A 60,471-nucleotide genomic window follows, 5' to 3' on the forward strand; every position below is an offset into this window, starting at 1 on the left:
CTGGATATGCCTACACCTCACTCCCCAGTGGATCGCATATTTGCATTATCCAAGATTCTCAGATTTTCTCTATCTAATGTCTAAAGGGGACTTAACTGCCAAATGATACAAAATGGAGGCTAAAGAAAAAACCTTTTCCGTTTCTACTCAAAGTAGCTCATCTACTTAGGGGTAAAAATCCAGGTTTATATTGTACATCCAGAACAAGTGGTATTGGGCCATGAAATTTTTTGTGGCTCACAGCTAAGAAACTGGCAGATAGTTCTCTCATCTCTCTCCTCATCTTCCCACACTTGGACCCAAAAAGAACCTCAAGTTTAAGACACAAATACAACACACAAGGACTCTTCTCAAACAGTTTAATAGCAAATAAACAAAGGAAGGTACCACACTTGGCATATACAAAATGACTTGTTGTCGGTGTGTCTGTGCAATTAAAACAACTTTAAGTTGCCCTTTGGGACAAAAAGGAAAAAAAAAAAACCACACACACACACAAAAGGAAGAAAATTCCTTTAACACATACTCGCTCGTTCCAAACTGGTAACAAATCTTTTCATTTTTAAATCCACTACACAAACTCTGCGATCAGATCAGAAAAGCAACACGTGCTCCTCTGCTTTTTAAACCATTAAAGTAAAATCCGTAATTCTCTACAGAGTACAACACAATTTCACACAAAAAGACATTTTGATTTGCAAATCAAAACAAGAAAAAAAGGAACAGCTCAAACAAGGTAAAGAAAAGCATTTCTACGACTGAACCACGACTTCGAGTTGATTAAATCCCGTTACTGCAGAACAGACTCTACATTTGGTCATAGTGGCAATTTGTTTTCTCGTCACATTGTGAATCACTTTACATTGTTTTCTAGTAGAAAAGGCAAAAAACTGTACAAAACCCCTAGTGTTAAATACAATGTTTGTACCAATAAAAAAGCCCACAGGTTTGTCTCCAAAATGTAAATTTTCTTTTTAAATTATTCACAAAAAGCAGCCAAAAATCAGAAAGGCAGCTGCTGCTCCACTGTCTCAAATCCATTAAAACCACCACAGAACAATTAAAACAACCAAAGGAAGAAAAGGAAAGAAGAAAGGAAAGAAACATCCAATGTTTGGCATTTTGGTTTTCGTCAGATATTTTTCCACAGGTTTCCCCAAAGTTCCTTACGGAACCAAATGCGCATGTACAGAAACGTCTTGGCAGTTACTCGGTACACTGCAGGGTATCAGTGCCCCCCACTGACACACAGCCCTGTGCATTCAGACTGTGGGACTAACAGCAGCCAGCCCACAACCCTACCTCCCAAATAAACAAGTCTCTACCCTTTTTTCATCCAGCCTCACCCTTCACTCCCAGGTATATGTACCACCATATTCAAACATGTTCTGTCTTATAAGCAGATTAAGGACTGTCTACACAAGTCTAGCTAATACCTATTGAGAAGACAGCATCCTCAGCCAACTCAGGAGTAGGATAGAGGAAAATCCTTTTGCTTCTCTGCATTATCCCAATCAAACACAATCTGTTTTCTCAGCAGAACCCCTTCTCCTGGGATTTCATTTCACATTATTTTCTACTGTTAAGATACCTACACTAGCTTGCTTCTCCTTCTGACTGAAACTTCATCGCAGCACACAGTCTTCAGGTGCCTTCATCTAGAAGCTACATCCCAGTTTCTACCTGTGCAGATGTTACGTAGGGTAGGGGGAAGCCTGCTACCCAGAAAGCAGTAACCTGTTCTAGTCCACCCTGCAAGCCAGAAAAACTGCTTAACTCATCTCCCAATTAAAAACTAAACAAAAACTAAAAAATCTCCGTAGAGATTCCCCAGCTAAGGCCCTTGAGAAGAGAGCTGGGGATGGTACCCTGTTCAGGTAACAGCTTCAGAGGCTGTTGTAATTGTGCTTGTCACTTGGGAAGAGAGCCAGCAGTTGTAGGACCAGGTTTACAAATGCTTTCTCTGGGATATTCCAAACACTTTCTTTCAAGAGCTAACCTAGATCCTTCCAGGATCCTGCCACCAAGGTTTGACTGATGGTATTAAACTGGGGCTGGACTTCACAAAAATGTGCCCTGAATTACACAGAATACTCATAAAGAGCATTTCAAAGGAGCCCTAGCTTCAGATAACTTTGGAAACAGAAATACTGTGAAGTTCCCCCACCTTCCTGCTCCCCAGCTATCCCTTTCCACCAGAACTTCCACTACAGGAACAGTGCAACCCAAGTGCCCTGGGAGCCTCAGACAGCACTGGAGATGGAACAAGGTCCAGGTGCTCTGTCAGGCAGACAGTCTAAGTGCACAGGTAGATGCCCTCAGGTGGCTTCTGATCAGATATTTGTCATACCAAAAACACCAATTTAAAGGATACCTTTGAAACCCATTAAATTGCTCAGTTTTTGCACAAACTATAGAAAACAGAGAGGTGAAGGTGATATATACGAGGGTGTGAAGAAAACAGCAGGAAACATGCAAAACATCTCTGGGCACTATCTTAGTTTGAAAGATTAAAACAAAAACATCACATTTTGCTGAGGAGATTGTAGTTACAAAAAAAACCAAGCATGCTGGGGCTTAACAAAATACAACATCAACTTTGATCAAATTTTCACTGCAGACTGATAATCACACAGGGAAGCAGGGGAAAAAATAAAAATAATAATAATAAAAAAAACAATAAATGCCAGGGCAAAAATGTAGCTACAATCAGAAGAAAATGTAGTTCAAGTGTTTTCTGCTGATGCCACTCAAGTCACAAGTTTGAACTCATAAAAACACATGCTGTCTCCTCAAGCACAGAAACCAGATCAGCAAAATGTGACTAGGAAGTCTCCTGAAAGATTGAGTCACACCATATAATTGACTTTTTCTTCGAAACTGTGTTTTTTAAAACTAAGCACACAGAAAAAACTAAGCCTAGAAAGTGATTGGCTGTATGTTCACAGAAATACAAATACTCCACAAGGTATGCTAGCAAGGCTGCTCTGAAGACAATTACAAAGAATCAGATTCACAAAATCAAGTGGTTATCTTACGAAGGTCTAGAAAAATAGAAATTCTTTTATATTCAAATGCAAGTTTAAATATTCCCCTTCAGCAGTCTTTCTAGCAAAACCAATTTGGCAGCACAACAAAAAAAAAAAAGAAAGAAACAAACGTAATAAAAATACACATCAGCATCAAAGGTCAACACAAGGTCAAAGGTGAGAGTTCAAGCATCAGAGAAGCTGAAGAGACAAGGATTTGGACGATGTACTTGAACGCCACATCGACATGCTTTAGGCACAACGATGAACAAACGGCAGGAATCTAGAAAAAAAACAAACCAGAAAGAGGGAGACCCACTGAGTTACACAGAGCAGTACATCCAAACACGGAGAGAGAGAACAAGAATGGGCACTGTACAATGAGATCTCCTGGGGAAGGGAGTCGACAGGGAAGGGCAGCACATGCCAACGATGGACAAGTAAAAGTCGAAGTACATGAAGGACACCAAGTAAACATCAAACTGCCAGAAACCAAATGGAAGCAGAGGCCTGGATTTCCCGCTCAACACCCAGTCTGTAGAGCACTCCACAGCCTCGTGACATGGATTAGCATGCATTCACCGTGCCCTGCGCCCAGTGTCTCCACTAGCTCTGTTTAGGAGAAGAACAGAGCAAGCTCCCTCCCCAGGAGACCGATTCCAAAAAATTTGGCTCCAGGGCTAACATTTGCCCACAGAGACTGAGACCATGAGAGACAAGACAGAGGACACAAGGGATTCACAGGTGGTTTGACGGCTGAGACTTTTCTCACATCCTAACATGGGAAGTTCTTAGGCAGTGGTAGCCCAGGAAATCCATGTTCTTTCCTTCAGCTACCGTCCCTTCTCATTCCCTAGGAGCCCATGAAACTGGGGGTGGGTGCTTTGGAACAGGGCGGGGGGGAAAAAAGATTATACAAGACAAATAAGTGGAACCAAAACCTCCACACATTAGAGAAGAATTCCTTAAGACTTGACTGCAAGTTAAGACTTGTCCTAGCTGAGCACTTCTCATACCATTAGACCTGCACAGGGATTTTCCTTTCCCAACCTTTTATATAAACAGCCCCCAGCTCCCTGACTTCATGAGGAGGGGATTCTGGGCTCTGAGAAGCTCTACAGTCACTGTTGCCAGTTTGATGAGCAGAAAAAATGTGTTTCCTGAAGCTTTCTTGAAGAGATTATAAATAAAATAATTCTTATATTAAGTGATACAAATACCTTTCTTTCCTCCCCTCAGCTTGTGAACTGCAAGAGACAAGGAACATTTTGGGAAGAACGTGAGAGGTAGGGGAGAGAGGAAGCAAGTTTTTTCCTTTTTCTTCCTCCCTTCCTGTCTCCCCCCCCGACTCCCCTTTATCTCCTGTTTGTGGCCTTATTCTTCAGCACATCTCAAAGCTGCGGGTTAGAGACTAGAGCAAGGTGAGACTTGCATATTATCTTATAGCATTTATAGTATGTTTGAGAATAGCAAGTGTTGCATTCTAGTTCCAAAGCAACGAGAAGCATGTTGTCCACTAAACCTGCAACACTCCACATACTAGAACTGCTGAGATTAATTTGCTCTTCATACTTCCAAATTCAGGGAAAGAACTTAGTATGGAGTTTAAACCAACTCCAGCAGAGTACAATGCAACTCTTGCAGTTATTTCCATAGTTCTAGAAATACTCTAGATAATTTGCAGATAGCTGTAAGGTTTCAGTCCTAAATCAGAAAGGCAAATTAATCATGAACTGAATCATGAGAAACAACAAGAGGCATGAAATCAAGTGACATCCAAGCACGCACCATAGAAATACTTTGTGTGATTTGTTTGGGGTTTTTTTGATAGAGACTTTTCAAATATTTCACTCAGCAATTTTAAGGGGAAAGACTTAGTTTCATTAAAGCCCTGAGGAAAGTTATTCCAGTTTGTCCTTGTTTTATTCTCACAACTGTGGTAAGTCTGCCTTCTGTGCTTTATATTTTGTGGTAGGTATGCTCAGGGATGTATAACATCCTATGTTTAAATGTTTGCAACAAGAAGCTCTCACAGCATTTTACTTGTTCATAGTTGCAGCCTTCATTTGCAGTTTGCTTTATCCAAGTTGCTTTTAGATATTTCCAAATGAAATAGGAACCATTTCATTCTGTTTAGCTGTTCTTCCCTAACTCACAACCATTAACAAGAAGAAACACCTCAGTTAACTCTACCGTACAAGCAGAATCTATCATGCTATGTGACCTTCAGTATTCAGATGAAAAGCTTTTTTCTTCTAGATCTGTTTGCCAGTGAGAAATTTTCTGAGGCACCTATTTTCCAGATAGTAGCGCCCACAGCTAGTGAACTGCCTCACCATTAAAATATGTAGAGATATTCACCATCATCGTCTCAGCTACTTTTGAAAAATTCCAGTCCTCATTCTGCTTAGGATTAAAATTTAATCACTATATATCAAAGCCATTTTCTAATAATGCAAGCTCTGTATTACTGGAAGAAAAAACTAAACTACAAAGAGATATCCTATTTTGGACTGTTGATTATCTAGGGGACTGATAAATCTATGATTTTGTTTACTATAGTACTTGATACTAAGTAGCATGAGACTAAGACTTCAATTGTTCATAATACTTTCATCTTATTACAGCATATCTAGTAAAACCAAATGTCTTCTGAGAAAAAAATAAATCTATGAAGTAGACCATTTACATATTTTTAGAAAGAAGATGGAAGTACTTCCTGGTGGCACATGTAATATGGAATTCCATTTCATCAGAAATCCTACTAACTTTTGTTGTAGAAAATTCAGATTATTTGGTTTATGAGCATACAGAATACTTTGTCCATGTCGCTACTTAAGCTAATCCTTCTGCAGTTTATTTGAACTCACCCAACTCTTATCCTACTATTGAGGAAATACAGCATTTGACACTGATTTGATTTGCACTTGAATGAGAGCATGACAGGAATTAAAAATGAAATAAAACTTAAAAGCACCAAGTCCCCAAAATCCCAGACTTTCCTGCCAATGACTGAGGAAGAAAACTGGCTTAAGACTGGAAGGCAAGAAGAGCCTAAGTCTTCAGAGTCAGCGGCAGCCTCCAGACAGACACAGAAATGTTGACTTTATCTGATCAGTTCTGTTACCAGAAAAAAATCTGCCCAAGTCACAAACTTGATACATTTATTAACTTTGGCAAAATACACATTGATACACCAAGAAAGGGAAATACACAAAAAGGGCAACATCTTCAGCTGGTGAAAACTGATGCAGCTCTACTGAAGAGAGCAGAACTGCATTGATTCAAACCATCTGAGGATCACAACTTTTAAAATTTAACCTGCATAGATTCTTTTTCTTTTTGGCAATACTTATAGTTATGCCAGTAAGGCACAAGAGCTAGCCCAAGTTAGGTGTCTTAAGGTGATTATGTCTGGGAGGAGTCACTGATCAAACTAAGCCACAGCGTAAACTGGTGAATCTCCTAAAGTCAACAGGAGTTGCACTTATTTGCAACAATGCCAAGCTTGATCCATAAGTTACAGTACTGAGGACACACTATAGGATGCAGAAGCTAAAATATCTAATTTTGGGCAATTGAAATGACTAGTAAAGAGGCCAGAGCATCAGGTTAAAAGAAAAACAGGACAAAAGGTCTCAGTGAGTACAGTGGGGTAGGGTGCAAAGAAGGTAAGAGTGACTGTAGAGACCCCAGAGCACAGTGCTCTCCTCCACTGCTTCACAGCGTTCGTCTTCCTCATTTAGCAGTTGTTGGGCTGCAAACAGGCCACTGAAAATCAGTAGTTTCAATCATGCACATCATTATGTGTGTAAAACAATCACATTCAGGATTCTACAAAACCCTGGCCTTTTTTCCAGTGAAATAATTTAGGTAATAAATATTCTCCACCCTGGAGCGGTATAAAACTTCTATAAAAATAGAAACAACATTCTTGGTTACAGCAGGTTGCACTTGGAGCAGTTGCTCCCAACTGTTTTTTTTTTTTCCTGTTTTTTTTTTTTCCTTTTTTTTTGAAAAGTATATTCTTTATAAAAAAAAATCCCATTATCACCCTGGAGGCCTTCACACTCCAACACTCTTTTCTCAGAAAACCAGGACACATCTTTCCCATCGTGCAGAATTCAAGTGTACATGGTTCACTTAAGTGTATGTTTACGTTTCTAGAGAGATTCAAATAATTAACACAGAAGGGTACCACATGCCAGCATAACTGGGAAATTTGGCAATCTGGCCTTTGAACCTTTGCCACCACAAAATTATTTGAATAACACTGATAGATTTACCTGTCTGCCATCAATATAGACAGAGCGGCATCAACTAACTGATTTTCAATTTAAGAATGGAAAGGGCTCTTTCTTGGATGCTACGGGTCAGGCCTTGTACTTCTGAGGTTCGAGATCCCAGGGGACCCAGTCCCTGGGAAAGCCCAGCATTCCCAACAGACCACCGAACATGGGTGCGGATTCTGATTGTGATCTCAGGTTTGATGGGTTTAGTGCTCCTTCTGCCAGAGCAGACCAGAAAGTCCCAACCTTATGTCTGACCCCCACACTCATTATTTAGCAGCTGGCTCCCAGATTGTGGTATTAGCTGGTGCCCTGGGAAACAGCATCACAAACCAGGAATACAAAGAAAACAAGGAAAAGGAGAAAATATGAGGTAAATGGAACTTCTGTTAAAGACACACAGAAATTGTAAACTTCCTCTGTGACAGAGGTGGATTTTGGTGGTTATAAAATGGGACTCTACTCTGATCTCTTAAAACAACTCAGGCCAGAGTGTCAAAAGTCCTTTGAGCCCCCTAAAACCAGTGTATAACAAAGGCCCTTAGCAACGCATTAGCAATCTCACAAGTGTGCAGAAAAAGTGTCTGTTCACTGAAGGGGTGCGTTCAATTTTCCTTCGATATAGAAGATAACAGCTAGTACCAAAAGGCAGAGTAAGACTGAATGGCTCGATGCTCTGCTCTGGTTTCACAGCTCCTGTGTTAGCCTGTTTTGCACTGGTACACACCATCTTAAAGGAAAACTGCAGTATAAAGAAATACCTAATTACTAGATCAAATCACTGCACAAATTGTTCTGTGGTTTTTTGTCTCTTTTTTTTTTTTTTGAAGGAAGTTATCTTTGCAACAGAGTTAAGACTGAGAAATCAAATCCTATGAGAACATGTATGAAACAGGAGCCTCAAGAGCTGTGTTAGGGTAACTCTGGGCTTTGTATCTCAATTTAACAGTCATTTTAATAGAGAAACAAACAGCACTTACATTATGCATATCAGAATGAATTCAAGGTAATACTCTGCAAAAAGGACATTATTCCACAGAAATGGGGAATGTGATGAACTGTTAAGAAGAAAAATTGTCAAAAAAATTCTGCAGGTTGCCAGGGATCAAAAGTTTCTTGTTTCCAGCCCCAGATGTATTCATCCAGACTAAGCTGTCTCTCTCTCTCTACCTTTCTACAAAACCTAGATAAAGTACATAGGGTAAGTTTCCTTAAATATGGAGAAATCCACTGCATCTCATTAATATTCAACTATAAATGGACAGTGAAATTTTCTGGGCAGGGACATTATCTAATAATTTTATAAAGTGCTGTGTACATTCACAGTGCTATATAAACACTACTTTATATACAGCAAAGTCACTGCAGTTTTCCTTTGGCTTGTTAATGTGTTCACCCTTCTAGCCTGCTTCCTGCTTTAGAGATGATTTACTAAATCCCCACCATGGCACAGTTAAGGAAATTTCAACGAGTGGATGGGGCATGACAAAGGCTACATGGAGTCCGTTCTTTGCTCACCCAAACTTGGATGGACTCAGTTCTCCTTCCCCATCTTTGTTTCATCACCTGTTCTGTGTTATTTCTGCTTTCCCTTCTCCTCTCCCCCATGGCAGTGTGGTGTCAGTTCTGCTTCCCCTTCTCCTCTCTACCTCAAGGCAGTGTGGTGTCAGTTTCTGCTGCTCCCTTTAACCTTCCCTCCTCACCCCCAAGGAGCTGGCATTGGTCCTTCTCAACACACACTGGTTACAAACACAGCAAACTTCAAATAAGGGGAAAAAAAAAAAAAACCTCAGTGATATGGCACCTAAACTCCAAAGTAAAACACTGGAAACAAAAGCACAAACTTGTCCTCCATCCGAAGCGGGATTCTCAGCAGAGGCTGCAGCCGAATCTTCAGGGGAAGATGTGCCAGATAGAAGGCATGGATCAGCTTCCAGGACTGTAAAAACACAGCCTTAGGGCTTCGAATCACTAAGTGCGCTCCTCTCCAACTTACCAGAAGATCCTTCTCACTCCAGTCCCGGAGGGGAGGGGCGCTCAGTATGGCTTGCTGTCATTCTTAGAGCGCTTGAGCTGTACTTTCAGACGCTTCATGCCAATCTGAAAGCCGTTCATTGACTGAATGGCAGCCTGCGCAGAGACAGGATTGTCATAACTTACAAAACCTGAAGAAAGGAAAATACATAATTACACCATGCCAAAGCTGTCCAAAACAGCTACTCACAACTGGAAATGCAGGTACTCACAAGGTAAGAGAGGCTTGCATGAAATGCCATTTTCAGAAGCTCACAACCGTGTCAGACTCTTCATAAAAACTTACTAAGGGCTCTCAGGCAAATCATTGCTTTCTGACATATGGAACTTTGGCCAAAAGATATACAAAGCTCAGGAAACTGAAATAACATTTTCTAGTCTTCCAATAAAAAATGAGTACTGCTGTTTGTTTTATAAGGACTCATACCTGGGAGAAAACCAAACCTGGAAAATGTTAATCTATAATCCATATCTAAATGCTAATCATATATATATATATAAAAGCTCATTAAAGATACAAGACTGAAATCACACTCTTGATGTTATGGGAGTAGATTTGTTTGGAGTGAAGTAGCTGTCAAGGCAGTGTAGCATTTGTACCACTATTGTGTTTAGGTCTCTCTTGGATGAAAAGTTGTGTATCATTCCAGGGAAAGAGCATCCTCAAAATGCACTTCTCCAGGCTTTTGAAGGAACCCATTTTAAAGAACTCCAGTCAATGGCTACTACCTGGGGAGATCATTCCGTGTGCAGATGTTACAGCCTGATGCTCAGCATATTTTTGTGTTCTCACAAAGCATCAGACTGTCCACATCTTTTGGATCAAATACTAAAAAATACAGGACATTATGTAGGCACAAAGCTATCAAAACCATAGACAAAGGCTCATCTCTCCTATTCCGTCACAAGAAATCTCCATCTACCAAAACAGTCACGAGAGCGTACAGCACTACAAAAATACTACAACTGCTTGCACTGGGGCTTCAAAGTGAGGGAAATGAAACCATGAATGTGGACTGAAGTCCACATGCACAGCCTCCTACTACACAAGCTAAGGAAGAACACATTCTTTGCTCTTTCGGCATCACAGACTTTAGCAGTTAACTGAAAATAATCTGTTTGGATAGTAACAGTAGCACAACAGGTTGATTTACAGTTTTAGGATACGCTTCCCACCCTGATGTGCCTCCCATTTAAATACACAATAAGCAGAGCAAAATTAGGATAAGAGATGCAACCAAAGTTAGGTAGTAAATAACAGCTGAAATGGTTTTACTATTACAAAGTTTTCAAGAATGAGGAGGAAGCTTTAAAAATTGCCTTCAGAGCGTTTACAGAACATCAGAGTCAAATACTCCTCTACTATATGGTAGCCATAATAATTATATATAAAAATATTGATAGAAAGAATTCATAATGATAATGTAGTAAAGTAGTATATACAGCAACATAAACAATTCGTGAAAAGACAGAAAGGAGGAAGAAAAGGAACTATACCATGATTACAGTCTGCAAACATGAATCATAATGAATTATCTAGGGCCATAACAGTATTATGAGGCATAACAGTAGGAAATCGGGAAAAGCAAAAAGTCACAATGAAAATCAGGAAAATACAGTTCATTGCTGGAAGAGTTTGTATTTATTTATTTAAGGGATATAGAGAAAGAGTCACTACTTGACTTAAAATCTAGACTAGACAATAGACTGGAAAAGAGATTACTAGAAAGAAGCCACCTTTCTACGGGTAAGGATTAGACCCAACGTACCAAAACACTTGCTTAGATTGGTCTGCTTGTCAATGAAAACCTTGGCAGAGACGACATTTCCAAATGGCATGAACATCTGCAGTAGATCCTGATCCCCAAACTCCTGGGGAAGATGGTAGATAAACAGATTGGCTCCCTCTGGACCTTCAAACAAGCAGGAATATGAATTCAGAAAGAGCATGGATAACATAGGCCCACTTCACAAAAAAAGGTGAAAGAGCCATTCAAGCCAAATTTTCTAGATGAAACAATGAAACTGCTGTTTGCACTTCTGTGGAGTACTTGATTCCAGAATAAATCAGCATGACCCTTTGCTAGGATTGATCATTCAAATAATTCTAGCTCTTTCTCACCACTTTTGCTTGTAATTTCCACATTGTGCCAAAACTGGTTCACAGACCTTTGCTGTAATGAAAGCTGAACAGTAAGTTTGAGCCCCAGATGCTGACTAAAACAAAAATGGCTATGCAAAGCTTGCGGCCCAGAGAAACTCAGTAAATCTCAATGCAAAATACAAGCAATCACATTCCTTGTAATCTGACAGATTCTTTTCTAAGCATCATCCTACATTCTGCTGAAAACTTACTCCTACATTCTTCATTACTTTACACTGCATGTTAAATTGATTCTGAATCTGAAGAGTGAAGAGATCAGCATTAAGTATCTGTGGGAAGAGGTGAAGAACCAAGAAATTAACAAAACCGCAACTGATTCTCTGACAGCGGGATATATCAGGCTGCAGACTCGTACTCTCCTGGCCTCCGAGAAAATGGAGGAGTATGATTACTAAGCATTTCAGACTAGACAAATCCTGGGGAAAACCTCCTGTATAAAAACTACTTTGGACAGCCCTTAACAGAGAGACCTCACAGGTTTTCCTTGTTCATCTTCAGTAACTTTAGGGTTCTAAAAAATGCCGCCAAATAAAAGCTCTGCAGATAAGGTAGCTGCAAGACCTGAGCTTGCCCTTTTGAAAACCCCTCTCAAGTTATTTCTGTAACTTTCTGCCTACCTTCTTTTTGACTTCCCGCTGCACCAATACTCTGCTGTGTTAAGAGACTCTGGTTATAGAGTGTGGGCAATGCAGCAGCAGCATATTGCTGGATGCCAGAATAAGCCTGCGTGAGGGCTTCCATTGTGCTACCCGTCCCATTTGAGAGACCACCACTGCCAAGTCCTCCATTTAAGGCTGCCATTCCTGTATAAAAAAGAGGAAACACAGTTGACTGAGTACTTCCACTGAGCTAGATCAATTACCTTTCAAATATTCTGCACTATTACAAAAAGGCAGGGAGCAGAAAAACACCCCTACAGAGCTAGCACAGCCTGAGGAATGATAAGCAGCTAATTCCCCCAAACCCACCACAACACATAGCTTACCTGCTAAAGAGCTAACATTGAGGCCTGCTGTAGCCCCTGCCAGAGTCTGCAACGCTCCAAGAGAAGCCATTGGATTAACAGAAGAGCTGCTACTGGAGCTAGGTGAGGAACCTGCTATTAAAATAAAATAATTAAACTTCAAGCAATATTTTTTGGTCCTGGTAATTCAACTTCTTCATTAAGTTATTTCTGTAGAAAAGGTTAGTAAGGAACAGATCAAGGTAACACAGTATACTTTATGTCAAAAAAAATCCCAAACCTACACAACTTGATTGATCATACTGTTTCTATCTTCTTACCCTTTCCTACATTTTTGAAAAATTTCTCCTTCATCATAACGTCTACTCTTTGTAGCAATAATAATTTCATTAGGCGTAAGACAACTAAGATTCAGACAATATATGAATGTTAGCTAAATGTCGTACCTCAACATAAGGTGACCAGCAGCAATGCCTGTTTCCTGCTGACTAAAGTAAGAATTGCTACATATTAATATCTATCCTTGAAACATCACGCAAGGTGAAAAAGACCTGAAACACAGATACTAGGGACATTAAGAAAGCTCCAGTCAAACTAAACATACGGTTTTCCCATACTGCCAGAACAGGAACAGCAGATGCCCAGATTATTCTGACACATTAAATAATTTTCCATTAAAAATCCTGCTGCAGTAGCTGGGGCTAGGGCCAAGAAAAGTCTTGGAATGTACATCCAAAATACATAGTCTATCCTCTGTTGACTGTGCCACTAACATCTTAAACCACGTTTACTCAGTAAGAGAAGTCTACAGACACGGTACCTAGCAGACTAACAGCTTACATGGCCTGCCAAATTCTACAAAAGATAGAGTTAGTTCTACAGAAATAGACATCAAAACGATGAGGAACAAGTTTGCCAAGCTGGTATATCAAAAGAAACAGAAGTTCAAATTTAGGTCATCTACAAAGATTATGGACATGATAAAGTAAGAAAAGAACAGTATTTTTATGATTATATAGCAGTGGTTTTCCTAACAGGTTTGTGGACTATTTAGAAATCTGAAAAAGGTAAATAAGAAGAGCTATGCATATTGCTATTAACCCCAGAAGTTTAAATTTACTGCACAAGATGCACTGGAAAATATTATGGCTTCTATAAATTAAAAGATACTGAAGACTGGTGCTGTAAAGGCATCTTGCAGTCTGCTTTCAAAAGGAATTAATCTGACCAACAGACAGAAGAAATGGAATTAAGGCATTTTCAGTTTCCTTTGTGTTTTTGTGATTCTCAGCTATGCTGTGTACATCCATTAAAACTTTGAAAATAATTATTAGCATCTTTCAAGCAGATTCACACACACTACATATTCACCACTTCGTATATGTGGCACAAAGTCTCTGCTGGAGTGGAATATGGTAACTATTTAAATGGAATACAGCAAACTTGCCTAACAAGCCCCAGAAAAAGCTGTACCTAACAAAAGTAGCTGTACCTAACAAAAGCTGCATCAGAACCCGGGGAGCTGCACTTCATATCACTGTTTAGTTTTTGTACTGACAGAGGAAATGATAATCCTTCTCTAGGAAAAGTTCTAGACAAACTCTCTTAACAAGTCAGAAATTGAAAGACAGTGTCCCAAACTACATTTTAAGATGCTTACTCTGAAGAAAAGGAGACAATTCCCGTCTTACTATCAGTAGCATATTATACATTGGAAAAATACAGAGAACAAGTTACAGTATAACCCTCAAGTTGGTAGGAAAAAAAAAAAGCACAGCTGGCTGAATAAAAGCCAGAAATGATACAGCTGCCTCAATTTTAGAATATCGCTTGTTTCTGCAACACTTCATTGCCTAATCTGCATAATTCAAAAAACCACTACATTTGACAGAGGAGAACACCATTTAAAAAAAAAAACAAAACAAAAAGAAACCCCACAATACAATAGTAGTGGTATGGGAAAAAAAATAATGAAGCCAAGGCTAGAGAGAAAAGTAAGAGAGAATGGATGCCTTCCCTACTTTAAAAAGATTGTGATTTTAAATAAATTCATTTAAACCGCTACAAAAAGCTGAACACAGTTATTTTAGTTTAGCTGACTTCTTTACTACTGAAAACACCAAGAAAATTTAACACTCTTTGGTTTATTTTCTTTATCATATGTACATAGGAATTGCTGTACTGAGTCAGCACCCCATTTCTGATGATGATTAGAGGCAGATAAATAACAGTAGAGCAGAAATACAGGGCAATTACAAAGGAATACTTCCTATGTGTAGTCTATATACCAATGCAGCAATTTGCGAATCTAGGATTTTTTCGGCCAAGGGCAATGTCTTTGTATTAAATTATGATTTTCATTCATTAATTTCAGTGCATTTTGAACACCAAATTGTTTGACTCTACTACGTTCTAAGGCACAAGTTCGGCAATTTAATTGTTCACTACGCAAATAAGTAACTATTTTTGAACTGTCAGCTTCACCCGATATCCTGTAATTCTTGTCTTGAAATATCTAATAACTGGTCTTTCCCTATCCGTCTTCATCACACCATGAATATATTTGTAGGCTTCAATCGTATCCTCCTCTCATATCAATCTTCTATTTTTCAGGCTCCCTCATTGCTCCTAATAGGGAAGGAGTTCCACAGTTCTAATCATCCTTTCTGTTCTTTTTTGTGTGTATTATTTTAGATCAGAAAACAGTACACATTAATGGGGATGGAAAACCAATATAGCTTTATACACATTCTTTACTTCATCCCTAATTCTTAACATTGTTCCTGTGCAGTTTTTGGTGGGTTGTTGGGGTTTTTTTTGCTTGCTACTGAGGTTATGTTTTCTTAGATCTATCTACTGAGTTATATCCAGTCAAAAAGGCTAACTAACAGAACTAGCTGAAAATACTTGAAAAGGTTTTCAGAGAATTTGTATATGTAGTAAAGACAGCACAACAACAATATTTAACACCTCTGAGTTCAACCATTCTAACATGTAACCTATGCATAGTCCACAGACTCTGCACTGTGTGGACTTGCAAGTTCCCCAAACACAAAAGACATCAGTGCAGATGAAATAATATCAAAAAGGTAACTATGCATAATGATTGTCTGGATTTTTCCACCAATTACACAAATTGAAGACAATCTGGGAGATACGTGCAAATAAGCATCAGGTGAACATTTGGATGACAGACGGATAGAAGTCAAGCCGGTAGTCATCTCATCTGCAGTTAGGTTTAAGAGGTTATCACAGTAGATGTTGCCATATGTCCCACAGACAAGGAAGGCATTTACTAACACATGGTACTGAACAGCTATACACTGAGTTTTTTCAAGGTCTAGGTATGGTTCAAGAGGGATGCTCTGAATGTGTGGAGTCCACCAGCCTTCTATGTGAATACATACAGCGTGAATGCACATTAATCAAAAGAGAATTTCAAGTTTGCTTTTATAAGAGATAATAGCTAGTTCAGAGTAAGGAGTTAAAAAGCTGTATAATTACAGGAAGTATCATGAGATTGAATGCTGTCTGTACGCACTGAGGCTTCCGCTCCCCCCAACTTCAGTACAGTTTTAAAAGGTGAAACATATTCATACCTCTAACGAAAAGCACTGCAACTGTTTCAGAGTTTGATGTCAGTGACTACATATAGACCACATATCCTCCAGAACTTACTTCTTCTGAACAAAGCTAATCGCTACTCTTTAAAATTATACTTGAAATTAAGTTTAAAGAGCAATACAATAGTGACTGCTTCATGTTACAAGCCTGTGAAGAGTGAACTGACTGATACATCTGGATAAGATATTAATTCAAATGATCCATCACGCCATCACGATTACTTGATAGTTGACACACATTTACTGATACGACTGGTGATCAGAAAGCTGTTTGGATTCAGCACAGAAGGTGCTTAAAAATGGACTGCTCCTCACCCCCTAGGGCCTCCACCAGCATGATCAAAAGTCAAGACAGTCCTGAGATACATCTCTCATCAAGGGAGAAGGAATCTGCAGAGCGCTGTGGAACAGCCAAAATTCACAGAGGGGAAACCGATCCCAAAGAATCCCACAAGAGTAGCATAACTTCAGTTGAAAGGGACCTCTGTGGATCAAGTCTAATGGTCTGCTCAGAGCTGGTCTAACCTCTGAGTTAGGTCAGCCTGTTCAGGGTCCTTTCCAATTGCATTCTGAATCTCTGAAATGATACAGATTCCACAGTCCCTCTGGCACCTGGTTCCTGAGCTTAATCACTCTCACCATTAATTTTATTTTTCTTTTATATCCAATCAGAATTTTCTCTGTTGCAACTTGTGTCCGTTGCCCTTGTCCTTTCACTGCATGCTTCTCAGAAGAGGCTGCCTCTGCCTTTTCTAGTATGTCTGGCATTTGAACTTCACAACCTGCCAGCCCCTTTCCCTACCTCAACAAATCAGAGAACAAACTTGGTCCAGTCAGTAGATGAGACAGCCAACAAGGAAATCTTAGTTCTAAACTCCAGTCACAGCAAATTGCAACCTGACAATTCCCGCTCTGCTACTGCATGAGGAAGTATGGGAGAAATTCTGAGATACATTCACCATCATGCTTTCTCTACAATGAAGAGGCATTAGTGGGTTATAAATGCAGCTCTTCTATAGCCTCAACTCTTTGTTGGTTTTTTTTTTTTTTTTCTAAATTATAGAAAAGGATACCATAGCTGGGAGTCAAGATCAGTTCTGAAGTTTTAATCTAAGGATTGCAGACCACAAAGGTTTTATGTAGAAAAACCCTGTCCAGCAACAGAACACTCCTTGAACTGAATTCTTTCTTGGGGATTTCTCTAAGGAGAAAACTGTGCAAAGCACCCACAGTTTAACTCCTGATCATGTGACATAAGGTTTTTAAACAGCTTTTCCTTGTAATCTCTTTATAATCTCTTAGTCCAGCTCCTTGGTTCCTCCTATGCAATACAAAAAGCTACCTGTGGAAATTTAAAACACCCCCAAAATGCCTTTGGTCTCTCACAATCACAGGTGAGGATGTCAACTCTGTAGGCTGGATTTCAAGACTGGATAAGCAATTTGGCTTTTTATGGAAAACCAGAATACCCAAACCAAACCCACATACCACGCCGCAGATGCTGGGAAACTGACACCCTGAATATACAGGGTCTCCCTTACCATGTCAGGATTTAGAAATAACTGAAAATAGGATAGAAATAACTGAGTAGGATACTGATCCTGATTTGTGGTAAAAACTGAGCATGTCTGATGTAAGCACAATTTAATTTATTTTTTAGTTTTTTGTTTCTTGCATTTAATGATCACATTTAACAATAAGGCAGCAAAAGAACACTTCTTGGACATTCTAGCCTCTCTGGATAATGTACATAACCTAAAGTAAAAAAAACCAAACCACAAAAAACCCAGAAGAGCAAGATACTGATTTTTATGTGCGACCTATACACTCAGTTCTAGACAACGCTTTCCAGTAAATGTGCTAGGGCTCTGTTTATTCTCCTTCTGTGAGGTAATTATAGTATCCTTGTCTTCAATTAATGCCAGAGGAATATAAACTGTACTGTTCTAGTGCACAGAATGCATTACTTCATGCTTAAGGCATCTTCTATCTCCATGTCCAGAGAAACAGGGTACATCTGCCACAGCACCTGCCTAAAAATCACAGATAAACCGAATATGTGATGAGACTGTAATAATGCGGCTGGAAAGAAGTCACCTACCTTTCTGCTTTATGATGACCTCAAAAATTCTTTTTACTCTAAATTAATCTGACCATTTGGAGGAAGCAACACAGCAGGTAAAACAGCCTTTGCTGGTGGCAAAGATACCTACCCTAAACAAAGGGCAGTGAATCTACTAGTAAAACTGCTTATCTATTAAAGAATCAACATGAAAGTGACAAAAAGGGATAGACAAAACAGGTGACATCTATCCTGAAATGACTCCTGAGGCAACCCATAGCATAACACACTACAGCATAGGCAGTCTCTTACCTGAGCTGGTGAGCACACTCAGGGGGCTGCTGGAGGAAGTGAGTGCAGCGGTACCACTCGGTGTATTCTGAGCTGCAGTGGCCGCAGCTGCTAATGCAGCCAGGTTCTGTAATTGCATCGCATTCAGTCCTGCAACACATTGAAGAATTCACAGAGTTTCTCCTATAATAGTCACCATCATCCAAGCTTAACAGATCCAGCAAGCTCAGAACATCACAAAGGAGTAATGGGAAGGAGCTTAAAAACAACAGGCTTAATACCAGTTACTAATCTTTCCTACATTGTGATTCCTTGTTATAACTAAAAAAGAAGTTTTTCTCTGCCCAGATAGATGAGTTTCTGTAAAAGACGAGGTAGTCATGATCCTAGATGTAGGCTCCAGAGGACAGAAATTTTCAAGCAGTGTTCTCTCCAGTCACAAAAGCACAGCAGCTTTAACTGAGAGTTAAGCCAGGGTCTGACAGCTCATCTGTAAGCCAGAGAACTTGTTCAGACTCCAGACCAATAACCTCCTCTTGTCTCGCATCCCTCCACTCTCTTTGTACAGGAACAGCAGTAACCGCAGAATTCTTTCAAGGCGGCCTACACATCACAGCGGTCACACAGTCACACCTTTAACCTACCATCAGCTAAGCGTCAGCACATTTTGTTTGGTCCCCTTGGCAGCCAAGGCCCAACAGTCAATTATGAGACAATGTTAAATGGCAACTCCTGACCACAAGATCAGCCAACGTAGGCATAGTCAGCTGGCCAGACAGAAGGAAAATGGGAAACATCAGGCATGTTGTGGGTAAGCAGCCACGAATACTGCAGGAGGAGGAAGGTATCCCTGTGCTGATGAACTTTTACTGGTCAATTTACTCATCTGACTCACCTTAATTTTGAGTCATAGTTTTTGAATGAAACCATTTGGTCAGTACTGACCCTATAGTTTGCCCTCTTTTCCTGCCAGGGGATTATCATTGATACTGATCTTCTTCTGAATTCTGTATTTTAGCCATCCTTTGGTAGGCTAGCTCCATTCTTCCAGTGCTGCCTCTCCTCCCTTTTCCCTTATTTCCCCTTTTTGTCTCTACCTTTGTTTATTCTAATAATTCCTCCTCTTTTCACCTGAATTCAGACAATCCCTAGCAATTTTCCCCTACAGAATTAAATTAATCAGCATTCATATAACAACATCAAAACCTCCTAGCCAGATGTGGCACCTCATCTTTCGGATGCTCAGTAAGTACTTGGTGACAAAACACACATCTCAAATAATTAAAATCCCAGTTTTGTAATTTAAGTATGTAAACAGACAACATAAGAATGTAAGTGACAATGCAGTATAAACTATTTATTTGCTAAAAAACTTCTACTACCTTTAGCACAGGTGTTGGTTTTTTTTTTTTTTAATCTTTTTCAATTGTTTTCTCTTTGTGACAGGGTCTGTTTCCCTAACCACATTTAGTACCTGAAACAACAGGATTCTGTCTTTATTTAGATCCTCAGGGTGCCATTGTAACATAAAAGCATTAAGTTGAAACCAAAAAGTTGTATTTTTTGTTTTTATTGTGCTACAGAGGGTTAAAAGAGCAAGCATTAGAGCTAGTGAAGAACAGAGCAGCTTGCTTCCTTTCTGCAGCAGTTTGGTATGTACGCACTGCACCTGTCCGCTTGTCATCACATTGTTTTCCCATCTGCTTTCAAATAGGGTCAAGATTAAATTTTGTCTACAAAGTCTGATATAGTTTGGGATCTAATTACCTACTTAATTTTTCTTTCTATGAATTTCAAGAAAGGAGATCAGCTGAGATATTAACAGGACTTTGAAACTAAAACTCTTTCAGTTAAGAATCACAGACGACTTCTTCCAAAACACCATGCAACATGCTATTTATACGTCCGAGTTCTCAATTTTTAAGGTGTTTTTTTAAATAGTGAAGATAGAATTACCCTGGAAACCTCATAGGCAACCTCAGCTAGTTACACGCTTCCCCCTGCCCCAGTAACAATTAACATGCTGTACTGTTTTTCTCCTTTATTACCACCTGCTTTTAAACAGACACAAGAGGGGGGGAAAAACAGTATCAGGCACATAAAAAATGAAACTGATTTAAAAAAAATTGCTTTTGGCAAGAGTCTTAAATCTAAAGAGCTCTGAAGAGGTCTAACATGAAAAAAGTAAACATAAGAAGCTAAGGTTAGAATCAACCTCAAGTATAAATTGAAGTTCTTACAACCAAACCTGTAACACTTTGCAAAAGCTTGTAACTGTTACTGATGGGTGCACCAACACAAGTTAGATGTACAAAGACACTTCACTTTCTTAACACTTTTCGATCAACCCCTGCACAGACAGGACATGTAATACTGTGAACTACCATACAACTGCAGGAGGCAATTTTAAAAGCTTAAAATGTTCAGTATTAAAACCAAAACTATAGTTTTTCTGCCAGCAGAAGAATTTAGAGAATGTGGTGAATGGAGTTACTAACATGTGTTTTATTATTCGCCACCCTGTGAAGACAAAAGGGATGATCAATTTGCAGCCCCTGTACTGCTGTACTTAGCAAATATTCTGATTAGCAGTCCACAGCAAGGAATTTGGCCCATACCTATTAAGCTGGTATTTTCCTAACAGCAATGGTGTAATCAATCGTAATTCAAACGAAGGAATTAAAGAACCTGAATGAAGGACTAGATCACATGCCTACCAACACTGCATTTTCAACTTCGATGTATTTAAGAACAAAGAATTTAAACCGAGGAAACTTAAGAACCCATTGTCACTGAAACACGTGCATTAGTGCCTACTTCAAAACACAATGTTTCAAATATGCACTTGTTTGGATGAAAATAAATATACAGAGCCATCTTTTTGTACCCATAAGGGAATATAATTTTAAATGCCAGAGGTAGGGGAGATTACCAGCATACCACAACTTACCTTGGGGACAATGGTTAACTAAGATTAAGAAGGAATATCCACACTTGTAGCAGAGGATTCCTGTCATTCCAAAGGAGTGAGTAAACTCAGCACTACTTATTTCAAATGAGGTTAATGTGTCTACAGCCTTTTGGCTACTTTCTCTACCCTCCTCCTCATTTCTTTGGCACTCAACTTGTCTTCTGGTGGAAAAAACTCACCTCCCATTGGGTGGAGGCTGCTCAATGTGTTCAGGTTCCCAGATGACGCAGCTGCTGTCTGCTGAAGGAGCTGCAAATAAAGCTAGACATTACACCAAAAAACAAAACAAGAGTGAGAGTGAGGGCTGGCTCCGCTTCTGGGAGAAACTGCATCACACCACAGCCAGAGCGCCGTCACAAAGGGAACTCCCACTGCCCGTGCACCACATCGCAGCAAAGCGTGAAGAGAATTCCCCTTACAGAATACAGCCAGAGCACCACCCTAGTGAAAATCCACGTGTCCCACGCATCACATTGCAGCCAAAGCAACAGTACAATGCTTCCCCCACTCAACATAATCAATGTTGGGGGAAGTTTATAGCTAATACACCAAGACAAAACCAGTAGAATCAGTAGTGAGAGAGAACTCCTATTCAAAGCACCGCAGGCAGGACTGCCACCCCTAAGGATATACTACCTCAAGCAAGACTTTACAGTTGACGCTGCCAGCATAGGACAAATGGCAAATGCCACACCAAAACCAAAGAGCCACTGTGAAAGGGAACCCCCCTCCACTTTCCTTAAGCACAGCAGCCATGAGAGAAATTTCAAGCCTCAGCTCAGAAGCTATTTAGAAGGATTTCCTATTCCTTTCTCCATTAACTAGGTGGTGTTATAAAAAATTCCAATCTACCAAACCTAAAGCAGTAGTAAAAGAGAGAATGCCCCCACTTCAACAGTACACCATACCAAGAATGAGATGAAATTTTCTTTTTCTGTTCCCCAGACCTTATACTGCATGAATACAGTTCTCATAGCTACTCTGGCAACCCACATGAGCCAGACTACATCAGTTTATGAAAAGTTCACCCTTTAGGGACCCAGCAAAAGCAACTAAAATCAGCGACAAACAGCAGACTACCTTCTGTTGCGTCATTTTTGCTAAAGAGAGTAGTTTCTCTCTGTTTTCTGTGGGTTGGGGGGGTTGGGGTTGTGGGGTTTTTTTTTTCTGTTTGGTTGGGGTGTTTTTTGGGTTTTTTTGTTTTTTTTTTTTACTGTGCAGTGTCAGCTGCTTCGTGCTTCCAACCTGATCACCTTTTCTATTTGGACAGCACCAAGTACTGTTCTAGGTTTCACTGGAAGGGGATGAGAAATAAAGGCTGAAGAAGGAAAAACGGAAGAGGAATACAAGAACCATGTCATCAGGTAGACATGAAAAGGGCACTTATACGGGTAAACATTGAGGGCATAACATAAAAAGAAAATCTTCCCAGCACAAAGTAATTTTGCAGAGGACAGGAGAAAAAAGAAAAAAGTTTCAGCAGTTAGGGTTACAGTGAGTGGGGTTGAAATCCTCACTTAAATGTATCCTGACTAGCTGTTAGCACAAAACTTAATTTCAGCCTCCTCATCCACAAAATGGGGATTAAGAACCCTGCTAGTATCTATCAGGAGCCTTCTAAAAATGAATACATTAAACACTACAAGACAGTCAAACACTGTAATTGCTGAAGAGATGAAAAGAACCCAAATCAGAAACTCACTGCTAAGTATTGGGGTCCAAGTGTGTTGAGACCAGCCAGGTTTCCCCATACTGAGGCAGCACTGATCTGTTGCATTTGTTGCTGGAGTTGCTGAGCAATTCGTTTCTGCTCTTTGTCCTTCTGCGTGTCCGCAAATTTTACCACAATGGGAGAAGAGCAACCCTGCAAACAGCAATTCAAACAATTACATACCTGCTATCCCCAGCAGTCACAAAAATACTGCATTAGTCGTTGCAAGTATTCCCCTCCCCCCACATGCATACATACATATATATATATATATACATTCAAACAACACATTTCATTAAAGGTTCAAAATCTCATTTGCTTTTAATTCTATTTTGTATTTTGGTATTTTCTCTGCAAATGAAGTTGCTATCTCCAGCTCTAAAAATAGGAGCAGGACAAACACAAAGGTCCAGGAGTAGTATTTGCAAAGAAACACAGGCTGCACTTATCCTTCTCTCTGCTCTCTAGTCCTCCAAACGCCATAGTGACTGCCTGACAAATTACATCTTCTCCTGACACCCGCTAACTTGTTTTACCTCCATGGTTTGTGCTTGGTGCATTGCTTTGATTGCTGTTTGTGCCATGGCTCTTGTTGTAAAAGTCACAAATGCACAACCTGGGGAAAGAACAAAAAGGAACCAAGTCATTCACTACATCCACGGTTACTGGGATGAATAAACAAATGAAAATGCCTATGGGGGGCTGGGGGAAATCACAGAAAGAGCTGAAATGCCACCTTGAGTTGCAAAAGGCAGCATCCAGTGGAGAACCTTGAACTGCCGGAAAAGCTTCCTGCTTACCTCTGCTCAGGCCATCTGGGCCCCGTAATATCCTGCATTCTTCAATCTGCCCAAAGGGGGAGAACATCACTCGGATATCATTTTCATTGCACTTCTTGGATATCATTCCAATAAACAACTTCCTATCTTCTACTGCTAAGAAATCAAAGAATAAGAGCATTACCAGCAAATATGCGCTTACTAGATCTTATTTTGTCAAGTCTTCTCCATCAACTGCAGTTGTTTCCCTTGTATTTAGGGTAGGGGCTTGTCAAAATCAGATTCCCAGCAGTGGAATCTCTTCAATTTAGGAGGATGCATATGAGATACCTCAATGAACCTGAAGGATCCCTGTTTTATGATATTTTGTGTTTACATTTTGCTGACAGTTTCTCCCTTGCAAGCTGTGAACTGCAAGAATGTAAGAAAAGGAAAAAATATATCAGATTCAGCACTTCCCTGTATCTCCTACACTCAGTTCCTGGTGAATGAGAGAAGACTTGTATGTGTTTTATTGGACTATTTTCATCCTCTCTCCTCTGTCTTGTCTATCTTTAGACTACCAACATACCTAACTGCATCTAAACAAGCAAGTGAGCAGCAGAAAGCTTCTTTCTAGCCTCTTTATCATGCCAATCACTTAAATTTAGATCTGCTTACTTCCTCATGCTCCTGTCTCCATGGTGGAAGCAACAGCAGTTGCTTAAACAGAACAGTTTTAGTTCTGCTTCAGATTGATCCATTCTGATCTGTATCAAAAGCATGAAAATAACACCTCCTATCAGAAGGATGGACTGTGTGCTACTGTATCTTGCCTTTAAATGCTGATGCTACTAGATACATTAGAGTTGAATAATACCTTTCACTGTGCAGACTATTTTAAAATAAATGGTCCAGAAAGACATTTCTCTTAACTTTTCAGTTAGTGGTTACTAATGTCAGTTTAAGGTCACTCAAGGGAGTGGGGTGAATTTGAATCCAGAGTAGAACTTTATACCTCTCGTTTTACTTATTTAAGGATGCTAATCACCTCTGAAATACTTGCTTTTAAAGGATGAAGCAAATTATGCAGAATACCATTTGGAAATATAAACCAGTTTGCAAATACAACATTCAGCACAATATAAAATACAATGTGATGAAGGCTGTAGCACAATTTGAAGCTTCAAGAGAGAAAGTCTTCTATTTAGTGCTATGGTGAGGGGAAATCAGTTTATTTGCCGAGTCTTCTATGGTGTTGAAAAGGAAAATTCCAAAATATTCCAGCTGACATGACTTTAAATGAGTATTAAATCTTAATGTTGTAGCCAGTTCACTTTCAAGCTCTTAGAGCAGAAAGCTGCTTTCAAATCCTTTTTGCAGTCCATTTTAGTTCAAGAGATCCACAATCCCTTTTATTAATGGCAAGTTAAAAGACTTTTTAACTGATGCTTTCTTATTTATATTTTCACCTACACCTTTTACTAAAACTCATATAATTATATAATAGCCTCAGAACTGTCACCCTAAAATTCCATTAAATACTCTTTTCCTCTTCCTATTATTTTCCCAGGATATTCGCGTGTAAGTGTGTATAATGCAAGATCAATTTTAGTTTAGAGAACCTATTCTGTTCTCCTCCCAACATTTCTTCAAGAGAATTACTCCTTTCTAGAGATCTTTACACAGAAACATATTCTGTATACACACGCAGAAATTTGCAGATGGAATTACTCCTACTATATGTGACCCGTATATCCCATCATCTGTTTTCAATTATCTTAAGATGTAAGCTTTCTGGAACCGGGATTATCTTCCTCATGATGCAACACTAATCTTATAGTAACTATGGCAAATGAAGAAAATAAAATTCAGCCAAGCCTAGAAAGGCTGAAACTACAAGATGCTAAACACTTTCTTTGCTTATCTTGCAGCAATACATATAGACTCACACATACATTTGAGCATGTATGTATGTATGTATGTATATAAACTCACCATGATCATTTACCCAATGGTAGATGCTAAATGTCTAAATCCACCTGAAATGGCCATTGTGCAGAAATACTTAGTTTTTTCTCTACTGAACTGTTGTGAATTCTCAATCTCCCTTGTATACTACAAGAAGTTTTGAATCCCACCCTAGCTGCAACAGGCCTTGCTTCAAACTGGTCAAGCACTATACAATCATAGAATGATTTGGGTCAGAAAGGACCTTAAAGATCATCTAGTTCCAACCCCCCTGCCATGGGCAGGGACACCTTCCACTACACCAGCTTGCTCAAAGCCCCGTCCAACCTGGCCTTGAACGCTTCCAGGGAAGGGGCATCCACAACTTCTCTGGGCAACCTGTTCCAGTGCCTCACCACCCTCATGGGGAAGAATTTCTGCCTAATATCTAATCTACATCTACCCTCTTTCAGCTTAAAGCCATCACCCCTTGTCCTATCACTACATGCCCTTGTAAAAAGTCCCTCTCCAGCTTTCTTGCAGGCTGTCTTCAGGTACTGGAAGACCGCAATAAGGTCTCCCCGGAGCCTTCTCTTCTCCAGGATGAACAACCCCAAGCTTTTCCTCATAGGAGAGGTGCTCCAGCCCTCTGATCATCTTTGTGGCCCTCCTCTGGACCCATGTCTTTCTTATGCTGGGGGCCCCAGAGCTGAACGCAGTACTCCAGGTGGGGTCTCACGAGAGTGGAGTAGAATGGGAGAATCACCTCCCTTGACTTGTTAGCCCTTCTTTTGATGCAGACCAGGATACAACTGGCTTTCTGGGCTGCAAGTGCACATTGCTGGCTTATATTCAGTTTTTCATCCACCAATACCTCCAAGTCCTTCTCCACAGGGCTGCTCTCAATCCACTCATTACCCAGCCTGTATCCATGCTTGGGATTGCCCTGACCCCAGTGCCAGAACCTTGCACTTGGCCTTGTCCAACTTAATGTGGTCAGCGCGGGCCCACCTCTCTAGCCTGTCCAGGTCTCTCTGGATAGCATCCCTTCCCTCTCGAGTATCAACCACAGCACTCAGCTTGGTGTCATCTGCAAACTTGCTGAGGGTGCACTCAAACCCGCTGTCCATGTCCCCAACAAAGATTTAAACCACCTTAGTACAAAGAAGAACTCACTGGATGTTTCCCTAACTGACAACATGGTTCTACCACAAGCAGCAGCAGTGGGAGATACTGAGTCATGGAATTTTAGAGACATCACTTATGCTACCTACTGTACTGAAAACAGACCTTCTTCTTTTTTTTTTTTCCCTTTAAAAAAAAAAAGGTCTCATTTCAAGAAGACTTCACCAGAAGCTTTTCAACAAAAGGAAAATCCTCAAGCTTCCCTATTAGCACAAAAGATGCCACCAAACTCAGACTTTAGTACAGCTTACCATTACTCTTTTCACTGTCAGCTGGTTTCATTTGGATAGGATGGTGCATCTGAAATGTAAGAAGATTATTTAATCCTAGGTGCATTCACTTTATACTATATGGAATACATTCCATAAGAATTGTGGAAGAAAGAAATGGTAGCCTAAATTGCCTCTACAGAAGTGCATATGTTAACAGTACATAAATTCCTCGAAGAAAGAAAAGCTTTCCTAATGATATGCCATCATTCCTCCTCAGAGAGTATTATAGCAGCCATGCCCACCCACTTCACTACCATATTATTCTCCCAAATGCTCCAAAATTCCCTTAAGATGTTATCATACAAATCTCATGACATTGCTCTTTTGAATAGTTCTTTTAAAACATGATTTGAGGGCAAGATAACATACGTTTGTACATCAGTGGTGCGAGAGCTCAGAAAAAGAAGATAGAGTTGCGAAGAAAGCATGGCTCTGCTCTTACCCCTGGGAGGATCTTCATGTTGTGAAGAGCATTCTGTGCTTCTAGTGCAGCTTTACGGGTATAAAATGTAACAAAACAGCACCCTGCAATTGAAACAAAATGTTAGCCAAGAATGAACACTATGAATCTTGACATGCTGTACAGAAATTCCAAGTCCCTCTTCTATCCTTCCAATGCAATATGTATGACAAGAGGTTAGACATCGAAATAGGTAGGTACTACTGAGTGTGACTGTTTAAAAAAAGAATTCTAAGTGTAATAAAATAGGATATATTCAGTACTGACCCAACACCACCAATACACCATTAAAACAAACATTTAGATACATGTGCCAAATAATTGTTAGCTACTTCCATTATCAAATTCAACAATTATTTGCTAGTACCAAAAACTTAGCTAGTTTCTAGTTTCACAGGAAATAGGGTATTGCATATAACTGAACTGCAAATCCAGGTACAGCATTTAGTTAGTATTTGATGTACACAAATGACTAAGACCTCAAATTTTATATTTTATCTGAAACTGTGACACTTCCAGCAACATTTTAGTCATACCACAGCATCACAATGATGCTCTGGAGCAACACAGTATTAATTTGATGTTCTGCTTTGCAATTATAGTCCATTCTCTTCAAGCATCCCCATTACTTCTGAGCTCTAAAAAAAAAATAATATGATTTTCCTCAGCTCAGCTAATGTCTGGATGACAGTCCAAAAATAATTAGTCACATACACTTAAAGACTATAAAGCCTGAGCCTGCATGCACACGGCATCACACTGAGCTCCAACACACAGGAATGTTTGAATAAGGAAACAGCTAAGATTGTAACTATGTGAAAGAAGCTGAGACCCCAGGTCTCACGTGTGAAGTACAGAAATTCTCACCTTTGCTTTGAGGAGGGTTTTGGCTCCTGTCCCTCAAGACATTGATTTCATAGACAGCACCATACTGTTCAAAAAGTTCTCTTAGATCCTTCTCACACCAGCTCCGTGGGACCTGACCCACAAACATCTTGATAGCATCTAGATCAGGTTGGTCTGGGTGATCCAGTGTGCCATTCATTTTCTTTGAGCTATGAAAAACAAGAAGGAATTTCTGGTTTATATCTTTCCATAGATTCTAGAGGCTATTGCAGCTAGAAAAAGCATGCTCACAGCAAGATAAAAAAACATTATTTCTACACATGTATAAATGTATATGATTAAAATATACATATAAAGCGAGACTCTTGCACATTCCCAGTCTTGCATACTAGAGAATATTCAGAAACATCATTCACACTCGTTTGCAAGCTATGTACTTGAAAACCAAACACTCTCTACATGGCTGTTTAAAACTTCTCTTAATGTTTGTTCCTATAACGTAGTCAACATCTGGGATTCAGGACATAAATCTGTTGAGGTAACTGAAAAATACCACTAGTTCAACCATGTAGAATTTTACAAAAACAGAAAGCAGAACAGGAAGGAACCTAAACTCAGTCTACCCACACACTACTGGAGTTATCAGTAACCAGTGAAAATGAGAGGATAACATTTTTTTCATTGTTTTTAACTGTGACTATGTGGAACTGTTTCCCAGAGTGAAGATCCATCTTAAAACAGAGGAACAGGTACAACTGAACAAATGAGAAGTTTCATTAAAGGTTCGCAAGGCAATAGCTCTTTGTGAAACTAGGGAGCTTTCAACAGTATTTGGCAAAAAAAAAAGGCTTAGGTTGTACATGAACAGGTTGGGATTGGACAATCTAGCTAGTCACAGACTGAATCAAGTTGAGTAATGGTAGCGTGTTAACACAGAAAAAAAGTCACTTCTTAGACTACAACAACACAGAAGTTTTGAGCATGGGAATCTTCAATAGGCTTCAAGGCATTACATCTAGCCAAACAGTTTACAGCCTATTAATAAAACTGTCATACTCCACCCAGCTAGTTGACAGTCATACACTGCTTTCTGTACTGACTTCTCATAGTTTGCCAAGTGCAACGTGAGGTCTTGTTATGGGTAGTCATAGCCCGGTATACCACAGGACCTATCTCTGTGGAAGACCGACTCTAATTACATCCTATTGTAGCTATAGTGATTAGTAGGTTAAAATTGCTGACCAACCCCTGCATAATCTAGAAAGGACATGGGGAGTGGAATAGTAACTATACAGTAATTCCCCCCGCCCCCAAACTCTTTGTTGCAGATTACAGGTGGCCTTCTCCCAGAGTAGTCAGCTCCCTTTATCTCTGCTTTTTTCCTTTGAAGATAGTTTTTGAATGGCTTATTAACTGCACATTACAGTAAACAGTGTTCCTCTCACTGTCCATCTGCAATCATATTCCCCCCGAATAGAATTAAAAAACCAAAATAATTTCTAAACCAGGTAGTGTTTAGTGAATCTTTCCCCTCGATACGCTGCTGTTCAGAGCCTAAGGGAAAACTGATGCTGGGAAAGCTCATAATTTTCTAACTGTATGAACAGACCTCAGAAACAACAAAGCTTCTTACTAGAAGGGAATCATAAATCCCTTCACTCCTCTCTACCTTTCCACTCAGAAAGGGTCAGCACCTCTCCAAATATCCAAGGCAAACAGTATCTTTTATAAAGAAGTAAACTACCTCTTTTCATTCAATGTCTTTTCATTCCAATTGAGAACAACTGGAAATCATTAACCCTCTTCCAATAATAATTTTCAGCCCTGCCTTCTATGCCATGGGTAGCTTCAAGAGCATAGCATAGCTCCTGTTAACTGGGCAACTCTTAACATGACCTCAACAGTATTCAAGGAATCTTTCACTCCTAATTAAAAGGTTTAGTCTAGAGTCATTAATAGGGAAGAACAGAAACTGTTCTCCCAACAATTCATTTAAATAACTGATTCTATATCAGCACCTGTAGCATACTATAAACAGCACTGCCAAATAGCTTTATTCCTCCTTAGTCCTCATTCCCAAAATTATCAGATCATTTCCCCCCTCATCCAGAATCCAACACCAATTGTCAATGACCACTAGGATTTCTTCAAGAAAACAAATTGCAGGCTCTCCTAGTTCTCTTCCCTCCCCGCCCCCCCGCCCCCAAGGGGAGTTTCTGAGCCAGCAGAGGCTTCAGAGACAGCAATTCCAACTATCACTTTAGTTGTAACTTAGACATGAAGACAAAATACTTACACAGGGCTAGCATTCAAGGAGCAATGGTCCACCATCATCTCTGGGAGGAAATCCAACTTGAACGCAGCCATCACCTCAGTCTGTGACAAACTACTAACACTAAATCAGTGTATTGCCTAAGCCCCAAACGCCACTTCCAAAAGTCCTGCAGGTCTTAACACTCAGCCACACAAAAAACACTCAAACCACAGAAACAGAAGCTCAGGGAGACCAGCAATAGACACCACAGAAACAGGCTGGACTGGGAAAGGGACATGGAATCCCAGATTAAAAAGGGGATGTGACCATGTGAAGGGAGGCTCAGCTTAATACACAATGAAAATGCTGATGCACTGGGCTTGTTTTGTGCAATTTTCCCTGGCGAAGCAGTACTGAGTGCACTGTCAGATAAACAGAGTGTCAGATCCATGAAGATAGCAATGGGTAACAGAGCAGAAAGAATACAAACTCCAGTCTTTCCATCCCCAACTAACTCCTTGCCTCCCAAAATGGCAGTCCAAGGCCTTGAGGTTCAGACAGACACTTCCCGTGTCACCAATACTAAGGTCTGAAATCAAGAGGTTCCTTCACCATAAACACTGTCAATGGCTGATCTCACTCTTTTCACCTTGTGCACTATTTTTGACGTTCTCCTAACTTGTAGGGAGAAAAATGCCAACTAAAATGCTTCTCTGAACCTGCCAAAAAATCAAAGCTAAGACGACTTGATTACTCAAAAATTCCTTCACTACCACAGAACATCAAAACCTACTCCTTTTACAGAAGAAAAACATATATTGTTCTGGAAACAATACCTTGCCCATCATGCACCTATAAATCCAGAGATATACAGAGCCTATACATGATAAAGAAAGGGAAAACCACAGTGATTTGTTGAAAACTGTTTTATAATCTTTGAAAACACTGATCAGAACACCTCAGCTGCTTCATCATTAAAACACGAGTAACATGTTGATCAAGGAACTGTGAGGTGTATTTATAGACACAATACAGACCTCCTGTTAATCTTCAATACCCAAACTAATGGGGAGATAATCTGGATAATACTGGATGCATTGGGAGATGCAGAAGTGTTTGCAGCACTCGCTTTCTGCAGTCAAAGGCAGCTGGGTGTGTCCAAGCACTCCAGGAGGGATGATTAATTCAAGTCCAACATGAATCCAGATAAGCCTTACGTATATGGTCGATATAACTACAAAATAAACTCTCAGAGCATCAAGGAACACATGCTGGAGCAGTTGCAATCTCTTCTTTCCTGTCTTGTCGATGACTGCAACGTGTACTTGCAGTTATTTAGACTGGTCAGTATATACAGCTTTCTTTACACTTGCACAGTTACAACATGTCAATTATTCTTCCATAAATAACCATTTCCAACCTCTGAAAAAAAGAACATTTCTGATCATCTGCCTACAGTGAAGTTAATTACAAGGTTATTAAAAGGAGTTAGGCCTCGTAATAAAAAGAGATATGCATGTTACTGTAAAATAAGAGAGGACATGAATTTAGCACACATCAGATATTCAACAGTAACTACTTCATGCATGCTCTTACTATGTGGTAAATGCAAGAAAGCTTATTCTTTAATTAAAAAGGTGTAAGCTACCTGCTAAGCACCACTGTTAAAAGCATGCAAACAGGCACTAGGAAGCACAGGTCAATTTATTAGCTTTCAGTAAATTGTTCACATTTACCTTCAGACACATCTCACAGGCTTCCCACTTGAAAAAAGCCACGTTGTATAAAACACATCGTATTCAAATGTTAAATTGAGCCTGGAGCCCACTGTATGGATTTCTCTACAATGAGTCCACAGAGGGAAACACTTCAGATTTATATGATTAGAACAGCAGAAGATACGGTGGCGTTCTTGCCACTGTTCACATAAATCCACAGACCAACACTGTAAATTCTGGTCTTACCTAAGACCACCAGAATTCATTCCCTCTGGCCTTCCAGTCATCTTTAGCTCTAAGCAGCCAGTAAAATACCCAGCAGCCATGCTCACTGTAGGTTCAATGAAAGATGATGCTGGCAACAGATACTCTAGAAAATGGGTTTTAGAAAGGTTACTGAGATTGATTAGTTTACTGAAGAAAATCACTAAGTCATTATAATTTGATCCTACGGCCACCCTTTCCCTCATCTCTCTGCTCCTCAAAATGGAAGTCATATCTGCTTGTTCCATTACGACCAAACTGCAACAAGTTACAGGCATTGTCACACTGTTATACCCCATGTCAAATTCAGTCTACTGGCTTTAATAATTAAAACACTAGTTTTGTGCAACTATCCTGCTACGTAGTAATTTTTAATTCTTATACTTACTCTAATTTCTCCTGTGATGTGCTCACTTCATTTAATGATCAGTGCCAAAAATATTTCACATGCTTTTATGTACAATTTGGGGGAAAGGAAGAATCAATACAGAATGGTGAGTAAATATCTGAAGGTATGTTAGCAAAGACTCAGTGCCTCAGGGCACCATGCTTCTGCAGTGATGATGGCAATTTCAGTGACAAAACACTAGTGTACAAACAGGTTTGTTTTAACATTATTTAGCAGAAGGAATCAAGCTGAAATTAAAAGACTTAGGGACTTCACTTGTGAAAAATATCAGAAAAGAGTGGAAAAAGACGGTATTTAGCTACTGCACAGAAATAAGAAGAATTAAGTGAGGAAGCAATGTTTCTCTGGAATTATAAAAAACACAAAAGTCATCCTAGCCATTGCTCAAAAAGAAAGAAAAATAAGAGAGCTAAACACACTTTTTTTTGCTCAGATGTCAAATTCCTGCTGGCTTCCAGATCCATTCTTTGACTGTTTCTATTCAAAGGATAATAGAAACAATGTCTGAAATTCCAAGCTCTATGGACTGTAGCTACACATTTAAATGTGGTGCTAATCTGACAATACAAACATTAAAAACTTCTACATACTACAGATTAAATCTCACTTTTTTTACACCTCTGAAGCCCTAGATTATGCTGCAGAATATATCCCTATATATGCTCCACAGAGGTTGCAGACTATAAATGCTAAAGATTTTGCTTTATTTTTAAGTTTACAGAATTACATCGCATCCTGGGGCACAAAACCTTAAAAAAAAAAACCTCACAAAACAAAAAACCTATGTCATATTTTCTTTCCTAAGAAAGCCTTGTTCATTTCAATAAGCAATTAACCCTGAAAGCTAAAGATAACACCATCTTTTATTTTATACAGTCTGAACTTCAGACAACACATACAAATCTGAAGCTGAGGAAGTAGTGGGATGGTGAGAGCAAACTATGGGAAAGGATGCAGGCTATGGGGAAATCAGACGCTATGAAGCTTTGAAGGAGACAGGTCCTAGAATAAACTTCCCCTTGTATTATCTGTGCATATCCAGATCCCTACAGTGTTGCTGAGTTGCAGTTTTCTTTTTAAACAGATAACCCCTAGGTTACAGGCATCAAAATACAGTAACTACTTGTCAATATTTTGTTGTTTTGTTGTTGGTCATATAAGCATGTGGTCAGAATGTTTTTTGCCTATGTTGAAATCCAAACTGTCTCCCCATGCCTCATTGGGTACAAAAAGCCTCTTACCTAGTTGCCAAAACTGCAGTTCTTCCTCTGCCAGTCTCTATGACAGTTATGCACCGTGAGTACACAAATCTGACACATTCAGAATGTTGAATTTACCATCAAAACATATGAAGTTTCGGGCTGCCTACAATTCAGATTAACTGAAAAATATTTTTATTTATATGAAATTTTTGTGTAAGTTTCCAGGTGGAGAAAAAGAATGGGGGGGGATGACAATTGCTTTTATCTCAGAAATAGCAGTGTTTCACAGTGTGCTCTCTTATGCATTTATCTGAGAGCATTTAATTCCTCCATGCTTTCCAGACCCAGATGGATTTTCACAAATTAGGTAAGTAAATTTTATTCTAAAAATAGCTTATAAGCTTTTTTTTCCCCAGAAATATTTTGAGGAAGGGGAGAAAAAAAAATATTTAGGTAAATCAATATATTCTTGACCTACTTCTCTGGCTTGTGAATGAAGTCCTGCTTACCTGTAGCTTCTATTCCAATTAATTCTGTGAAAGCTCGAAAGGAATGAATTCTGAACTTTTGGCTGACTGAAGAATCCTCAGGACTCCCAGCTCTCTGCCAGCAGATGAAGCAGCAAGTTACCTATCCCTCTGGCTTACAGGATGATGTTTTCTCTGCCTAAGCACTCTTAGAAAGGGGAAAATAAAACAGCAACTAAACTTACCCTGTTATTTGATAGTAAAGACAAATGATTCAAAACAAATTATACAAAACCTATTGTCTTAAATGAGGCAATTAGGTTATTTTTCTGGAAAAGGAAATAAAACTTTGCACTGAAGTGAACAAATTTGTTATTCTAATGAATTCTAAACAGTGGATCTTATAAAAAGATAGATAAGAAACACATACAGGTACATTTTCTTTTAAATTGTCTATGGGCTTCCTCAACTACATATGGTTCTTTTGAAAGCTCTACTTCTATTCTTCCTGCCTTCTTACTGCTATGTAACATTCACTTGAAACAGAATCTAATGCCACACAATTCACAAAGCAGTTGTAGTTTCCTATGTTCATATGAGTAAAGCAGGAGAGTGGCAAAGGCAAATTTGAAACTGGTAAGAGGGAACACTTCTACCTAAATTCACAGATAAAATAAATATTTAGTGGCTGTGATTTCTGTAATCCTGTCAAAACTTGACAGGGTTTGAGCACAACTGGATGCTTGCAGGGATATATTTTTCCACTTCTATTTACTGCACATATATATAAATCCCAACTGTTTTTTTTTTAAACAGATAACCCATGGGCTATATGCCTCAAAATACTGCATGTAAAAACTACCATCTTCTACCTAACATTAGGAAGGAACAACTAAGTAACCTCATCTTTAAACACAGACTGTCAATAATTATTAAGATTTTAGACTCATTTGTCTAATGCACGTAATACCAGGCATTATCAGAAAGAAACCACAAACCAGACCGTGTCCAGTGTGGCAGTTCTCAAGTTCCTTAGTCACAACTTTTTACCTTCCTAAATCACCACATCCAGTGCAAAATCTTCATGTGGAAATAGATATGGAAGACATTGTTGGATTAAACCCACAAAAGTTACTGCTTCTCTGTGGCAACTGACATCACCATTATGAGGTGGCAAATCTGTATATAAGGTCCTCTAGCTGTACACACAGACATCCAGTTTCTCCCCATGCTGCATGCATTAGTGCAAAGGCACTTCAAAGGACACCAGCGAAGTAGTCTAGAACACCAGGTCTTTAGACAGGCCAGTGACTTTAAGCCATTGTTTTGCTAGAAGTACAAACAGTAAAGTCCAGGAATCAACTAATGCTCTGATAGAAACATCTTTGACCTTAATGTAACAGGAAAAACAAGTAAGGAAGATTTGTACCTACAGTATTATCCACATACCAACGTGATGTCACAGTTCTGCTTTCACTGTCACACATTTATTTGTCTGACCAGTCTAGATGACCCTCTTGCTTTTATTTCAAACAACAGGCAATGAAGTGAACGCACATATCAACTGTAATAGGTCATGTGTGGCTATTATCTTCTTAAGCAGCTAGTATCTCCAAATTAACTTCTCAAATGACAGCTAAGAAAGCAAAATTGTAATGACTGATACAACAGCATTCCTCCTCAGAGGAGGAAAGGAGATGGTACTTCATGCAAAGGGTAGTGGATTTTTGGAACTCCTTGTTGGCAGGATAGCACAGATGCAATAAACTTACGTGAGTGCAAGAACAGTCTGGACAAGTACTTGGAAGAGACCCATCAGAGGCTACCAGACAAACCACAACAGGTTAGGTTCTTCTGAGCTGAAAACAGAGAGGCTGAGGGACCACTGAGTCAGTTTTGTAGTAAAAACAAACACTATAGATTATTAGCCTTTGTGAATGGCAAAGATAGGACTGGAACATGTCAAAGAGCAGGAGTGTGCCTATGCCTTTGTGTTGGGACAAAACAAAAAGCACTATGGAAAAAAAGAAGAGTTGTCCTGTTAAAACTACTCAAGAACTGAACCATACACATACTAAATGCTAACTAAAAATGCTCAGCTATTATCAGCACTATATTCAATTGCTTTAGTAAGTAACACCACCCCCCAAACTACACAACAAAAAACCCCCAAACCCCCAAAAACACACCTCTGGACTTCAGAAAATGTTACAGCAGAGATAGTAACCTGTATATACACTCTCACCTCTTTTTAAAATGCCTTGCAATTGCTTTCAATATGCCATCATATAACTGATAAAAAAATTCAATCTGTGGTATACTCAGTATCTGGTTCACTCCTGAGGACAACTTACACCAAATGGCAGATGATAGCTCTGCAATATGAGACCTTATCTACCAGGAAATAGGTTACAACATCTGTTCAAATCTGCGAAGCCAAAAAACCTGCAACTAGGCCCTGTTCTGCCAATAACTGCTAGTAACAGGAGGTCTAACAAGAACTCAGAAGAAGCCGAATTACGAGTCTTAAGACCCTCTTATAGCAGATGAATGAAGTTCACAGAGTTTAAGACAGTGGCCTCTCAACTTCTTCAATTTTCCTCTCCTCTCCCTCTGACACATTGCCTCTTCATCTGCTTGCCTGAGAGGGGACACGAGTGTGCTATGAATATGACAGGGCTGTGTGTATTGGAATTCTGCAATGCAAGTGACCCACAGCTCGGCAGACAATGATGTGCTTCTCTAGGGCAGAACAGCTGCACGATGCTACCCCGAGTTTTACTTTCTCAGTGCATAGCTGCCAGCTAACACAGCAGCGTGAGGCTGCTAACCCACTGCAGCTGTGTCTGCTACTTCAGTGATGATACTACAAAAGCTTGCACAGGCATTACCAAAAAGAGAAAAAAAATGGAATAGACTGGCCATGAATCCGCCTCCTGACGATGACCTCAAACACCCATCTCTGACCATAAAATTTCTCATTACCCTCTGGTTTGAGATTACTCAAATATTTTTGCATTATTTTGAGGTATATCACAACTATTATTTCTAGAATCTATACCTATTTAATTCTTTTTTACACAAAGGCAGAAACTCCAAAGAACTTCAAATATCACACTTTGCAACAGTGCCATTTACAGAGTGACAGACAACTTTGGTTAGTATTTACCTGGATTTTTCCAAAGGCAGACAGTACCTGCCCACCCTGTTTTCAAGGAGAGTACCTGTGCAGCAGTAGAATAATAGTCTACTACATTAGCACAATGACATAAATAAAAAAGATGTCCATATAAGTAAAATCTTTCGTAGAAACTCCATCGTCTCTTTGGTGTTTAATTATCTCCTTCCTATACCTGTTCCCCAATGATACATTAAACACTTCCACTAATCTTCATAGAAATATAACGAGAGGTACCTGGATTGTTGTCTTTCCATTATAGTGTAACACCTTTTCTTTTGCTAGCTTTATACTTCAATTCTGTAATTAAAGTTCCCAATTGTGACCTTCAGAATAGTGATCTGAAATGTATATTAAATTTCTGCCTAAATTTTGTTTCTTTATCTTGCATATTTCCTCATTTTTTTCAGACTAAGGGAATGGAGAGGGAGACAAAAATCAGCATTATCAGCTATTTCTTGGTAGTAGTAGTGGATTTTAAAAAAGCACAAACCAAAAAATCACAACACAGTAAAACTTACTGTGATGCAAAGAAGACGGCAAAGGCCAGGCTGAGAAGACACTGTATGAAAGATACTAGACACAAAGCAAATCAGCAGATGAACAAATCGCCAAAATCATGAATTTGGAACAATTAATGCATGACAACCTATTAGAGCATCTGTACTTGCAGAACAGATAACAACAAGCCTTAATGCAGGCTCCCTAGAATAATTAATTTTGGCAAATCATAGACAAGGAGTAATCATCGCATGTTTATCCCTCTTTGCAAGACATTTTACAATTAGTAATTGATTATGAGGAAGAAGCATTGATGTATGAATCCCAGGACAATTGCTTTTAAAGCAGAAGTATATACGTTTCTCCTCTCATTCTAGGAAGACATATAAACATTAAAAACAACAACAACAGAAACTGTAAAAGATTTAATCCTTTTATCCTTATCTGTAGGTTGTGGGTTTGTTGGTTTTTTTTTTTTTGTAAATAGATGTAAAATGTGTATTTCAGGTACTGCTTAAGCTCTACGGAAAGCTATACATAAGAAAATTTCAGTTAATTTTTTTTTTTTTTTTAAACATCTGCCAACATTCCAGCAGACATAGTTTGGGAAGCATTTTTAGTTTTTATCATTACAGTGCTAGAACACAACAATGCTTAGATTTTGTGAGAGACAAACTATGGAAATCTGAAGTTACTAAGATCTGAAAGACCTGTAGACACTCTGGCACTGTAGATAGAAAAAAATTCTTGAGAAAGTAGGAAAAGTGGCTTGGTCACAACAATAGTAAGAGGAAATAAAGGCAGCAGTATGACACAGAACAGGAGACAAGGCAGGAAATGAGAGCATAAGAAGCGAGGACATGCATTTCTATCCTGTGAAAGGACGGAGAACTACTAAAGGGGACAGGATGGAACATTTGAGGCAGCAGCAAGGTTTGAGGTTCCCCCCCCCGCCTTTCTCTTTGGTTATTGACTGAATTCAGACCGTGAGACACACAGAAGGTATGGATGATAAATCACACTTGCACTTCAACACTTAAATCTTCAGTAGAAAAGAGTAAGAATACTAATGCTTGCAAGCTATCATGCCCTGAAAGCAGAGGTACAGATCCACTTACACTGCCTTTCCCCTCTGTCTCCGCAAATATTGTCTCTGAGCTTACAAAAATTATCTTTTTTTAATATTGGCCAGAAGTTTACCTTCAAGTATTTCAGCTTTTTGTGTAAGAAACAACCCTGCAAGAAATTCTATGGAACAGAATACTTTAGATGTCCTTCAACTTTTTTACTTTGTAAATACAAACACGAGACCTAGAAATCTGGTTTCAAATAGGCCTGTATTTTGCTGTCTTTTCCTGTATTATAGGAATCTGCAGCTCTGTACTTAGTCAAAAAGATGCACTGGAAACAAACACTTTGTCATCTCTGCAATATTTGCTAGAGAGATTTTTAAAAACTCAACTATACATTTTAGGTTAGTTTTCTGCCACTAAAACAGAGCCAAAAGTTGTTCTGCTAAGGAGCTGGAAAGCCACTGGGTCCTGGAAAGCTCTGAACAGCCTGCTTGTCTTCAAGCCAAACATGCCACAAAGCACTACAATGGGCAAAGCAACCACATTTACATAGAGAATTGCTGTGTGGTTGCATATGGGACCCAGGGGAGACTACCGAATCAGCTATACAATTCCAGGACAATACCACGTATGAAGATTGTTTTATTACCCTACCTGAGAATGACAGTGAATCAAAAATGCCTTTAACTAAGGTTTATTGCAAGCAACATACTGTGTGCATGTGTAAAGTAAAACCTTAAAGTAAGAACTGTTACTTCTTTTACTTAAGAAATGTAACGTGTAATTTTAACTCAAAGGAACAAACTTCGTATTATTAAATGATTTTAAAACCTCTCCTTTCTGAAATGTCATAGAATAGCAGTCAGACCTGTTTATAACTCTTTCTGAAGTATGATAGAGGCTTTTTTTTCTTTCCCTGTTAAGTTTCAAGAGACCTTTTGGACTAAACAAAGCAACAAGTCTCAAGTTTCATTGTCCTTCGCAGCCATCAGAACAGCCATGCAAGCCATTTTGAGGAGTCCTTTAATCTCAAATTGTTTCTACTAACAGCATCAGATACAAATGAGAATCAGTTAATATTATACTACAGTAAAAATTCACTCACTTTTTCTTTCTCATTTCGTTTTATCCAAATGAAAGTTTTTTGCTGCATGTTACCTGAAGACAGTTCAAATGCAGCCCTGACAGCCCGCGGAGAGCACACTATGCAGTTAAAATAGTTATCACTGCAATAATAATTTCTATGTAGTGCATCAACTTAGAGCACAATAAGGCATGATTTCCCCTGGCTCTTGGCACAAGGCTACAAAGGTAGCAGTATAGCTCCAGTATTGTCCATGAGCAGAGTGGAGGAGATCGGAATGGGATGTGGTATCCCTGGAAAGGCAAATAATTCAAGCTACCACCCACACTGCAGGGTAGAAAAGGCTAACAGATGCAACAAGGGAAGCTCCAGCATCACTCCTGGCACAGAAGAAATGCGTTCGCTTTAGGAAGTTGGTATTTTGTTATCTTGCCTCCTAATCAAAGTTGAGTTTCTGCTGCATATTTTGGACTAGCAGCCATCCACAAAATGTCACCAGGTTTTAAGCTACACATGAAGGACCACATTCAAAATTTCAGAGAGTATGTTTCTGAAAAATTTCTGAACTTTCCAAGCCTCTAGAGTCAAAAGAGAAACAGTATGATATGTGTGCCTCAGTTTTCCTCATCAGCTAAGAAAATACAGCCATGCCTATCTAAAAATTTCCTCTTTAATAAGGTCTAAACAACCATTAGATTAGGTACTATAGTAGGTTTCAACTTCAGGAAGAGCTAAGCCCAGAAAGAATGGAGAACAATACTCTGATACAGAACAGTCCCTCCAAACAAACAAATAAATCTATAAACAAACAAATTTACTTCTACTTTTCTGAACTATAAATGGCTTTAGAAGTATTGAGGAAGAATTAACTTCTCTCATGGCAGAAGAGCTGACCTTCCTTCCTTCTAAGCAGACAAATCTACAATCTTTTAATGCCCATTTACATCTCCATGCCAAAGACTTCCATTTTGGAAGGGGCTCAGGTCTGCAGAAATTTTATTTGAACACAGACATGTTTTAGATAAAAACAGGTAAGTTGTTATTCTTCACCACACAACATGCCTACAGATCTGTCCCAAGGGAGTTTTCATTAGGGCTTACCTTCAGGAAAACAACGGGATCACCCTAAGGAGGGGCAGGACAGTAAGAACAGCATGAACTCTACAGTGCTCTCTATTCACAGGGCAGTTAAACAGTATAAAGGCATTTTTGTCCTCCAGCAGAATATCAGCATGGTGAATGTGGATATGACGAGTCAGTACAGACATAAGAGTTCCTCAGTCTTGAAACTGTCAATGCTCATAAGGCATTTTTAAGACAATAATATCGAACAGAAGAATAACTGTTTAATCTGCTTTGGCAATGTGTGGCATTTAAATTTCCAAATACAAGAAGCAATCTTGAGTCTCAGAGTAAACTCTCTATTCAAAAACTTCTCTGATTAAAGATAGCAGCTACCAGAAAAGTGGGGAACAAAACCAAGTGCTATTCCAAAGGCCGATCGATTCCTTATCTCAAAGCAATGCTGAATCCTCCTCAGTTTTATTTTCTGTACCAGACCAGAAGAGGAATGCCATCAGTTTTATTTTGATATATCTCTGTGGAGTTAATTTATGGAGTTAATCATCATAAGAGGCATTTCATAGCAGGATGCACACAAACAATTTTATATACCATTATCAGATGTTCAAGAAAAGACTCAATCCTCTCTCATTTGGACACCTTTCTACACTCACATTAAGGCAGATTAATTCAACTTTATGTTGCTCTTAAGATGAGATACTATGGATCTTACACCAAATAGAAGTGTTCCGTTTCCTGACTTATTTTCAGCAGCCATAAACTTGATGATTATTTCGCTATTTAAATAATCTGATTATTTTGTTATTTAAGTAATCCAAATCTATTGATTCCGGACCTGTGTTTTGTAATTGGCAGAATCCCATGAGTATGAAAAACTAGGTCCAATCACAGATTAGTCTGTCTCAAAAGATACAAACTCTTCAGACAAACCCACAAATATAATGACCAGTATTTTCTCTTTCCTGTCTTCTGTATGGTCCTAATGGAGCAGCAAAGGAGAAGGAAGGGCAAAGTATAGAGCACCAGTCCTTTAGGAAAGAAGTTGAGTGTTTTGCAACACCCACAATGCCTGGAGACCAATGCCCTCAAACAGGTAGATCCAAACACAGAGGTCAATCACCAATTCTTTAAAAATCACTTGAAAACTAAGGTGGTTCTTAATCCGACTTCAGCTCTTTCTACGCTGATGAGTAACATATGGAGAGACAGGATATCCTGCACTTTAAAGACAAAGTGGATTTTCTTTCCAATATATTGCAGAGAGGTGGGTGTTGGTCTCTTCTCCCATGTGACTAGCAACAGGACGAGAGGAAATGGCCTCAGGTTGTGCCAGGGGAGGTTCAGGCTGGATATTAGGAAAAATTTCTTTACTGAGAGTGGTGAGACACTGGAATAAGCTGCCCAGGGAAGTGGTGGAGTCACCCTCACTGGAGGTGTTCAAGGAACGTGTCGACGAGGCATTGTGGGACATGGTTTAATGGGCATGGTGGTGTTGGTTGATGGTTGGACTTGATGATTTTACAGGTTTTCCACCCTTAGTGATTCTGTGATAGACATGACTAAATCCTTTCCAATGTATTTATGAAAACTGTAGCAAATGTCTGACCATAGTAGAAAACAAGTGTTTCCTCAAGACAATATAAAATCTCAGCTCCCCTTGGTTGTCTACAGACTAAAGCACATCTTAAATATTTCTGCCATAGCAGAGGTGATTTGTCACAAGAGGAACAAATCACCACACTTTGAGCATGATAGTGTTACTTAACAGAGCACTTACAGGTCAGCTGTCCTCAGAAGTGAGCTGACTCTTAAGGTACACAGTTACAGACAGTCTGATCTATGCTTTCGGTACTCCTCTGACCACACAGTAAATCAGTCCAACTTGCTAAACCAGAGAAATAACTTGATCACAAAAGGGCTTTTTATTGGGTTGTCAAGCTGAACTATCACGAGAACCAAGCATAACCAAAGGACACAGGACTACGCAGTTGGAAACTGAGTAAGAGAGGAAGGGAGAATTGTCTCAGCCATTTCATGAAACTACACCCTTACAGGACTTGAGGCATTAAGAAAATTACACCAGAAGCTCCTCGCATTTGGCTCAAGCATTTTCACACTAGACTATGTTCCCGTTCTGCTGCACATAATCAAATCTGTCTCAGCCCACAGGGAGTTGTTCCACTAATACTCACCTTTAGGGTTTCACCTGACATTTATTCTGGTCAAGAAATTACTATGAAGACACGCATTTCTACTTCGTAGTTAGTTGTTTCTAAAATTATTAAATTACAGATGGAAATAAAGAAGCCTATTGACTTGGTACTCGTAGTCCTAAGTTGTTAGTACTCCCAACCCCCTTTAGCAGTACAAAGGCAGGAAACTGCAAAGAGTTTAAGGTTCAGGGAACACTGCTCACTGCAGTGGAAAACGACCGCTTTCATCATTGAAAGTAGAACAACTTCTCTCTACACCATTAAAAAGAAGCTCCAATACACAACTGAGGGATACAAACTGTAGTTGGTTCATACCTGCAGCTATGCACCTCCCTCTAGCCGTTCCAGTCTTCACTCTAAAAGATAAGGAAAAAACAGAGATGGAGTACTCCAGAGTTAAAATCAGATAATAACAATCATTACAACATGAACGCCATCTTGTAAAATGCTGAGGACTGTGAAAGTAAAGCATATTTCTAATAACAGAAGTCATCATGAGGTGGTAACAACCCTCATTAGACTCAAAAACGAAGTTGCACATTTCAAAAATACAGAGAATAAATGAAAGGGTGCAAAAGAAAGGACTGCAAACACGACATGGCTGAAAACAGAAGTCTTGTAGCTTCCTAATAACATTCAGCGGACTTACCCTACCTGTCTGGCTTTTTGGCTCTCACAACAGAAGCAGAGTTACCAACAGCAGTACCTACAATCCGAAACTCCTGTATTACATTATTTTGACAGCAGCAGCACTAACAGATGACAATGAACCTGCAGATGGGAACTCTAATGTAAGATAGCATAGATGGAAATGTATGAAAAAGCTCTGAATTAGGGAACACAAAGAACTAACACCACAAGGGAAAAAATGTTATTTCTACATCTTAAGCAAATCATCAACCAGGAACGATACAGACCTTCTGTACTCGCACCTTGTAAGTAGGGGACGCTACTCTGTGATACGGGGTTCTCTTTTTGCAGATTGAGTAATTGACCCACAACACAAACGAGCATATATTTAAATACAAACTTTGGATTATTTTTTTTTTAAAGTATTTCTTCTCTGCTTCCTCCTAGGTTATTTTCCAGAACTACACTCATGGCTGTCTAGCAGTATTTTACAGAAAATCCAAATCCATTTACTTATCTATAGGTACCAAACAAAAAACTCCATCTATCTGCAAGCAGAAGAGCCAAACAAGGCTATTTGAGTTCCCACATTTTCACTGCTTTGCAGGCCCCTTCATAACCTTTGTTCTATATTCTTTGAGAAGTGTGGATAAGTGATCCATATTCTTTTCTAACTTGTCTTGTAATACACTTGGATAGTTATCACATCTACTCAATGCTCTCTTTTCCAGAGGGAGATCTCTTGGGAATTTTTTTATCCCTATTTTGTAGTAATTTTCAAGTGTTCTAATTTCTTCCTAATTTGTTCAACTGATTTAATAAAATATTAAACCCTCTAAAGGAACACAGAATCCTAAACACAACAACAAAAAGTTATTTTCTTATAATACTAGTTAAGAACAATAAAAATCAATCCATGAATCCTGAGAAACGTAACTCAGTTACCCAAAATGTGTATTTCCAAAATTATGAATTTATCTTTTCTAGAATATTACTGAAAACTGACTATTGGTCAGGGAACACTTTACATACTTATTTTTGTTCTGTTTCACAATAACATTCTGGATTATGAAGCTCCTACTAGTGATTCAGGCAAATATGTTACCTGAGGACACCTCCTTCCACCTCACCCACATTCCTTTGCTTTTTTGAAGTTTAATTAAAGAACATTTGTTTATGGCCAAAAAATGGTCTCAGATTCCTGCTAACAGACCTGGCTTCAAAACATCAGGTAGCACAAAATTTTTGGTTTCTTCCTTATAAACCAATCTTCGCCGGATATTTAAGCCCTATGGAAGTTGTCATAAATGCTAAGTTATATTTCTGTGATAATCAGCTTTCAGAAAAAACTGAAACACGCAGCTCATTCACCTTGTAAATGCTTAAAAATATTCTGGTAAACAACTTTTTAATGTTAAAAAGAAAATCTTCCCTTTGCACATGTGACTATGTAACACTCTAGAGAATTAATTTTAAAACTTCAAAGGAACCAAAAGTACAGCTAACATAGCCAGAGGAACCCATAACTCTCGGAAACCTTTGGGAAAAAAATATACACCTCACTGAATCAAAGGCAAAATCCAAGACAATAAAACTCTAAAAAGCAAGCAGCAAATCTGACAACCACCTGTAGAAAGCCTGGGAGAATGCTCTTAAATCATAAACGTTTCTCAAAACAAAGTTGTTTTAGTATGGTTCATTTAATTGCATGCAGAACATAAATACACCGAATAGTTTATCCAAGTTTATACATCAGACAAACCTAGCCCAAAGGCCAAAGAATCTGACAACTGTATTTCTTCTCAGAAGAAATCAGGACTTGCATACCTCAGATCAAGGTATATACAGCTGGCAGGCTGCTAGCAATGTGGGTAGCACAGCAATTTCTGTAATTAACCGGCATGGTAGTAAGCTCTGGTGCAAACTGCACATTCACCCCAGCCCAGCATTAGACACAGAATGATCTGTTTTCAGTTGCATGAGTGCAGGTTTTAGTGGGGACAGCAAAACAATTAACAGGTGTAAATTGGGACATCTCATCACAGCTTTTATAAAGAACATTTTTCCTGAAGTTGCCCCCCCCCGACTGAAGTGCTGCATCTGAGTACAGATGTCACTTCCAACTTCTTCTGTACAAAGCTGGGAGGAACTATGATGCCACCTGACAATTCCATGTAGAAAAATGAAGGTTTAGCACTTAGATTTAACACTTAGCCCTGTCAGACCTAAGAGTGACAAAAACCACTCTTGCTGATGAACAAACAGTTGTAACTTCTGGTATGCAATATAATATAAATGGAACTGCAGCTGGTAATGAAAACAAGTGGCTCTAGCCACAATGTATATGAGCCCAGTAAATCTAGTGATGCTGCTTTGATACTTAGTGGCAAAATTTCAGTCTCACCAGCACCCAGGACCATCTGTAAGAGAATACTGGATCATTTAATGGATTCTGATTAATGAAATTACTGTCACAGTCAGCACTTGTCTAGACCACTTAGTTCTCATTTCTCATTACACTTTCCAGGAAAGAATGTTTGTGGGATGTCAAGATTATAATTGACAATTAAAGACACTAACAGATAAAACAGACCACATAGCTCAACCTCAGATATATCCTGGCATCAACAGTCTCTCACGTAAATCAACATTCAGTCTGGACTCACTGTAGATTTATATACTTTTAAGTACCAATATGACCAATAATAAAAACTTGGAAATATAAAAATAACTATTTCTCTGGAGGAAGTGCAGGAGGGAGATAACGATGCATCAGAGAGTGAAGGAGCAAGTGCACTAGACAAGTCAGATTACGAATAGAGAGGCCTATACAAATCAGAGGAAGTTTCTATTACTGTACAGCTTAGGCCACAACCCACAGAAAGCGTGTCACTTTCTAGTAAACGTTACTTATGAGACAGCAAAACAACAGAGATAGCAACAAGAAACTCCTATAGTGCCAAAACCTTACCAAGCAAACAGTCCTACTTTCTCATCTGAGAAATGCCTGTCTTCTACTGCAATCTTTACATCACCCAAACCTCTCGGTACCAGAAGCTACTTGCTCAATGCAAGGCAACAGCTCCTAGTCACAGCATCTGCTCACTTTATTTTTGCAGACAGAGCTGTCAAATACTCTTTTCCTCAGTGTTGCCAGCACAGGTGCTAATGTGCATACAGGTTAGCAGATGATCTGTATGGTTAGTAAGTAGACCAGTTGAATTACTGACGACAGTATGTTCGACTATCAGAATGTAAGTCTGTTCAACTTAAGATATAATAGGAAGAACAGAATGAAGAATAGAAGACGTGCACGTTTTGGGACCACTGCAGATTAAGACAAAAAAAAAAAAACCCACAAAAGAGAGAGAGAAAAACATTTTAAATGCCATGGTTCAAGTTACTGCAAGCAGAACGTCATAAAATACTTAAGATTTGGGATGTAGACCATATCTGCAATGCCTGTTCCATGCCCAGTCAGCAATTATAGCTTAAACATTCCCAAGATCGATCATTATTCTTACAACCCATAATGAAAGCATCAAGAGACATGCTTTGAGAATGCAAACCAATCCTATGGTCTACTGTTGAAAACTTGAGACTGGGGCTTAGAAGACGTGAGTTCTGTTACTAACTATGGGACTGAACAGTATTTGACAAGTCACCTTGTGTCCCTAAGAGTTTCCATTTGTACAGTATTATCATCTTATTTGTTTTCTTTTTGAAAACATATTTTGAGAACTAGTGACAGAATGTATTCAATAGGAGTCAGAGAGTATCATCGCATTGTTACAGCTGCACCTCAGCTGAAAACCTAGTAAACAGCTTCATAAAAAGAAGTTTCCACAAAACATTTGTCTGTTAATAAAAACCAAAGAATCTCACGAACAAAAGATTTAAGCTTGCTATGTCCTTCCAGATTATGGCATTAAGGGACTCTCAAAATATCTCGAGAGTTGCAAATACAGAAGGTACACATCAATGCAACATTTTTTTTTTTAACTTTTTAAATGAGGATCCAAAATACTCAGAAAACTTGCAGTCATGTTTTGCTTTACAGCTACTGTATACGCCACAGGAAGACCTCCCAAAAGTAACCAGCGTTTTATGTCTTCTTTTGGGTAAAAGATTGAGGCATGGTGAACAGAAACAATATTCTCAGTTTAACCTCTAAGTCTACTTCTAGAAGCGACAACACTAGCTGAACTTTAACAACCTCATCCATCTCAGCCACAAGATTCAAATACTAACAGTTTCACTTACCTATCATTCAAGGCAAGATAAAAAAAATCTCAATGGGAAAATCATTCCTGTGCAGTGTTTAGACAGACATAGCTAGCATAGCTCTGCATTACAGTCTTTTATAATGGTATCAAGGTACTTAACACACTCCTGTCTGTTGATTGCACAAAAGAGAACAGATTCAAACCCAAACAGAGAAGATAGATATATTGCAGGTCTCCCCACAAAGATCCTCAAATGCAATCACTATCCTATACTATTACACCTAAAATACTAAAAGAGGACACAGTACAGATAACCATTTCCAGCATCTACTGCCAGCTTCAGATGGAAAATAATTTTGAAGTGTCCCAATTTTGAAAGACCAGAATTGAATGGGATACAAAATTCTGAGTAGACTTGAAATTCTGCATTTGCAAAATGTTTAAGTATAAACATTTATATTTTATTTCAAAGAAGCACAACTAAGAAAGACTGATTTACCTTAAGCTTGTATGTGTCTCTTGTTTGGCTTATATTAGACAAATACTTGTCATGAACTCTACCGTGCAGAATCTGCCATTGCCACGCCTGCAAACCAAAGAGTAAAAATATGCTCAATTATTTTTATCTTTTTTTGTAACAGGCACACGGTCAAATCCTTTGCAGAAGTAAATGGATACAAGTCTCAAATTACACTCATTTACATCTGCAAAGAACTGGAGTCAATGGTCTATTTTAAGGAGTGAATATTGATTCAAATCACTTTCAACAGCAAATAATTTTCATTAACACTTCAAGAGATTTAATATTGGGTGCGTAGAGCTGAAGCTTTGAAAAAAAATACTTTGTACTATTTCTTTTTCTTCATCCGAAGCAAACACTGGCGTTACTGTGGGAACATTAACTTAGGAATGTCCTGACTTTTGTTCAAAAACCCAAACGAAATAAAATCTAACCATTTCACTGCAAAGCAGTTCTGCCTAAGCTTCTACTCAAGCTCTCTGAAGGTTTCTCATTTGTCGTCATTTGCAGCATCATTATATATACTTCGGTTTCTTTTTTGCAGTATTTACCCCTCTCTTCAATATCTCTATATAGCATCTGAGGCATACAAACCACTGTAAATAAAATAGAAAAATCAGAAGAAATTTCTGCATTAATTTACAACCTAATACTTATTGAAAACACATCAATGCATAAACACATGCAGCACCTTTAAGCATTATTTTTGTCTGAATACCATTCACAAACGCAATGCCACACTTAAGATGAACTTTTCTCTGTCTAAAGAAGTCTAACTTTCATTCTTAGTTACAAACATTTAAAGACGACTAATAGAATGTCTTTCCTACCGATATCAGCAGCCTTTTAGCCTGCATACTACCCTCATGGCCCATTTTGTGACCCTGAAACACTCCCTCCAGGCTGCCTGCCTGCAGTGATTAATGCTCACTGACTCTTGTGCCAGCACAGCTTCACTCACTCCTCTCTCTTCCCAAGGCCACAGAAACCCTCCCTGCTGTACAAGGCTGGATCCGTCACCCAATCTTAGACTTTAGCTGGGTGGGGGAAGAAGGGGATGGGAAGGATCAAGAGTATCAACGCACTTTGCCAAGAACTCGAGAGACTCAGTACTTGCTTGTAGTTTTATGCACGTATTTTCGGACGTTCTTCACTTACACACTTCTCCATCAATTCTTTCCATTCACTTTTCCTGGAAGGCACAGTATGACATCAGCTGGTTTCCACTGCTAGCAGGAGGAGACTCCAGAAACTTTATGACAAAAACAAGTGCTATAAACACAGTTTTGGCTGCGTGAGGACTCAAAATAGACATAAAATCCTCTTATATATCTTCCTGGATTCTCAGGGTTTCTATACCTCTTATCTAGACTCTGGAAGTACCTTGCACTTCCTGAGTTAAAACCTCTCATCTAACAGTCTACATGGCACATTATCTTCTCTCTGTCCTCACATCAGGAAAGTTCACCAATTTCTTCCCAAACGAACAGCAGGCTTCTCTGCACAGCAGCATCAAACACAGCATGTATCAAATACTGCATTCACAAAGAAGTATGTTATGACAACATTTAGCACCTCCCTGTCTAGAACCAAATGATATGTGCCACAGCAGGTAACACATGCAAACAATTCTTACTTCATTTTTTTGGGTTATATTACTAGAGAAGACTGGATATAAGCTGTCCGTAAAGATTAAATACAAATGGGGTGGAAATATAATGGAATAGATCAAGAAATTCCTACTGTAGACCCAGTCTAAGCCGATGCTCTTGCCAAAAGAATAGCGTACAACTCTTTCCTCACCAGGTATCCATTCCCACCTCTGTATAACAAGCCTGAGAAAGGAAATGATCCAGGTGTGATCTAGCCTACCAACAACAACAGGAAAACAATAGTTTTAACCCAGATACGTTCCCTGATTCAGCTCACTGGAGAACCACACAGATGCTCTTGGCAGCACAAAGGAAAGGGAAAATGCATGAAAGATGGAACAAGCCTCTTTTAGAACAATGCTGGTATACGGTCATTCAATTTACTCGTGGAACTACATCATCAGATTTAGGTGCTGAATTTCACATAATTATCTACTGATTAATCCTTTTAAAGGCCTCAAGTGATAAATAAGGTTTCCGCTACTTCCGTTAAGAATACACTATACCTGTAAGAAGCAGGTGCATGTTCTTCCACATAATCACCTTCACTGTCCCAATTCTTTGTCAGTGGACTGCCTCCAGTTTTTAAAAACATGTCACTCCCTATCCTTGATTAAACTATATGATTCAGATTTTTAAAATCACATGTACATCCTTTTCAGCTTTTACTTTTCATTTATTCTTGCTGGCCTTTAATGCCTGTAATTGCTTTTCAATCGCAGTTGTAATTTTAACTAACTTCAAATGAACACTGGACATAATTCCAAATCCACGTAATCTTCCCACATGTCCACCGTTAACAAAACTTTATTATTCAACTGCATGATTACGACATTAAAAAAAAAAGGGACTTTTCATAAAGAATAAAAGCAATAAGGTAAGAAGAAAAAAAATTACCCCTTCCTGTGGAATTTCAGGACCTTCAAAGGATGTCAGACAAAAGTTAATTTCTGACTTGCCTCCAACCTTGATGAAATTTTTTCTGCAAACAGCATAATAACGTAGTCAATCCAGAATGGATTACGGGGTATTCTCTCTTAAACTCAAAATATACATGCAAATATGATTTCCTGACCTTATACATCTAAAGCATTATATTTTGCTACATGAATCACTTGAACTCCTGGAAGTAGGCAGAGCACTAAGTCACCCATTTTGCACTAGTGGGCAATAGGTGCAAGACAAATTTACTACATAAGTAGCTCAAAGCATCTGCCTTCCAAGAAACACAACTGACAGCTTAGATCTGAACAATGTCACTTCCTTACATATTGCCTTTAAGAAGATTCTTACAAAATGGAAGATTTAAATCCCCTAATGCCATTCTAGAGCCTGGCTTTATCTTTCATCTACTCAATGCACTTAGTGAACATACATTTCTTCAGTGTTCTACTCATTTACCATGGCATTTTTCACAGATTGGGCAAACAATATTTATTAAACATGCAATAGTGTACTTCCAAGAGGCCTTTGAAACTGCCCAAACATATTCCTGCTACAAGACTACAAGCAGAAATTAAGTACGCTACTAGAAAACACTTTAAAGTAGAGGAATTGTACAACCTGATCACTGGCATCAAACAGTACTGAGATTTGCTTTTAACTGGTATCGTAAACTCCAAAACAGTTTAGATTATGTTTTTGCCAGTTTGCTCTGGCTAGTATAAATGAAAGGATGTCAACTGGGGAGTCAGGAAGTGGAACAGTGGGAAGAAAGGCAGGCAGAGGGCTTTAGGAGGATGCAAGAATTGGGAAACATACCAGGGCACTGAAGAGAACAAGCTTAATGTCACAGAAGCTGCATGTTCACAATTAATTCCGTAGGTTTTCCAGATGAAGATCAAACAACTACTGCAGTGTGTCCCCATTATACAAAGAATGGTCAGAAAACAGCCACGCAACAAAGCTGCTTGAGTTCAAGCAGTTCAAGAATGAGATGACCCTTTGTCACACATCAATCACAGTTCCCTGCCTGCAGACACAGTGCTATTCAGACACTGCCGGGTAGCTGAGATCCCCCAATCTGCTTCTTCCAAATCTGAGATACACATAGCTTTCTCAAGAGGAAATACACTGAAGACACTGCAGCGATAGGAAAGAAAAATAATTCCGACTGAGTTTACAGAACATGGTCCTGTTTTCCTCACTCAAATTCCAGAAACAAAAGGCCTAATTCCTATTTGCATACTCAATAGACAGCAAAATTTATAAGTGGACAGCATCCCCTAAAAAGACAGAAAAAGTACCCTATAATCTATTTCCCTCTTTATCCCTCTCAAAAAATTTATTGCCAACGTTAATGGTGGATCCAGTTGCTGCCACTATTTTGAGCACCTTTCTGCTCCTCAAAGAGCATCATATCAACAGTTTACTACAGTGTCAGCAGCTAACAGACTTCCTGCACTATTTGTTCACCTGATCTACTACTTAAGAAAAGCAATTGTGAATAGTCATCCCAATGTGTACAGGGCCTTACCACAAAGTTTATGCAAACGCACAGCCAGGGAAATCCTAGTTACAAGTTTACAGCTCTTCCTAACAAGGTATTTCCTACAACCCCATCCCTTAGCACCAACTCCTTATTCCAAACTAGGCTGGCCAGGGTCTAGCTCCTTATTAATCCCCCTTGCCCGTAACAAGCAAAGACAGCACCCAGTTCTTCCGGGACAGGATCTAGTTTTCATTAATCTTCATGGCAGACAGGGACAACAGACCTTTTATAGCAAGATAAAGGCCCTGGCTTATCACTCCCCAAAGCAGGCGGGGACATTAAAACCCTCATCCCAGAAGACAGCAGCTCTTTTGGAGGTTAAAACTGCATCTTTCTCATGCCACTGCCACCCACTACATACTCTCCCCTGCAACTGCCTTCCCTTCTGCACTCCCAGTCCCGAGACTCCCAACTTGGATGAACTGCATTTTACAAAAAAAGAAAACATCCACAAACAGATCACCTTTCACTTGGAACGCCAGTCCTCCCCAGAGACAGACAGACAGACGGACGTAACGACAGAGACTGTAAGCCCTGGCTCTCAATTCTGCTCAGCAAATGCCGAACGCACACAAGGCTGGCCACACCGCCTAGCTAGCTAGTATGCTGCTGCTGTACAAATATAGAAAGCAGAAACTGGAACAACCGTTTCAGCAGAAGAGATTCTGCTCAGCTCTGTGAGAGGGAGGAGCAGGGAGCTGAACCAGCCGAACTGCTTTACCCATACATGGTCTCTGAGAGAGACCATTGCTAAGACAAGTTCCTTTACACACACACACCCTCATTCACTGTCACACTGTGCAGGGGAAGAAAAAAATTAAAGTATACAGGCTTAAAGGAGGAGTTACTGTTCTGAAATGAGTTCCCAGTCCATTTTGGTTGAGCCCACCTTAATAATGCAGAAATGTCCAACACTCTTCATCCAACAGAATCTGGGCAGCAACTCGGACAGAAGACAAGAATCTCCCTTCCAGGGAATCCCCACATCCACCGGCATTTCAAGAACTACTGAACTGGCCAGGCCTTCCTTGTTGCTTTTGGACACACACATCCACACGCTAAGCTCTTTGTTTGACCTTTTTTTTTGCCCCCCCCCCCCCCCCCCCCCGAATTACAGCAATCTTCCTAAACCCTTCTCCCTTTTAAGTATTTCCCTAAACCAGTAAGCATGACCTTTCCCATTGGTTGATACAAACTACTATGGTGACCTTCCGTATCACATCTGCTTTCCCAGAAGTCCTTCAATGCCAGTGTTTAAACACAAACGGAACTTTTTTCTGTGCATTCTTAAAAACAGAAGAAATCCACCTCTATGCAGCATCCTCTTCTCTCCCTTTTTATGTTCTGCTTTACTCAGAATTAGCTGTATGCCTAAGCATATCCTGAATTATCTTCCTCACAAAAAGGATCAAGAATGTGTGTCCTAGCCCTGGGTCCCCTGAAAGCAGTCATGAAATGCCTATTAAAAACTTAGTCTTGAATTAAGTGAAAAATACTTTAAAACCCAAAGAAATTCTAAAGCAAATTCTGCAGCAGAGAATTAGTGTCATAGCAGCTTCCACACTGTGAAATATAGACAGTACCACCTACAGCCAGTCTTTGACAGTGATCAAATTCTGGCACTGAATGTACAATCCAAAATGTAATATGGGTGGCTTTACTCCATAAATATCAGAATATTCTCACTTATCTTTTCCTAAGTCACCAAGCATATGATTACAGATTTCTGAGCAGTCAAAACTGTGCTTTAGAGAAGTAAATATACAACCTCTTTTTTTCCCCCAAAGATGTTGCATATTGATTATTTTCAATGGTAAATTCTAATATCACTTATGACTGTGCAAGGAATCTTTCTTGTTTTGCTCATAAATTGTGCTAGACACTGTACAGTCATAACACAATGACAGACAAGACAAAAAACCCAGAAGAAATAAAATTCTTTGCTAAGTTGACCTGTCATCAAGATGTATGGTTTTTAATTTGAAGTTAAAATAGAAAACAGGAATTTTTGGAAGGGAAATAACAAGGAAGCACAGGTGAGTTGGCAAAAAGATTTTGAGACTGTGCTCTGCTTAGGAATCTAAGACTATAAATGAGAGAAGAATTACTTTTACACTGTGTTGTGCCTACAGGAAATGCAATAGCTAGACATGACATTGAAGATATAGTCTCTCTTCCTGGAAGACCAGTATTTCACTGCCTTTAGAAGAATAATTTATCAAAGCTCTATTTTGTAAAACTTTGCAGAGACATTAAGATGCCTGGTATCTATCCTGCAAATTACTACATATAGTAAATTAAAGAAGATGCTATCATTTTTGTATGTGGACTTGGACATTGTCTGCTAAATACTTCCTTTGAATTACAGATTTAATAAATAACCATCTCCTCTGCTTTGAAAAAAACAGACATGAATGTTCCCTTTCCAACAGATTCTGGAGGATTTGTGGATTTTATAAATGATCTGGGTGCAGGAGTCGAATGTACATTAAGTAAGCTTGCCAATGATACTGAATCAGGAGGAGCTGTGGACTCCCTCGAGGGCAGAGAGGCCTTACAGCGAGGTCTGGCTAGACTACAGAGCTGGGCAATCACCAACCATATGAAATTTAACAAAAGCAAGTGCCAGATTCTCCACCTGGGATATGGCAATCCTGGTTATACATAAAATTTGGGGGAGGAGAGGCTGGCGAGCAGCCCCACAGAAAGAGATCTGGGGGTTTGGGTTGATGGCAAGTTGAGTATGAGTCAACAGTGCGCTCTGGCAGCCAAAAGGGCCAACCGTGTCCTGGGGTGCATCAAGCACAGCATAGCTAGCCAGTCAAGGAAGGTGATTGTCCCACTCCACACTGCACTGGTGCAGCCCCACCTCGAGTACTGTGCGCAGCTTAGGGTGCCTCAATATAAGAAGGGCATTAAGCTGTTAAGACTGTGTCCAGATGAGGGTGACCAAGACGGTGAAAGGTCTCGAGGGCAAGAGTTGTGAGGAGCAGCTGAGGTCACTTGGCTTGTTCAGTTTAGAGAAGGCTGAGGGGTGACCTCATCACTGAGGGGTGACCTCATAGCAGTCTACAACTTCGTCAAGGGGGTCAGCGGAGGGGAAGGTGCTGATCTCCTCTATCTGGTGACCAGTGACAGGACACAAGGAAATGGAACAAAGCTGCCTCAGGGGAAGTTCAGATTGGACATTAGGAAAAGGTTCTTCCCTGAAAGGGTGGTGGGTCACTGAAACAGGCTCCCCAGGGAAGTGCTCATGGCACCAAGCCTGTCACAGTTCAAGGAATATCTGGACAATGCTCTTAGCCATGTGATTTAATTGTAGGTAGTCCTGCGAGGAGCAGGGAGTTGGACTTGATGATCCTTATGGGTCCCTTCCAACTTGAGCTATTCTATGATTTCTATGATATGTTGGAATGTCTTTTGAACAGCATAGTTTGACGCAAAAATAGCATGGAATATTCATGGATTCAGTGAAAACCTGAATTTTAAATGATAAGATGTTTGAGGAACAATAGTTTTACTTTGACATGTGAAATACTGAAATCTAGTGCATAAGAACTACATTATTTTTGTGAAAGATGCAGTATGAAACAGCCTGCAGACAGAAGTGAAAGCTACAAGAAAGAACAATGTTGATGGAGGTGAAAAAAAAGCCAAGGTCCTGAAAAACTCAAATTAATTTCAAGTAAAACCAATGTAAGACATCACAGAACTTCACCTGAGTTCTGTGAGAACCAGGAGAGAATTCAGTTCTGAGAGAACACAAATATGCAACCATAAAAAAAAAAATGGCCTGCAAAGGAAAGCCCACCAGATATCATACCTGCATGACACTGGATACTCAACAAACACTCATCCTTGTATCCACATGCTCATTCAAGATCTCCTTGAGATGTGCTGCTGAAAGGACAAAGAACCCAAAATGCCTGCTTATTTGTATGAATTTCAGCAATATGTAAACCAGTTATTCCAAGTTCAATGTGAAAATCCCAGAGAGATAGGATTTTAATCCCAGTTTATATAATCTTAGTCTACCTGAAACTTGACCACTGCAAGCCAAGCCATTAGATCAGTTCTAAATCTACTCTAAATCAGTACAGACTCATTACCAAAACTTGCAGTTTGTCAGTTTGCCACTAGTGCTCTACCTCTAACAAAGCAGCCAGTAAACCACCATATCTTTTCTAAAAACAAAACAAAAAAACCCAGACCATGATATACTGAGCATACTGAAGACAGAAGGGCAATATGCATACATGGGACAGAGAAGACAGCTTATGGACGATGATTCCACTTCTGGCACAACACAGATATACCTGTGCCACAAACTGTATCACCTGAACTGAAATTCTTCATTAAGAATAGAAAACTAGTGAGGACTTCTGTTCAGCTATCTAGCTGCTCACTGTTCATCCTGAATTCAGTTAGCAACAATGCCTTCTCGTTTAAAATGCACAGGGCTAAGATGGCCGGAAGCTTTATGCTACTCAAGATATCAGAAAGACTACTTCCTTGACTTCGGATGATGACTGTGCCCGACTATATTGTCATCAAACAAATAAGCCTGCTCTGTCTATCACAGTTCAGACTTGTGAGCTATTCATGCAGTAAAGTGTTTGCAGACTAATTTGCACAGGAGCTTTAGAGCAGTTTACATTTTCTCCCTTGCTTTATCCAAATTTTCTTCTTTAACCTAACATATATTTTAGCTTTACATGCTTGAATGTTGCATCAGGTGCAAACAAGATGATGTTGAGCTGATGTCTGGGAAATCTCTTGAAAATGTGAATGCTAAAGCTCTCTCTTTTCACTGTTATGCCCCAAACACCAAGTGTCTTGGCAATCTAAAATAGGTGTAGACAGCAACAGCAGAAAAGGTGGTATGTTGCATTTTTTCGTATAACGCAAGCACCTCCAATGATAGGAGGAAAGGCAATAAAACTACTGGCTACTTTTTTCCAATGAAGATAATATCTCTTGCCTCAAGAAATCTTGTAACAGAATCACAACTGAAGATACTGTGTTGTGATACTTCAAGAGAAATACCCATTAGAGGGCCTAGATAACTTTCCTCAATTTATAACTCCCATTCTAATAAACCCTGAAGTATTTTATTCTGCTTTGATTTATACCAGGTTTTTTTCCCCTGCTAAATAACCGATCAATGGATAAAAATGATACTTTCTTGCCCGAAGGCAGTTAGCAAGGCTGTGAATAACTCTGCACAGTCTTGGGGAATGGTAAACTAAAGGACAAGAAGCAATACTGAACATGCCTAGACTGACATAAAACATTTAAGACATTCATGGTAAGACTGATAAATAAGAATGCAGAATATAAATCTGAGTTGTTGGACTATTGCTGCTGTTTCAGTAGCAAAACTCACATTATGACTTGGAAAACTGCACTGCTTTATGGACGTATTGCTGAACAACAGTCTATTTCAACAGCCAAAACAGTGGGTTCTTCTTAGATACCAGAGTTAGAGACTAATAATCAGGAAATCTCAAAAACAAGCAGAACTTGTATCACTTCCCACCTAGCCTAAAAAAAGCACTAAAGAAAAAATTCGAACAGGCCCTCTGAAAAGATTTGCAGCAGAAGACCCAGAAGGCAAATAGATGAAGTTAAGAAACATAGTGACTGATAATCAATAACCGTATTTCAGAAAAAGATGCAAGAAATAGTTAAGGAACAACCTGCTCATAACAAAGTTTCTTACTAAGTTCAGTTATGGACTGGATTATAGGTAGTATTTTACTTAACTCAACCCGAGTCTAAATATTTAAGAACCACATAAACATCTATCTTTTATGAAATTCAACTAATTCAGCATCATATTGTTTGCAGTAATTTCAAAAGAAAAATTGCACAATATTATAAATATTTCTTTTATGTCAGAACGCCATAATTTGTGTCTCATCTAAAGAGTCTTCAATTGATGTTACAGTTACCTGCAAGGGACCTTGCAAATTATGGCTTTATTATTAATGAGATATACAATTATTGCATATCTATGATATAGTCACCTTGCTTGCTTGCTTTTCCCTGCAGAGGAGTAGCGCCAGGCAGCATGTCTTCAGAATCCCTACTCATAGCAGAAGAAATAAAAGTTAAAGACACCTTCCCCCCACCACGTAATGGTAATCTTACAAGTGCATCTAGTTTTGAAGGACTAGCAAAAAGGTGGATACAGTAGTAAGTACACAGTACCACTGTGGAGCTCTTTACCGTATCTCCCATTGTGAAAGACAAGTTGTTCTTATTATTTTAAGCCATATACTTTCAAAACAAAACTACCTTACACACAAATCTTTGTGTTTTAGTGTTCATGACTTTATAACAGTCGCTTTTCTATCATCTACTTTTCTACAGATGCTGTGCTGCTGCTTTCTTTTGCATGTAAACACAATTTCCTAAGCCTGCCTCTATTATTTTGGTTCATATACAAAAAAGAAGCAGATACATAAGGGCAAGCACATAATTAAGGAGGTAGTATCTGGGACTGATTTTTCTCTAATGTACCATGAGAAACTTTGACAGGGGAAGGAAAAACACAGCCATCCAAGAGTGATCATTGAGAAAGGGTGAACCCACCCCACAAAAAGGCATATACTTTCCCAGAATAAATTTCAGCAATAATATTAAAAGTGAGTACAGGCTGGAAGAGAACAGCAAGCATCTTTAAAAACAAAAAAAAACCCTTTACATCATTGTATTTTAAAATCCCTATTTAGGGATTTTACTGGTACATACATCTGCACCCCTATCTCTGAGCAGATATAAGAATTGTGCTCCTGCCCAGGGGACTCCTCATCAGCAGGAATGCAACTGAACATATTAAGTTGCAGGATGCAAGCTGCACCCACCTTAACATTTCCTATCACAGGGTAAAGA

At 39.2% G+C, this 60,471-nt stretch overlaps 1 protein-coding gene across 1 annotated transcript; it reads right to left on the reverse strand.

Moving 5' to 3' along the window:
* Positions 1 to 345: 345 nt before the first annotated feature.
* CELF1 (CUGBP Elav-like family member 1) lies at positions 346 to 30,976 on the reverse strand. Its single transcript, XM_009818427.2, has 14 exons — positions 30,906 to 30,976; positions 28,631 to 28,818; positions 27,746 to 27,828; positions 27,283 to 27,331; positions 23,939 to 24,073; positions 23,675 to 23,754; positions 23,130 to 23,291; positions 21,607 to 21,688; positions 18,478 to 18,606; positions 12,502 to 12,612; positions 12,134 to 12,319; positions 11,122 to 11,265; positions 9,315 to 9,483; positions 346 to 3,312 (listed from the first exon to the last, which is right to left on the reverse strand). Exons 1-13 carry the CDS (start codon positions 30,974 to 30,976, stop codon positions 9,356 to 9,358), a joined length of 1,548 nt encoding a protein of 515 aa, XP_009816729.1. The 3' UTR covers positions 346 to 3,312; positions 9,315 to 9,355.
* Between the last annotated feature and the right edge of the window lie 29,495 nt (positions 30,977 to 60,471).

The sequence above is a fragment of the Gavia stellata genome, chromosome 7, assembly GCF_030936135.1.
Source record: "Gavia stellata isolate bGavSte3 chromosome 7, bGavSte3.hap2, whole genome shotgun sequence".
NCBI lineage: Eukaryota > Metazoa > Chordata > Aves > Gaviiformes > Gaviidae > Gavia > Gavia stellata.

Bases quoted from the DNA above. Each gene is read 5' to 3' on its own strand.
- CELF1 (XM_009818427.2), bottom strand. From the start codon at position 30,976: ATGGCTGCGTTCAAGTTGGATTTCCTCCCAGAGATGATGGTGGACCAT. The intron at 18,607-21,606 runs GTGAGTTTTTTC...AATGTGTTGCAG, and splicing joins CAGCCTCCACCCAATGGGAG to GACTGAATGCGATGCAATTA. The intron at 12,613-18,477 runs GTAAGAGACTGC...TTTTAATAGCAG, and splicing joins GAGTGTGCTCACCAGCTCAG to GTTCCTCACCTAGCTCCAGT.